Consider the following 72,089-nt stretch of genomic DNA (forward strand, 5'->3'; position numbering starts at 1 on the left):
CCAACGTGGACTTGGACAAACCGCGTCGGATCGTCGAGATCTTATCTAGATAGAATTCTATGCAGGACAGCGGATAGGGATAGTGTAGGATGTCCACAATTTAAAATAGTCAGCTACACAGATCACAAATTTGTGACGTGTACGCTCGACTTAGATAAGACACATAGACAGGGTCCCGGTTACTGGAAACTGAACACGTCGCTCTTAGCGCGACAGGTTTACAGGAACCGGATTAGCGAGTTAATTAAGAGGGCGCTGACGGGAGCCGTCGTTAACAACCGCTGGTGGTTCACCCTGAAAATGGCAATAAAATCGGAATCAATTAGGTTTAGCAAGGAATTAGCGATAGATCGAAACAGAGTAGAGGGAGACCTAGTTAAGAAACTAGAAGAGGCACTTACCACTGGCAGCGCAACCAACGTGATGGCTGCGAGGATGGCCCTCGACCAACACCTCAACGCCAAGCACGAAGGTTGCGTCGTCAGAGCTAAAATGCGTGCCTTAAGGAATGAAGGGATCGAAGCTGCGCGAGAGGCCCGGGTAGCGGAGGCGCAGCGTGGAAACAGAGCCACCATTCGGTCTCTAATAGATCAACAGGGATGCAGTTTACTCGAACCCGAAAGGATGTGTGAGGCCTTTCAACAGCACTTTGCTCGATTGTTTGGTGCGAGTGGTGGGTCGGAACGCGGGATGGATTTCAGTGCCTACCTGACCGACCTGCCGCGGCTCTCGGCAAGAGAAGCAGAGTGTTGTGAAAGTCCCATCACAGCCGCTGACGTGCGGGATGCGATGGCGGGCTGCGCGAGGGATAAGTCGCCTGGATTGGATGGTTTACCCTACGAGCAGACTTTTTTGACGACCTCTTGGCATCTGTCTACTGCAACTGGTAACAAAACGGGAGAATTCCCGGTTTCGTGAGCCGAGGTGCAGTGACGTTGCTGAAGAAAGACCCAAACAAGGGGAATTTTATAGATAATTTCAGGCCCATCACTCTGCTCAACGCAGATTTGAAAATTTTGGCCAAAGTAATAGCCGAGAGGTTGGCGCTTGTCATTGGTAAACTGGTCGACAGGGCTCAAACATGCGCCGTGCCGGGCAGAACCATACATGACAACCTCCATCTGATGCGCTAAATTGTGGACAGGGTAGTTAAGGATCCTGGCATGGGTGGGGCGCTGATAAATTTGGATCAGTCTAAAGCATTCGATAGGGTCGACCATCGGTACTTGGCGGCCGTCCTCAGGGCGGCTGGCTTCGGTCCCGTCTTCCGCGGTTGGATCGCTGCCTTGTATAGCAGCATCCGATCGGTGATTCGGGTAAACGGTCACCTGTCGAAACCGTTTGACATCACGCGTTCGGTCCGTCAGGGGTGTCCCCTGTCGGCGCTTCTGTATGTATTGACTCTCGAGCCGCTACTGCGGAAGCTGGCGACACTGAGGGGCATCCCACGGGAACTGGGTTGCGGGACGAGCGTGTCGGCATATGCGGATGATGTCACCGTCATAGTGTCGAGCGACAAACACATCCAGATGATAGGCGAGACACAAAGAAAATATGAAACGGTGACGGGAGCGAAGATTAACCCGGAAAAGTCAGTGGGTTTGCTACTCGGCACCTGGAGAAGCAAGCCCATGCCGTCCGACTGCGGCTCAGTAGTGGGACGCTGGACGGACGGATCGGTTAAATTGCTCGGGGTCTGGTTCAGTCCGGACCTCCAAATGGATAAGAACTGGGACGAGATCACGAGTAGAGTGGTCGCTCTCAGCCAAACATGAGCCGAGAGAAAGCTGTCTCTAAAAGGCCGGGCGGAGGTGGCGAACGCGTACATCGCATCCGTCATCGATTACCGCCTGACCGTCGTGCCTTGTCCCGACGCCACCATCACCAAACTGGAACGCATACTCTTCCGCTTGCTGTGGAAGGGTGGCGTTCCGATGGTGAGGAAGTCCATTTGCTGTCAACATTCGTTGAATGGAGGACTGGGAATGCCGTGGTTGATGATGCGCAGGCATACGCTGAGACTGCGGCATCTCTGGAACTTCATCGACGACGGTGAACAGGTGTGGGCGCCGTTTGTGAGGCGCGCCTTTCCGCAGCTCGTCTCACTGACCGAACTGCAAACGTGGATCAAAAAGAGACCGAAACTGGGCGATTGGCACCGAGAGTGTCGCCAAGCTCTACAGCAGCTCTGCCGACCGGGGTCAAACTTGTGCAACTTACAAACGACTAAAGCGTTCTATAGAGGACTAGTGGAGGGGAGGTCCGACGACACACTCGGGGCAAACCTGGGCGTCGACGAGAAATTCCTAACCCGCCTGTTCAGGACGACGCACTACCTGTTCGTCAACTTTTTCAAGTACCACTTGAAAAGGAGGATGAGAATAGAGAGGAAGGCTTTGTCGAACGAATGTTTTAATAAAAAGTGGGTAAAAGTGGCAAAAATTAAGCATAAATCTGTAACAAAAGAGACAACGAGAAGTGAGGCGACTTACTCATGTGTTCTTTTTCGAATTGTCTGAGGTGACCTAGGTCTTTTTTGTAGGTTTTTCTTTCCAAGGCTACACTTAAACTGTGAACCTTATATATATATATATATATATATATATATATATATATATATATATTGCTTTTTTATACACCACACAACCCACAGATCCCTATTGATCAAACGTGTTTTTTTTTTGTGCCCCACCCATCCCACCTCGAAAAGAAAAAATTCTACATTGTATTTCGTCCATTTTTATTCTGTGTTTAGCCCTGTGTGGCTACAATAAAAAGTTATCTATCTATCTATCTATCTATCTATCTATCTATCTATCTATCTATCTACCTATTTATCTATCTATCTATCTATCTATTGAGCCACTACTGCGGAAGCTGGCGACGCTGAGGGGCATCCCACGAGAGCTGGGAGGTGCGTGTCTGCACAGGCGGACGACGTCACCGTCATAGTGTCGAGTCACAAGCACATCGACCTGGTCGGCGAGACACTAAAAGAATACGAAGTGGTAACGGGAGCAAAAATTAACCGGGAAAAATCATTGGGCTTGCGCCTCAGCACCTGGAAAAGCAATTCCATGCCGTCCAAAGGCGTCTCCATCGTGGGACGCTGGACCGACGGACCAGTTAAATTACTCGGAGTCTCGTTCGGTCCGGACCTCCAAATGGAGAAGAACTGGGGCGAAATAACGACTAGGTTGGCCACTCTCACCCAGCAATGGGCCGAGAGGAAGCTATCCCTAAAAGGTCGGGCGGAGATGGCGAACGCGTACATCGCATCTGTCATCGAGTACCGTCTGATCGTTGTGCCTTGTCCCGACCCTACCATCGCCAAACTGGAGCGCATACTCTTCCGCTTCTTGTGGAAGGGAAGCTATCCGATGGTTAGGCGATACATTTACTGTCAAAACCCGCTAAATGGAGGACTAGCATGCCGTAGTTGATGATGCGAAGACATGCGCATCTCCGGCGCTTCACAGACGACGGTGAACAGGTGTGGTCGCCGTTTGTGAGGCGCGCTTTCCCGCAGCTCGTCTCCTTGGCCGAACTGCAGTCGTGGATCGAGGCTAGGCGAATGGCACCGCGAGTGTCGCGTTGCTGTCAATCAACTGTGCCGTCCGGGATCAAACTTGTGCGACTTCATTACAACAAAAGCGTTCTATAAAGGATTAGTGGAGGGGAGGTGCGACGACGTTCTCGGGCAGAATCTGGGCGTCGACGAGGAACACCTGACCCGCCTGTTCAGGACAACTTTCGGACTGGGACCTAGGGACAATCACCAACGATCCCTGGCCTGGCAGTACTATTGAGAAGCATTACCTGTTCAGGATAAGTTCTAATGGCACGGTTCGAGACACACCGGACCGACTTGCCCGAGATGCAGTCAGAGCGACGAAACCGTTCTGCACGCACTCGCTCATTGTCCAACCATTTCGGATCTGTGGGCTTATGCTGAACGGCTGCTGTCACGTGTGGAACGAGTCCGCCTGTCGGCCGAGTCTATCGTCACAGTTACTCCGCCACCTTCCTTCAATCAGGAAGGCAAGGCAGTCTTTATCGTACTGGTGGCCATGATGAAAGAATGTGTGTGGTGGACTCGAGCGAAAGGACTAGAGACAAACACTTACCTCTCTGGACAATCGCTCATTAACTTTTTCAAGTACCACTTGTAAAGGAAGGTGAGAATAAAGAGGCAGGTTTTGTCTCGTGAATGTTTCAAAAAAAGGTTGGTTGATGTAGCAAAGATGGTGCGTGCGAGTGACGAAACCACTTTGAGCATGATGCTGTAAATCGAAGAGAGAGAGAGAGAGCATTTTGCTCTCATGAGGTTACCGTGGTCTTTTCCGTAGGCTTTTCTTTCCACGGATAAACCTAATCTTGCTTCTTACATTTTAAAACTTCTTCTGTGATACACAAACCCTTTTGATCACCTTTTATTTTCCGATCCCTTTTCATCGGAATTTTACTTTTTTTTCTCTTTTTTTTTCTTTCTTTTTCATTTTCTAAAAGAAAAGCTCTACATTTGTGTTTGTCCCCTCTGTGTTCAGCCGTGTGTGGCCAATAAAAAAAGTTATCTATCTATCTATCTATCTATCTATCTATCTATCTATCTATCTATCTATCTATCTATCTATCTATCTATATATGTTTGTCTTTGTGTCTGTGTTTGTCACCCCATCACCGCCTGACCACCGAGGCTGGTGTGTTTATGTCCCTGTAAAGTAGCGGTTCGGCAAAAGAAAACAACAAATAAGTACTAGACTTAGAAAATAAGTCCTGGAGTCAATTTGCTCGACTAAAATCTTTAAAGGTGATGCTCCAAAATATAAGAATATAATATAACACCAAGCGATGGTGTTCTTGTGTTTTTAACATCTTTTGATACACTCTAACAATATAACTTCCTATCTAGACTACCCATTCATGAGCTCCATTTTTGAGTAGGAACGTTCCTACGATACCATTTCATTGCAATTAATGTTGTCGATGTACTCTCATACCTACATCCATGTTTCATTATATAACTTAAATTATGCTTCGTACCTTAGAATGACACATGCGAATCCTCAAATGATACCACATTTTTCCACTCCTTTTGAGTTTGTCGTATCCTACGCAATTTTCATGCAACTAAAAGACTTCATATTAGACACGACCAACATAGCAGTAATCCTGAAAATATCTTGCCATAAGGAAATGATAGTCAATTCTCCTTAAAGTTCACAATAACGCATTTCATATGGTCTTAGATCATTATTTTATAAATGAACCGATATTTGCTATAGACGCTAAGTATCACAATTTCTGATAATCGCATTACCATTTCTCAAGAGTAGACATTTTATAGACGTAGGAGTGGCTGTGTGGTAAGTAGCGTGCTTACGAATCACATGGCTTCGGGTTCAGTCCCACTGCGTGGCACCTTGGGCAAGTGTCTTCTGCTATAGCCTCGGGTCGACCAAAGCCTCGTCAGTGGATTTTGTAGACGGAAACTGAAAGAAGCCCGTTGTATATATGTATGTATGTATATGTGTATGTGTTTGCATGTCTGTGTTTGACACCCCCACCCACCCAACAACGCTTGACAATCGATGATCGTGTGTTTACGTCACCGTAACTTAGCGGTTCGGCAAAAGAGACCGATAGAATAAGTACTAGGATTACAAAGAATAAGTCCTGGGGTCGATTTGCTCGACTAATGCTCCAGTATGGCCACAGTCACATGACTGAAACAAGTAAAAGAGTAAATGAGTATATTCTTTAGAACTAGAAAGTACTAGAGCCATGAGGCAAAGTAAGACCTTTTTTTAAAAACAATAACCCCTTTCAGTTCACAGCTTACCTCCCCAGAAAATCATAAAGTGGGAAATTAATATGCTCCAGGGATGAGATGGAGTGCAGACTAGCAGCAATGCATGGTGACCCCAGAAGAGATATTCCGTTAGCAGATGATTTCCCATTTCCACTTCCAATGCTCAAACCTTATACTCCTTTCAGCACGGCAAACTTCACTTTCGACAAAGTGAGGCAGTGGTGGTAAAAGCACACATAAGTTCTGCTTCGTAGCGATCTGGTCCCGCTTATAGAATATACAAAACAAACAAAAAATGCCTATTGCTGTTGAGTAGGATAGCAAAACTTTCACATTTGATCTGGAAGAAGTAGAAGGAGACCTTGTTCTGGACACTCGTAGGGTGCTGTTTCGTTTCGAAAGAAGAAAACTCAAAAACTTCCACAGTTCCGATCTCTCTTTTAGATGTTGAGGGGAAAATGTTTAGGAAAATCATTGCTATATGGTTAACATCACATCTCCTGGCCAACGAGTGCATCGATACGAGTGTCCAGAAAGGAGGGTTCTCAGGCTACTCTGGATGCCTCGAACACACATCGGCAATGTCATTAAGAAGGCAAGAGGAACAATAACTCCTTTGTTGTATAGTTGGCTCTTGCCAAAGCGTGCCGACTAGATAGACATAAGCGCATTCGAGTACTACCAAATACCAGCATAAGTAATCAGTCTCATAATGGCACACATAGATTTGCTGAGGATTATGTTCACCGTGGAAAATGTAACCACTAAGTGGCAGAGACTGGAAGAAGGTATATTGGCAAGATGCCTAATTTACATGATGCTGTTTGTGGCGACCATTAACCTACTGCAACAGGTAGGAAGGAGGCCCAAAACTAACGAAAACACAGAAAGTTTAGTTTTGCAGTGCTTCCGTGAACGGCGAGGAATGGAGGACTTTGAGATAGCTGGAAAAGATGGTGATATGGTCCCTCTAAAAGTTCAATTCAGTGAAATCTCTGAGTTTGAGTATCCTCAAAGGAATATTGATAAATGATATCTTCAGCATTCAGGGTTCTGGGAGTTCAAGAATTTCAGAAAATAAGGAGTCCGATGCCTTGAGAAAAATTACGAATATACCCCTAAGGATATTGACAATGGCGAAGACAATAAAATTCAACTAGACTGGCTGAAGGTAGTTGATAAAAACCAGCTACCTTAAAATTTCAAGGTATGGTGCTTCCAGTATGGCGTCATACGCAGCCTGCAGTGGCCATTTTTACTTTGCATCTTCGGCATGACTCGGACAGAGGCAGTGGAGAATTCGTGCGAAGGTGGCTGGGCTTTCCCGCAACTTCTTGCTCAGTCAATCTGTACGGCAAGGCTTCTAAGTCCCGCCTACCAATTTCGTTAGTAGTAGACGAATTCAAAGCCACGTAGGGAAGAGCAATTAGCAATTTGCTTGTCTGAGGATGAGAGAGTCAGACACACACACACACACACACACACACACACACACACACACACACACACACACACACACACACACACCACACACACATACCACACACTCTCTCTCTCATATATATATATATATATATATATATATATATATATATATATATATATATAATGTACAGATACGTATACTTATATATACACATACATACAAGCTTACAAAAAGGACAAAAAGGTATGTCAATGCCTTTAACCCTTTCGTTACCAACCCGGCTGAAACTGGCTCTGGTTCTGAGTACAAATGTCTTGTTTTCATAAGTTTTGAATTAAAATCTTAGTCACAATTTATGTTCCTAACACTAGCTGAATGATAACTAGGTTATTTTACTAAATTCTTTGTTATATTTAAAGTAATTGAAAGAAACACAGAGCATCTCAAAATAAATACAGTAACGAAAGTGGTAAACCCACTCACCAGTTGTGGTTTGTCTATATTTGACTTATTTACCTTTTTACCAAAGGATTCGTTGTTCAATAGACTAAGATCTCTGGGTGAAGGGAGTAGAGTTTACACACTAGGGACATTGGCTATAGTGGGACTAGGCACTGGACCATCCGCCTTCTTGGAAAGAACTCTGGGAAGACTTCCTTCATCCTACGTGCTCTCACTGACCTCTTGCCAACTCCAAATAACCTTAAAATATGGGGCACAGAAAAAGAAGACTCATCCTGCAACCGGTGTGTAACTACATTTTGATCGAGTGCACTAGGGCACCGTCTGAAGGCTGCTACAAGTGGAGACACGACAACGTCCTTGCAGAAACCGCCTAGTTGATTGATGTGCAAAGGGTTAAAGGTGAACAAATACCAGCCAACACCACAGTTAAACGGTATCAGATTACTAAAATATGGCAACATGGCTCCAAAGAAGAAAACAAATGCTGGGGACCCGTTTTATATTTTGCATCCAGCTTCTGACTGAAATATGTTAATAAACCTGAAGGACAGATTCGTCTTCCCAGAAGAGACAGCGGTAACATCACGCCGATCCAATATGCTCCTGCTCTCAAGAATACGAAAGCAATCTTCGCAGTCGAACTCACAGTACCCTTGGAGGACAAATTCTATATTTCCCACCAGCTAAGGAAAACTAAATATTCGGGCTTAGTCGACAAGGTTCTTGCCAAAATGATGGTACCCTTGGAGAACAAATTCTATATTTCCCACCAGCTAAGGAAAACTAAATATTCGGGCTTAGTCGACAAGGTTCTTGCCAAAATGATGGTACCCAGTTTAATTTCCTATTGAAGTCGGTTACCGAGTCTTTTGAGCGTGGTCGATGCGCTATTTCCTACAGATGATGGGGCTGGAACCCAGTCAGCTGAAGAAAGCCACCTAGGATATAGGCACACAGGTTGGCCGGCAAAGATTCGTTCAGTCATTCGTACTCCACTCGTGCAAAGCATACAGACTAAGAAGCGAAACGCTTGTGACCCTGGGATAACTGCTGATGATATGGAAGTGTAACCAGCTTTGCAATGGATTACAATGGGTTTAGAAGAGCTTGCAAAATCTCTGAGTAACTGCTTCAGTCTGTGTTTGAGGCGGAGCACCCCTGATGTTTATTTCACCTATACATCTTAGAGTGATGCACGCATAAGATAGTGGAGGAGCAACTACAATTACGCATAAAGATATTCCTGAAGCAAGATTTGAGCTAAAATACTCAGCTGCACGGACGGACAGACGGACGGACGGACACACACACACAGAGTCGTAGTTGCAGGCATGAGAAGCCCTTTTGGGAATCACCTGGCTTTGGGTTTAGTCCCACCGTGCGTCACCTTGAGCAAGAGTTTTCTACTATAGTGCCGGACCAACTAATGCCTTGTAAGAGAATTTGCATCTGTGGGCATATAAGTATATATGTGTGTGCGTGTGTGTGCGTGCGTGTGTGTGCGTGTGCGTGTGTGCGTGTGTGTGTGTGTGTGCATGTGTGCGTGTGTGCATGTGTATGTGTGTGCGTGTATGTGTGCGTGTATGCGTGTGTGTGTATGTGTGTGTGTGTGTGTGTGTATAGCAATAATACCCGGCGTTGCACGGGTCAAAGTAGTAAATATTTAGAGGGTCTAGTTATGTTTCAATCTACATTACAGCAGTCCGGACCTCAATCGGTAGTGTAAAAATGAATTTGGCATTCCAACTTTTTTAGAGTTTTATTTAGGTGAAGGTTAGAGTTGACAATGCAATCCGACATCACTAAGTCTATGACAAATAAGTATTTATCCGTCCGTGTAGTCACTCGTGTTGTATATCTCTCTGTATCAGTGCTATCCGATTATGCAAAGTTGTAGTGAGCATTGCAAAGGTGTGTAGGGTTATATTTGGGTTTATCAGATGTAGACACAGAGAGCGAGTCATCAAATGTGTATTTCACAAGTGAGCATTTCTGGGGATTGGGCTGTTTAAACAATCGTTAAGTACGACCGTCATTAAAATGGGGAGAGTGATTGAATGTTGATTAGTTGTCATGATGTATGTATGGGTAGTATGTAAGCAAAAACCGAATAGTGGCTATGACCAACTTACTGTGAGGGAAGTAATCGAATGGTTGGATGTGTTTCTGAAATGTGGGATTCACAACACTGTCTTAACCAGGAGGACTTCTAAGAAACTTTCCCAGAAGGTTGTTTGCTTGTAGAAGCGAATGGACGGGCCGTTGCGACAGGGAAATCGACCCCGTAAGCCAAATAACCCGGAGGGACACACGAGAACACGTGCATAAGGGGATAGCCAATTGGCCGAGGTCACGAGAAGGCGGGGATTATGCAATGGAGATCGTATCACGGTCGAACTGCAATAAGTGGCTGACCCGCCAACGGTAACCCGTTAACGCCGGTCCGCCTTTTCCTGCGGTGTGAAATGCGTAATTCTGTAGTATAATATAGTCCAGGATCTCCTCAAAGAAAAGATAGCAATGAAAGGTAAGACATCTATCGAAAGCCGGAAAGCGGCCTGTCCCTGCTATAGGACATTTGAGGGTAACATGGGCACCATAGCAGTCGTAAGTAATGTTTTAGTAGCGGTCTTACCACCGAGTCTAACCTAAAATTGATTATTGGGAGAATCTACCGGAAATCCCATGAAACGTCAACATATAAATACTGCAATTGTTTGCTGATTCCATACACAGTGTATCGAGCTAAGTGCAATGTAAATTGGTACATGGGCTGACTGCATTAACTGAGTTCAAATATCGCCCTGACTTCGGCCCACTTTGAATGCAGTAAGCAAAAACGCAGTATTTTCATTGTCAAAGTTTCAAGGGATTTACAGTACTGCAGTCAGTATGTGGGTTTCAAAACCTTGAAGTGTTTTTCAACGCAGAAACGCAGTGATTCCCGTCTAGGAATGAACAGTGTCTAAGAATGGATTTGGGTGCACAATTATAAACATTGGACTTGGCAAGAACTAAAAAGTTAGTGCTCCAAATGGCGTAGTTTAGCATTAGTATGTTTGAATAAAAGTTTGGCAACAGAAGTTTGTAACGTAGTAGTGCACTGAGCCCCGGCAAAGGATGACTTTTGTTTAATTAAGTGCGCCATGTTACGACCTGGTGGCCAATATCCGAATTCACAGAATTAACGTGGAATGGGTGAATTTAAAACAACACAACACCATGATTTCTTTATAAAACTATTATTAATCATCAACATAAAAACAGCTTACAACAAATATATATACAAACAGCCAAGGCTACACCAAACGTGCAGTCAAAAGTTACAAGGGTAACATATATACACAGTTCAGAAGTTCTGACTCCATATCTTGGTTTTTCAAAAGTAGCTTTCCAAAAATTTTGGGTTTCATAAAATCCAGATTTCCAGTTTTGTAAACATTCGGTTTTCAAACTTTGGATTTCGACAGTAGATTTCGAACCGTGACTTCATAAAATCTGTCTATCAATTCGGTGTTAAACCTTGAGTTTCGAACCTTGGAATGTTATAAACTTTGTATTTCAATTCGTTGTTCAACCTTGGGTTCCGAACCTTGGAATGTAGAATGTTGGATTTCGATATGACACAGAAAATTTTTTAACTGACAAGCAAAAAGTTCTGGCGAATTCCTGGAGCATAAAATAATTTCACAAATGTCTAACACAAAGCACAAAATGCAGAAACTAAATAGGCAATCACAGCTTCCAGAATCCAATTGAACCTTGTCTCACAGAAAAACTGTCACCAAAACTGGGTGTACAATTATCTCACACGCCCTACCACAATGCAGGGTTCAAAGTTCACATGAATATTATAACATAGCTTAAAAGATTTTTGTACTTACTCATATTATTTTAAAACGGACAGGCAAAAAGTTTATTAGACGCATGCGTGGCAGTGTGGTAAGAAGTTTGCTTCCTAACCACATGGTTCCGGGTTCAGTCTTACTATGTGACACCTTGAGCAAGTGTCTTCTTCTATAACCTCGGGACGACCAAAAACCTTGTGAGTGGATTTGGTGGTCGGAAACGGAAAGAAGCTGTCATATAATATATATCCACGGATGTGTCTTTGTGTCTGTGTTTGTTCTCCCACCCTCAGTTTGACAACCAGTGTTGGCGTGCTTACGTCCTCATAACTTAGCAGTTCGCCAAAAGAATCAGAATAAATACCAGGCTAAAAACAAATAAGAACTGAGCTCTATTCATTCGACTAAAATTGTTCAATGTGGTGCCCGGCATGGCCACAATCTAATGACTGAAACAAGTAAAAGATAAAAGATTATTATATTTTTAAAGTCATTATCATATTTTAAAATCATTATTATTATTTATTAAAAAGAGCGCGACTGTTATTGGTAATAAATAGAGATTGACTCTATTTATTACCAACAACAGTCGCATTCTTCTTATTGTTTCTAACAGTATCTTTACCTTCGTGGAGAGTAACTTCAGTCTTGTATTATTATTATTATTATTATTATTATTATTATTATTATTCTATGTTTGACTTTTGCTTTATGTCTGTACAAGTTGGCTCCAAGTCTCACCCAGAGACCTCAAGAGACAACAGGTTGGAAGTTCTGTGCCATATATTTGGTTTTTTTTTTTTTGGTGTTGTACTAGTGAATGTCTAATACATAAAAATAAAAAAAAATAAAAAAAATAAATAAAAATAAGAATTTTAAAAAAGTTATTGTTATTATTATTATTATTATTATTATTATTAGTTGTTGTTGTTAGGCTCTTATAGAAGTATTTTGATGAATTCATGTTAAGTTTTGAATTTTATTCTTAAATACTCTCATAGCTACTTCTTGACGATGATTTGACTTTAGAAAACGTGTAAGAGAATCCGTCCTGAAAATTAGAGAAGAAAATGGAAGATAAAACGCAACAGATAGAATATAATGCCAAGTTCCAATTCGAATCTACATTGAATAGTATGATATGAATATCACTTCACAATGAACTGCTTAATCTTTTACTATTTCTACTAAATTTAAGATGTACAAGGGGGTACTGAAAAGTTCCTGGCCTTGAGTAGAAGAAAACACTGGAGGATTAGTTAATTATGATTTTATTCAACATATTCCCCCTCTCAGATTCACACACTTATTGCAGCGGTTCTTTTTACCTTTGTAAGAGAATATATATATATATATATAGGCTCACGATTGTAAGGTCGTGAGTTCGATTCCCGGCGACGCGTCTTGTCCTTGAGCAAGACACTTTATTTCACGTTGCTCCAGTTCACTCAGCTGGCAAAAATGAGTCGTACCTGTATTTCAAAGGGCCGGCCTTGTCACACTTTGTGTCACACTGAATCTCCCTGAGAACTACGTTAGGGGTGCGCGTGTCTGTGGATTGCTCAGTCACTTGCACGTTAATTACATGAGCAGGCTGTTCCGTTGATCGTATCAGCTGGGGCCCTCGTCGTCGTAACCGAGGGAGTGCTCCTTATATATATATATATATATATATATATATATATATATATATCTGTTGCAAAAAGTTAAGTAAATCTTTTATTGTGTTGTCAACAAGTAAAATTAGAGGATAAACCGATTAATCGACCATAACATTTCCAGCATTAGTAATTCCTTCTATTATTGGCATAAGGCCTGAAGTTTGCGGGAGGGGGCTTGTTGATTACATCGCACCCCAATGTTCAAATGATACTTATTTTATCGACCCCGAAAGAACGAAAGGCAACGTCGACTCCAGCGCCACTTGAACTTAGAACGTGAAATGAGAAGAAATGCCTTTATGCATTCTTTTCTATGCAGTAGAAAGGTCACCGTTCAATAGGTACTTAGATATTTATTTCTTTACTACCCACAAGGGGCTAAACACAGAGGGGACAAACGAGGACAGACAAAGGGATTAAGTCGATTATATCGATCCCAGTGCGTAACTAGTACTTAATTTATCGACCCCGAGAGGATGAAAGGCAAAGTCGACCTCGGCGGAATTTGAACTCGAAACGTAACGACAGACGAAATACGGTTACGCATTTCGCCCGGCGTGCTAACGTTTCTGCCAGCTCGCCGCCTATAGGTACTTAGATATTAAGATTGGAACAAGTCTGTGGGAACGATTTAATTGACCAATGTACTTAAGTGGTACTCTTTAGAGAGATGAAAGGAAAAGTAAACTACAACAGATTTTCAAATTAGGAGCATAAAGAAACAAAAGCCTTTTGTTCGACGTTTTAACGATTATGTTGCTAATCTACTGCCATTTTGCTCATAGCAAATTAACGCTACTGCTGATCAACTACTACTTGACTAAGAGCGAATTAACGATATTGCCAACCCACTTCCTTTTCATTAAAAGCGATTATAATTCAAACATTAATTCCAGATGTTGAATTAATGACTAATGCCATATTTCATCGGTAAGAGATCAGAGTTGTCTTAGCAGCATTATAAGCACCCGGGCAAATCGATGCATTGGGTTTTATTGTATTTATTTATTGACAGCAAACCACATCGCATATAAATCAGAATTGGGCCCCTAGATTCAGTGTGTCCATGCTGTAAGACGGCACTGCAGGAGACAACTAAGCAAAAAGAAAAGAATGGTGAAATATAATTAGTAAATCTAACCAGTAGTTATGCAGAGAGGGGAATATTTATTGCATATTTGATGTAAATAAAGCGCTATCCAAGGACATTTCCAAAGCAGCGGGTGAAAAAAAAAACGAGAAATTACTGTACTCTATCGAATACAAACAATAAACAAGGAATTAATTGCCGAGTATTGTTGTTAAACATTGTAAAATATTTATTTCCTTTGTAAGAAACGATGTATTTAAGGAATTAGACTAGAAAAGTTAATGACAGCATAGGAATTAGAAGCACAAATAATCGTTTAATACTAATAAATCTCTCCGAAGTTGACGTTGTATATTAACTTGTGTATTATCCTCTCAAGTTTAATGCAATAAATACCAGTTAAATACTGAGGTCTACAAAATCTATTTTTCTTCACCTAAGTGACATTGTGGTTGAGAAATCAATACTGACAAACATCAAAATAAACGTAGATTGACTAAAGCAATTTCAAACTCGAACCGCTTCATATTCTATTCAACAGGAGTGGCGCAGGAGTGGCTGTGTGGTAAGTAGCTTGCTAACCAACCACATGGTTCCGGGTTCAGTCCCACTGCGTGGCATCTTCTGCTATATCCCTGTGCCGACCAATGCCTTGTGAGTGGATTTGGTAGACGGAAACTGAAAGACGCCTGTCGTATATATGTATATATATATATGTATATGTGTTTACGTCCCCGTCACCTAGCAGTTCGGCAAAAGAGACCGATAGAATAAGTACTGGGCTTACAAAGAATAAGTCCCGGGGTCGATTTGCTCGACTAAAGGCGGTGCTCCAGTATGGCCGAAGTCAAATGACTGAAACAACTAAAAAAGTAAAAAAGTAAAGTAATACACACACACACACACACACACTACATGCACATACACGCACGCACGCACGAACGCATGCACGAACACACACGTACACACATTTACAGACAGACAGCGCAAATTTAATCTGCAGAATATTTTCTAAATAAAATGTTGAAGTTACCTTTATAAGAGAACCCAATTTGCTCCAAAGTGTAACATTCGGGCATCGTTCCATTCCAGTCGAGTTTAGGTAAAACGAAGTGACCAGGCAACCTCCCACAAGGTATACAATTATAATTGAAAATGTACTGAAAAATAATCGTTTCAAACATTGATATTTTCAAAGAAGTTGTTTTCTAAAGCTGTATGCAAATTATACACATTTACTTTGTACGCATGTAGAGATGACAGAATCCATTATACGTATCTACAGAAGAGTTAAAGCAGTTCATCTTCGATAAGTCGGCCACTGTGAAACATTTCCTAATGAAGAATATAGACACAATACTACGATTGTGACTTTGTTTTCAAACAATAGCTCAAAAATGACATTTTCCAATGTTTAATAAAGAATTTGGTTGCTATATCCGGCAAGTTGAATAAGCACACAAAAAACTTCCTCACTCATAGTCATTGTCTGTAGAGCACCCCACTAGTGACAAAATATGAAACAGACTAAGAACAGCGGGCAATTCGGCTGGTAGCATTGACACATTATTTTCGATGCCAAAGTTATTGGAATTATTTAAGGGTGACTTTGCGGTGCTGAATCTGAAAATGACATTAGTTTCCCTACATTGGCACTAATTTTTGACATGTTTAAAGGCCCTATATTTGAGAATTCACAACACTTAGCCTTCCAAGCCCCTCTTATTTTTATGATACAGTTGTGCCTGAATTGATATTTAGGTATTGGGTCATTTAATTAATTGCATATTACATAATGGAATTTAAAATATTTGTAGTTTTATTAAAGCATGTTGACACAAAATGATCATTCTGACATAAAATGCCAAAACATGTATACATTGTAACATTAAAAAACTAACAAAAATTAATCACAAAATATTTGATGACATCTTAAACTAATAATTTTCACGACAATACAATAGCATCGACTAATTAAGAATATTAAAATATATACGTCCTTCATGTTCATATGATTTTCTTTTGTGTAGCGTAGCAGGACAATAATCGGAATGTTCCAACAGTAGTCCTGCCATTATATGTATTCCATTTCTACCTTGATAGCTTTCCATCATCGTTATATCGTGGTGGAACTTTACCTTTTGTTCGTCACATAAATCTCAAAAAGTTAATTGGAAATTAGTCCAACTGCCTATGGATGGAGTGTACTTTTATGTCCATATTACTCGCAGCACTCATACTGTTATTGAGCACCTTTTCCATAATTCTTCACAATTGTCTGCTTACTTGTCACCCAAGAAGTTTTCAATAACTGAGGTGTAACTACACCAAGTAGAAACTTCCATATCATTCATATATTTCTGAAAACTAGTATCTTTGGTAAGTTTACAAATATGATCAGCAGTAGATATTCTACTTTTGATACAAACGCACTTGAAGCAATCACCATCTCTTTTCAAAGCTTTAACAAATTGTTTCATCAGTCCCAAATAAATATGGAGGACAGGAAGAATGATATTTTCTCTTTGAGCCAATAGCCCATTAAAGGATGTTCAGTCTCCCTATGGTTATTCTATCTATTGAAGGCCATGTTACGTTTTTCAATTGATCTTGCTTTGCTCTCTTGCCCCACAAGCATTTGAAGCAAAGATATTTTGTGTTCCTACTTTGCTATCCCAGCAAGAAATTCTCTATCTTTGAGTCAACGTGAATAGACCACCGACGCTCATGATAACAGAGTCCTTGAAAGACAATTATGTTCTTTATATTGTCTGACCAATTGGTAACGATACATAACAGTTTCCATAGTGAAATAAAATACATTTCAAACTTCAGGTGGCTCTTTCTCTTTCTCATTCACTCCCTTTACCTCTCTCTGTATATACTTATAGTCGACAATCTAGTTGTTACATTTCGAGAAAAGTTCAGCTATGTTATTTCCGTAGACAACATCTTCGTGTTTGATAGAATAAGGAAGAAATGTCTCTTCTCTTTCTTCAAGGCTGTTATTTTAACTTGCATGTAGACAGTTCTTTTCTTTTAGCCTGAATGCCAAAGTTTCAGTAGACTACTTTGAGAGACTGAGATCTTATTTCAGACTAGCAGTATAACCCGGCCTTGCCCGGGATTAAGTTACGATTATTAAGTTAATCAAGTTCTTTATTTCAAACCAAACTAAGTAACATAGACGTCAAATTTGGGCGAAATCCGTTGAAATTAGTTATTATTATATATAATATAATATAATATAAATAGACACGAACACACATACACACACGTACGTACGTACACCTATTGCATGTTTTGTGCACGCATACATGTTCATAAACAGAAATGAATGGAAAAAATGTTGTTAAACTTGTAGATTAACACTCGCACAATTTTCACTAAGAAAAAAAAAATCGTTTTTTTTTTTTGCATGGAACCAAATACTCTGGCCTCAAAACCCTTTTTGTGGACCGTGAAACGGAGTGGGGTGTGGTGGAAGCCTCGCAAATTGTACCCATTTATATTGTGTAATTCACTGACAAGTTGTTACTCACCTCTTTGCTTCTTTATTGTTAAATAAATGGATTGTCAACAGAACATTTTTTTACTCGGCGTAAAATAAAAACAAACTCTTTCGCACCCAAAGTAATGTGTGTGAGAGATGAACGATTTAAAATAAATAAATGATTTAGAATAAATATATTGTAATTCAATAATAAATCTCTGAGCGAGATATAAACAGTAACTGCTCTATAACATAAGGGGGATCAGCCATCTGAATGTGGCTAGGGACAGGGCGGGGTGGTGGGGGTGTTACTGATGCATTTAACCCCAGGCGATCATCGACGTCACCAGAAGGGCTGACACCATCTCGGTGTCCTTGCCAGCCTGCAAAGGGAGATCAGCCTCCCCGAAGATACGGATACTACATACGGACCGGTAACGGTGCTTACCATGCGTTGATAAGAGGCAAATACCTCGAAACCGGTCCGTATGTAGGCTGGCAAGGACACCGAGATGGTGTCAGCCCTTCTGGTGACGTCGATGATCGCCTGGGGCTAAATGCATCAGTAACACCCCCACCACCCCGCCCTGTCCCTAGCCACATTCAGATGGCTGATCCCCCTTATGTTATATTGTAATTGTTGTGTGAGAAAGTATATATACTATGATTATAAAATATAGTGTGCCTTTCAAAAACACAAAACAAAACATTTTACATTTTATTTTTATGAACGTAGTCACTTACTCTCTCTCTCTCTTTCTCTCTCTCACTTTGTCTTTCCCGTGAAACTCTCTGCCTCCTTCTTCCACATTTCTTTATCTTATTTTTTTTTTGTTAGACGCCGTCAAAAAAGCAATGGCTCTCTCTCTCCCTCTCTCACTTTGTCTTTCCCGTGAAACTCTCTGCCTCCTTTTCCCACTTTTCTTTATCGTATTTTCTTTCGTTAGACGCCATCAAAAAAGCTATGGCTGATATTTTTTATGGCTAAAAGCTATGGTTGAAAATAGATTTTTACCTTATCCGCGGGTGCCTCCGGAAAAAAATAAGTTGACAAAACCTAGATAGGATGTTGACGAATGTCCTCCTAAAATTTGAGCGAAATGCTTGCTAATTTGTGGATGAGCATAAATTGCAATCACGTACACACACACACACACACACACACACGCACACACATCATGCCTATTTTTTTCCTTTTTTGAGAACAGTTTTGGTATCAAAAAACTTATTATTCATAATTATTTTCCAAGCTACCATGTGTGGTAGACATTAAGCTTTGCATTTCTTCAACATCTGACAAGCGATGGTCAGGTAGAGACGCAAGTACCAGCATGAGAGCTTCCCTAGTATGTAGATTTGCAGATTCCAAATCAGGATATTCCTATGTAATTTTATAGTAATTGAAGCTTTTCATATTAACAGTACAAAATAACAATCATTCGTAGGGATTTTACGGATCTCACCACACGATAGGCACTCCGACGTTAATTTTTTTCTTTTGTCTTTGGGCCATTGCCGAAAGGAATTTACTTAGATTTTGAATACATTATGGAGAACTCATGACTTAACTTGATATCCAAACTTTTCTCCAAAATAAGAAAGATATGCTTGCTTACAAAATCAATGATATTTTTTTCTATGCTTTTCTCTAGTATATTCACTACAGATACAACAGAAAACATTTTATTTATTCAAGCAGGTTCTTTATGATGAACTCATCTTTACTAGTTTATTACCTGCCATAATTAAGAATTATTAAATGAAAGAGATAATTTTAAATTTAGTTTTGCAATAAAAAATAAATAATATTGTAGAAGAGTAAAATATGTAGATAAAAACACTACAGCATCTAGCAAATATATTGAGAAAATATAGCGTAGCCACTTGGAATATGGGAGCTCCATATTTGATAATAAACACTAAATCATTAATCTTTCGTTTGTCAAAGTACTATGATCTCTGACCAAACATTACTCCTAATCTACATTTTAGCCTTGTTTTGAAATATCTCTGTATATCGTATTAAGGTGACATAAGAGCTTAAGGTGAATCCATCATTTCAAAAACTGGAGTCAATCTGGTGAAACAATGCAATTTTTAAATTTAGGGCTCCCAAATTACCACAAATTCATTTAAATATTGTTGGCAACTGAAAAAGATAGTATTTTGCTGGCCAGTATAACTTTTTTTTTGAGATAACAAAGTAATTGTAATTCATTACAATATTGATAATAATGTCGCTTATTGATTTATATTAGAAACACTAATCTTCCTTGGAAGTTAATGAAAGAGCGTCTCCGATTACTATAATTCTAAAGACAATGTTTCTTGATTTAGTTTAAACTCAAAAAATCTATTTATACATGGTATTTGGGAACAAGGAAAATATCAGAAGGTAAAGCATGTCACCAAATAGAAAAAAATAAAACAATATATACTTAGAGAAAGACTGTGCACGTGCAGGTAGTTTCAACAAAAAAAAAAACCATTCAAAAAATTGTTCTGAACCTCATTGGCAGCCTCAACACACCGATATACGAGAACTAGATAACAATTGTCCCATGCCACTTACAGTATCCACGCATCTTTGACACCATGGAATTGCTAGACAGGTATCCCAGTGATGATGTTGCAGACACAACTGTCCAGGAAGTTCAACTCAAGAGAGGAAAGAAGTCATATGATGTTCAAGGTACATAACAACACTTCTGCATCTTGGCGGGTATAAACTGCCATATGTTCTACACATAGGACTTGTACCTGATGTGCTTGTGCATTACATGCGGATTTCCATACCTTGAGCTGTACGATAATGAATCTCACAGATCTGCAGTTACTATCGATATACTCTTTTACTCTTTTATTTGTTTCAGTCATTTGACTGCGGCCATGCTGGAGCACCGCCTTTAATCGAGCAACTCGACCCCGAAACTTATTCTTTTTGTAAGCCTAGTACTTATTGTATCGGTCTCTGTTGCCGAACCGCTAAGTAACGGGGACATAAACACACCAGCATCGGTTGTCAAGCAATGCTAGGGGGACAAACGCAGACACACAAACACACACACGCATATATATATATACATATATACGACGGGTTTCTTTCAGTTTCCGTTTACCAAATCCACTCACAAGGCTTTGGTCGGCCCGAGGCTATAGTAGAAGACACTTGCCCAAGGTGCCACGCAGTGGGACTGAACCCGGAACCATGTGTTTGGTAAACAAACTACTTACCACACAGCCACTCTATGGACAAATAAAAAATTGACGTATACATTACGTTAAATCTAAACAATATGAGAGATCACTATGTGGATTCCTTGTATGCTAAAAATAGACGTCAAGCCGTCTTACTGATTTAGTGGTAAGACGGTTTTCGTCTATTTTTAGCATACAAGACATCCACATAGTGATCTTTCATATTGTTTATATTTAAATAGAATTCACGGTCCTCGGACATTTATAAATATGCTGACCACTAGTTGAAATTGATATTTTTATAATATTAATTTCTACTCTAATTATTATGTTTAATTGTTTTCCATTTATTACTATTTTGCTCACAAATACACACGACATCGTATATTGCAGGTTTCAAATATCTTTATATTCTTTCTTTTATTTATTTACTCACCATAAATCTATAGACGGACAAAAGTCAACAGTGAGTGTTCCGCCAAACGGAAATTAGCTTGAATATGTGATAAACTTGACACTTACACGATTGAGATTATACTTCCAGTAGAAAGCTTTTTTGGTTCAACAGGCACATGTGGTGTTTTTATATGACATGGTCCTGAATATTCAAAGCACTGTGGTGGAAATATAAGAAAATTATAAAATTACACACAATTTATAAATTCTCGGTTCTTATATTTTTTGTATTTGTATAAAATGTATTACATATACAGAAATTATTATCAGTATAAAAGATTTTAACATGTCATTTTTTCTTGCTGATTGCACCTGTAATCAACTATTCATTAAACAGTTTCATTCTCTATGCCGCTTTGTGCATAATCTTGTTTAATTACTTAAATCGTTTCTCATCACTGTGTAAAAATTATGGTTTGCTAATCAGATCCTCCTCGACATAGGCACAGAGCCACACATTTTGGGAGACGATTAATTGATTAAATCAGTGCTAGTAACTTAACTCGTATTATATTTTGTTGATCTCAGAGGAATTTAAACGACATAATTTGAACACAGAAGGCAAAGAGCTAGTATAGATACTGGAAGTATTTATTTGTTTAATGCTCTTACAATTCTTCATATCAACCTTCCTGTCGAGGTCTTAATGAGACCGAAGCAATTTCAGACGAAATAATTAAAACGCACTCAACGATATAATTAAAATAATATTAGGCATTGCTTCTTGTATTTATTTCTCAGCGCATATTGATTTCTAGCTTCCGATTTCATACTCAATAAATTAAATAAGCTAAAACTAACTTTACTAACTTGCGGCTATTAATTTTATCAAGCAGAAGTTGATAAAGGAACAGAGTAAGACTCTGTTCTTGTTCTGATGTGAATTCTGAAACTAACAGGAAGAAACTAGAGCAGTGCTTTTCAAACTTTTTGCTGGAGCGGAACCCCAAGGAAACATTCCACTGGCTCGGGGAACCCCTGTGCAATAATTTAATAGTCTTATGCACACATATCTGCACAGGAAAATTAAAAATTACTGCCGATTTTAGCAGTTTTGTAACTTCTTGCGGAACCCCTGGACTGTACTGGCGGAACTCTAAGGTTCCGCGGAACTTTGGTAGAAAACCACTGAACTAGAGTATTGAATTTAGTCTAACGCTTCATATTATTCAGTATGGCATTTCTATAATCAGAATCTACTCTTGGGACCCATTTTTCAACTGTAATGTAACATCAGCTCGAATATGTTTGAAGCACGTTCGAAACGGTGAACAAGCTACTCACTGCGCTTTGTCACGGAAAATATATCCCGTTTGTTAACAAATGGTTTATATACACCTATATCCGTGATAATAATATAATAAATACGCCCTTTTAAAGCCTAGCCAGACTCATGGGCCCAGTTTCCCGGTTTCAATGGCGTATGTGTTCCTCAGCTGGACGCGGATGCCAGTCCGTCGCAGCTTTACTCATTTTTGCCAGCTGAGTGGACTGGAGCAACGTCAAATGAAATATTTTGCTCAAGAACCAAAGCATCGCCCGGTCCAGGAATCGAAACCACAATCTTACGATCACGATACTGACACCCTAACCACTAAGCCATTCACCTCCACTAGATCCGTGATAACTACTCCGAAATGCTTGCATCTCACGGTTTGGGTAGATGGCGCTGGGAGCTGATGTAGGTGTATACATACCATTTGGCAACAAACGTGATATATTTTCCGTGACAAAACGCAATGAGTAGCTTGTTCACAGGTTCGAACGTGCCTCAAGCATATTCAGATGAAAATAACATTGCAGCCTTACTTATCACGGCTTAGCGCTCCTCCTCCATTATTTCAAATAGTTAAAAATAAATTTGGATGTCAAATATGCTAAGTGCTGCGGGCTATAAAGTTTGCTGAGATTTTGTGAGTTTCTACTTAAAAGGATGTTTAGGCTGAATTTGTTCATTTGTATAAAAGGAAAAGAAAACACAGTATCCTATCCAAAAATCGAAGTATTTTGTAAAAATTATAAAATATCATCTAGATTATGGCTGAGAGATAACGCTTTATTCAAAGTAGCCACCCGCAGCTTCTACCATGGCCTCAAGACGACTCCAGAAACTGCTGCATGCGTTCCTAACCATATCTCTGAGAAGATCTTCGAACACCGCTTTGAACTTGACCATCCGCTCGGGCTTAATGCTGCAGGCAGAGAGACTGGTGTCTTTTTTTAACTGCGCCCTACACATAATAATCTATGAGATTACAATCGGGTAAATCAGGAAACTAGAAAAATTCAGGCAGGGGAAGCCATAGAAATTCTCCAGAAACCACTTCTAACTCTTTCTGGAGGCATGACATGGAGCCTAATTCTGCTACTACACATATGATCTCCCAGCAGCAAACATCTCCAGTCAGGGTTTGACAACAGTACACAGACGTTTCACATAATCGTCTGAATTAAGATTAAGGCCCTGTTCAAAGATGTGGGGATGAATTCCGGTATGCGATCGCAGTCAGAAAGCCTGCTGTGTCCCTTCCCGCTGGCCACGGTTTCGTAGTTTTCGTTGTAACTGTCCATGTCACGTTCTACAGCCCGTGCAGTGTTCACAGAGTATTGAGCGGCAGTCAAAATGTCGGCATTTCGATACCCAGCACAAATCATCGTGACACAAGGCAATCTTTTTCCAACATTCAGATGGCTTCCAGTCCTCCATATTAGCTAACTTTCTTTCAATTACAACTTTTATTTTTATGCTCTCCATCACCATTGACTGTTCACTAATACATCAGGCTATTTCTGAACAAGGAGACATAAAATATGGTCAAATGTTGCTCGAACATCCTGAAGATGGCACAGTATAAAGTTTAAATTAGAATTAGCAAGTTCAAAACTCATGATATAGCTAAAACAGATTAAATTTCCAATAGCTAGACATATTTTATCTAGGTCTGAAGAAACAAGTTGAAATGCGATTTTCATCTGAACGAGCTTCAACGTGATTCTTATTCCGAAATATATGCAAAATCTCACTCAAATAACATTAAAAAAGAAACATTAGATAGTGTAATCTATTCAGAAACGATCTGAGGATGGCCATAGACTGACTGCATTTGACAATAGGACTACTCGATCGAGCCGACTAGGGCTCGAAACTGTTCCACGTCCAAAACAACTAAAACTAAAAGTTACTCACCAGAATCATACCTTGAGGGCAATTGTCTTTCAACTTGAAATTTATACGCATATTATCACTACAATTTAGTATGACTACAGCATAACTGCCAAGAAAGAAAAAAATGGAATATTAATCAATCTACTCCTCAACGCATGCGTGATTTTAGAAATGCATAAACACATAAGACATAGTTGAGTGGTTAATACTTTTAATGTGTAAATTTCGAAGCATCGTGTTAAATTCTAGTCTAGTACTTTTGCATATAAACACATATACATACATAAATACATACATACTACTTGCATACAAACAAGTACACATACATGTGTACATAATTCATAACAGCAACACGTAAAAAAGCATATTCATACTTCTGTTCTAAAGCATCAATTTCTAATCGGGATAGTTAAGTCGTGCAATGTTTTGTTTTTGAAGTTCAACATTCCTGCGCCTGATTACATTATCGCGAAAGAAAAAGGGCAAAAAGAGCAGTGGCTGCAGTACATGAGCTCATTTTAGTCGCGCTCGAAAATCAAAACAGGGAATATTCACACAAGACTGTTTTGATCGAGAGGTATCGTTTATCACGCTTTTTTTTCTTTTTCATGTCGTCAGGCGACCAGGAATGAGTTTTATATGGATGGACACAAGTATTTGAATTAGGTACAGCGAAGAAAGAGACATGAATAAAGCAAAATCTGCTTTATTTACCACCATGCACCTTATTACGCGTCACTTGTTACGATTTTATGGCAAAGACCGTGATCACTCGCGATTTCCAGCCTCCCTACACTCTGGAGTTTTTCCCTGCAGACTTCCTTTGTTCTCAGTCATTGAATTTTCCTTGAATGGTCAACGATTTCAGGTGGTAGAAGGGATCGAAGAAAATTCTTCACGGAAACTTCGTATTAACGTTAAAGCGTTTTCCAGAGAGTGTTTTAAAATTAAAAAAAAGTAAAAACAAACAAACAAAAAGACTTGGAAGCGTGGTATCGAAAGTGAAAGGAACTATTTTGAGAGAATGAAAGGTAAAGTTGACTCCCGAGGAATCTGAACTTACAACGTAAAACCAGAAAAATGCCGCTAAACAATTTTTCCGGCGTAGTAACGATTCTGCCAGCTAGCTGCCTTACAATGCTGTTTAGTATAAAAAATTATAGAGCCTGACATATGGTGGGTGCCCCCTCGTTATCGTGTATGGCCATTGCACGAAGCTTAATCAATGTTGTTATCGTGCAATGCCTGTGCAAGAAGATTTTTTTAAAGTGAGGAAAGGCTGTGCACTGAGTCAATCCCACTCACTAAGCAACAGCAGCCATAATCTGAAAAGAAGAACAAGTCAACATCATCGGTAACCACTGAGCCGCAGGTTTTATGTCGGAGTTATCCCAGTTACCTGAGTTAACTTCTCCTAGAAGGATGCCCTAACAAAGGCTAGGAGTCTTTCACTCCCAATGGTTTAACCGCGCGATCGGGTATTCAGTCCGATTATTTCTATGTCCCCGCGCATGATACAGCCTTAAGACTTTTATTGGATGGCCGTTGACTCTCAAGAGTTCCTCTGCCCTTTGACGGGTTTTGTTTTTCATCCCGCAGGGTGTCCAATAAACACCCTCCTCACCAAATAAGCGCGCGTGTGTGTGCCGGTCTTCCTTGGACTTGTCTCTCGCGTCAGTTCAGAACGTCTGCCTTCCTGGTGTTTGTTGCTGAAGAGGAGATAACCATTCTAAAATGCACGCATACATCCCAAAGATTAGGGAATGTTGCAAACTGACTCAGTGTGATAATACTTTACTGTCAGCGCAGAAGCAATACCGAGAGTTTCGTGCGTTGGCACATCAAATTAATAAAAATATCCAAATACTCGAATTTTGAGCTCTATTTTTCCTCTTTGCACTAACATAGCTCGGCAAAAGAGACCGATAGAATAAGTACTGAGCTTACAAAGAATAAGTCCCGGGGTCGATTTGCTCGACTAAAGGCGGTGCTCCAGCATGGCCGCAGTCAAATGACTGAAACAAGTAAAAGAGTATATATATGTATGTGTTTGTATATATATATATATATATATATGTATGTATAGCTAACCCTAAAATTAAAATATATATATATATGTGTGTGTGTGTGTGTGTGACCTCGTGCGTACCGTTGGCGATATTTTTCCTCTGTCTTCCCTTCTCTGGATCTTTCCTTCTCCAATGTTTCCGACGAAGGGCTCCGCTCGAAACGTTAAACCCTCCTTCTTTCCTCAGCGTCCAATACTACTATATTTGTTCCACGTCCTCGCTTTGTTGTGCTTTTTTGTGCTTTCTTGTTTGGATTAACTATATATATATATATATATATATAAATATATATATATATATATATATATATATATATATATATATATATATATATATTTATATATATATATATATAAATATATATATACATATATATATATATATATACATATATATATGTATATATATATTTGTGTTTTCGTGTACGCAAAACAAGACACGTGAATCTGTTCTCTATATGCACATACATAAACATATTCCTTTAAGTATAAGCACGCAAACAGAAATACAGGCATATGTGTATATGAAGCCATGGACATACATATTCATAAAAAGAAAACATACCTACTATAGAATATACCAAAGTCATTAGTTTCGAATGTACGAAACGAAGCGTTTGCTTGGAGACCAAGAACGATATCCGACATAGCCATCTACAAAATAAAGTTATGTTTCATTGTAATAGTGGTATAAATTTCTATAATAGATAGAAATCCGGACAAAATAAATTTCGCTGTTTGGTTACGTATCTTTTCATTCAGATTTCAAAATACACTAGGATCAGTCAGTGGCTTTGCATTCGTTGTCTAGGGTTCGATGTAGTAAACACGAATTAAATAATAATATAGATAATTTAACGAGTAAGTTTACTCATGTAATTTGGTTTCACTATTCAAATTTGCCAAAACATTCATGCGTCCCCGTAAATTAGCGGTTCGACGAAGAGACGGAGAGAATAAGTTCAAGGCTTAGAAAAGAAATACTGGTGTCGATTCATTCATTCGACTCAAGGCGGTGCCCCAGCATGGCCGCAGTCTAATGACTGAAGCAAGTATAGGATGAAAGAGATAGGGTATGTAATGTATGCAGATTATATGTATATATATATATATATATATATATATATATAAGGGTAGTTGGCGGGCAATTTAAATCTGACCTTGTACACACGTGCATATATATGTATGTTTGGACGTTCGTATATGTAAGTACAACGTGTGTTCTGTATATATATATATATATATATATATATATATATATATATATATATATTTGTATTTATGTGCTAATGTGGTATATTCAACTGACGAAAGCAGAGCTTATTTGAAGCAGGATCTTGAATTATCCAGTAATATCTTTTTGCTAGTTTATTTTGTCTCTCTGTCTTATCTCGTGGTGCCATATGAACATTTTAGGGGGTTTTAGAGTCAGGGTTTGACTGCTATTTCGGCATGGTGGTGTCTCTCAGATACCCTTATTTATAGTTGTGAAAAATTATTACCTCTGTATGGTATTTATTCCCATGCTGACCACTTGATAATATCGATATTTAAATATTGATATTATCCTTATTTATAAATATATATATATATATATATATATATATATATATATATATATATATATATATATATATATATATATACATATATATATATATAACATTAAATTTAGGGTAAAAATTGATATTTATCAATTAGAACCAGTGGTCTAGCATATTAAAGAAAGAATCCGAAGATTAAAATATTTATATATACCAATTAAGGACTGAACACGAAAAAGTGGACAGTCAACATGCTAGATATAGACGTCAAATCGCCATTCTCCACAAAAAGTCTATGTTCTCAGATCAGACTCAACACAAAACCAAAACAATAAACAAGTGAAAAATATTTACCCATGTACTAAATTCAGTTTCGGCTGTTATTTTCCGCAAGGAAAAGTGCAGCCATCATCAGCATGGTCCCATATAAAATGTAATTTGCTGTACTAAATGCCAACACGATACCGAAATATCGCGTGCATGGAGTACGGCCTATTACATTTGAAATATATATTTCAAATGTCTCTAATTTTGGCGCGATGAGACCCGAGAAAACTAGCCTGCAGCTAATAGTTAGCAGCAGTTAATTTATCGGTTAGAGAACAAATATTTATATAACATTAAATTTAGGGTAAAAATTGATATTTATCAATTAGAACCAGTGGTCTAGCATATTAAAGATATTTCGGTATCGTGTTGGCATTTAGTACAGCAAATTACATTTTATATGGGACCATGCTGATGATGGCTGCACTTTTCCTTGCGGAAAATAACAGCCGAAACTGAATTTAGTACATGGGTAAATATTTATTTCGTATATTTTTCACTTGTTTATTGTTTTGGTTTTGTGTTGAGTTTGATCTGAGAACATAGACTTTTTGTGGAGAATGGCGATTTGACGTCTATATCTAGCATGTTGACTGTCCACTTTTTCGTGTTCAGTCCTTAATTGGTATATATAAATATTTTAATCTTCGGATTCTTTCTTTAATATGCTAGACCACTGGTTCTAATTGATAAATATCAATTTTTACCCTAAATTTAATGTTATATAAATATTTGTTCTCTAACCGATAAATTAACTGCTGCTAACTATTAGCTGCAGGCTAGTTTTCTCGGGTCTCATCGCGCCAAAATTAGAGACATTTGAAATATATATTTCAAATGTAATAGGCCGTACTCCATGCACGCGATATTTCGGTATCGTGTTGGCATTTAGTACAGCAAATTACATTTTATATGGGACCATGCTGATGATGGCTGCACTTTTCCTTGCGGAAAATAACAGCCGAAACTGAATTTAGTACATGGGTAAATATTTTTCACTTGTTTATTGTTTTGGTTTTGTGTTGAGTCTGATCTGAGAACATAGACTTTTTGTGGAGAATGGCGATTTGACGTCTATATCTAGCATGTTGACTGTCCACTTTTTCGTGTTCAGTCCTTAATTGGTATATATATATATATATATATATATATATATATATATATAATTCCAAGAGAACTAGAGGTTATGAATCCAACCAACTAAGGGATAATATCTATCCAATATACTGCTGGTAGAATAAACAATTATTAATACACTAGTGTTTTTTCTTTACATGGAAATTACACTCCTGAATGTAATAAATGTGTGAAGGTAAACCGTTTTTTACCTTTAATTTATACAGCAATAAGAAAATGCAGGGGATCAAGAGTTGGTATTCATCAACTTTTAGACATTATATTATGTCTATTTATTTATTTTTATAAAAACAATTATAATCCATACATATACAACGTATTATGCTTTACATATATAATATGTAATATATAAAGTACCAGTAATTATTAAAATATATAACGTAGAGCATAGAAAGTAGGATAGTCTGTTACAGCTGTTTCAGCCAAGAGGCCAAAAGTACCCCTCTCTACTTCCATCCCGTCAGTGAACTGAAGTATTTGGTAGATAAGATTAAGGTACTTGGGTGTGTCTCTGGGCTTCGTCAGTTTTGTCAGTGAGCACACACAAACATTCACACTCACACACACATTCATTGCCTTTTATTTGTGTTTATATGTATCTTTGTGTGTGCGTGAGTATGTATTGGTGTGTGTGTCACTGTTGAAGTCGCTCCTTCAACTTCACACACACACACACACATTCATTGCCTTTTATTTGCGTGTATGTGTATCCATGTGTGTGCATGAGTATGTATTGGTGTGTGTGTGTGTGTGTGTGTGTGTGTGTGTGTGTGTGTGTGTGTGACTGTTGAAGGCGTTCCTTCAACTCGTTTGTGTATATATTGGCTTAGTGGTATAAGAATGTTTTGAAACTGTGACTATGATGCAAGTTTCGAGTACTTGTTAACTTTTTTCTCCTCGTCTTCTAATAGTAATTACCCAACTTTCTAGGTTCTTCTCACAGATATCCCGCGTTCAAAAATTATACGGGTATTTAAAAAAAAATTTAATTCAATAAATATGGTTTTTATATAACGCATACATTAATAGAATAAAATATCGGTTTTCCAAAAAGCGAATTAAAACCTAAAAGAGAAAGCGAAAGACTTTGCAAATGAAACTGGAATACTCCGCAGTGAATGCAATTAATATTTAAATCTGTGAAGAATTGGACGCAGTGAATGCAATGAGTATTTAAATTTGCGAGAAATTGGAGTTACGAAAATTCAAAAAACTTGAGAAATCGAAGTTATAGGAAATTTCTGAGAACATGAATTTATAAAAATATTTTCAGACGGTCAATCCTTTAATAATTGCTTTCTTTTAGTACTTTTAATAATTGTTACATACGTAATTAATAAGCAACATCGCCATAGTTAATAGCTTCAAAATGTGCAAATTTTTGGTATTTTTAGCCACAGACATATAGGTACCTGTTTTCATAGTAACAGGACATGCATTGGGAACTTTCCTGTATAAAACATGTATATTTACCAAATATTTCATTTGCTTACAATTTGTTTTTCTGCTCTTAAAACTACATAGTGTATTGTTTACTCTTTTTTCGCATTAAATGCATATTGAATACTCAAAACTACGAAATATGTTTGTTCTTTACTGAAATTTTTGGTTATTTTCGCTTATTAAATATTTAAAACACGTGCTATCGTCGCAATGCTGGCATTATTGTTTTGTCGTCTTACGATAGCAGTCATGCACGAAATGACAAGTCCCAAATCTTGTTTTCTGACAGTGTGAAAATGATCAAACTTTAAATCTCTGCAACTTAAAAAAAAAAATCAGAGACAAGTGAATTAGGCCCTCAGATTTAGCATGAAAAATTACATCAAAACATCAAATTTGAAAATATTCACTTAATTTTAACATTTCAAAAAGTGCAGCCAAACAAAAAAGATCCGAATGGGGATCCGCAAAAATATTTTTAGGGTCCCTGAAAAAAATTTGCTTTAGATTTATGTATTAGTATGTATTGCAAGAAACAGCTATGGAAAGTTCTGAAAAAGCTTGGTACACCTGACAAGATGTGGAATGTTATCATCTTTCATGAGGGAATGAAGGCTGCTCTCGTGTCCGGTGGGGAATCTTCGGCTTCATTTGACGTTAGAAACGGCACAAAGCAAGGTTGTGTTATAGCTCCTGTTTTGTTTGCATTCTTCTTTTCAGAGATGCTGAGTTATGCTTTTGGCGACATACAAAGTGGTGTCAAATCCCAGTTTCGAACAAGTGGTGGACTATTCAATCATCAGCGTTTCAAAGCCAGAACACTGCTACGCACCAGCATCATTCGTGACCTACTTTCTGCAGATGCTGCTGCACTAGTAGCGACTTCCTTAGAGGAAGCTCAGGAACTTCTAGACCAGTTTCTGCTGTGTGTAAAGCCTTTGGTTTGACCATCAACATAAAGAAAATAGAAGCACTCCATCAACCTTGCCCTACTTTTAAACAGATTCGAAGTGTCAAGCTGAAGCCACTGGTTCATGATTTTCCTGACAATTATGAGAAATCATTTACATATCTTGATAATAAAGTGAAAGTAGAGCGCTTCCCTTCGTGATGAAATCGTCAACAGTCTTGCAAAGGCAACCAAAGCATTTGGCAAAGTCCGCCATCGCCTATGGAATGAAAAGGGTATCAAACTTGATAACAAACTACAGGTCTATAAAGCAGCCATTCTTACTACTCTCTTTTATGTCTCAGAATCGTGGATACCCTATAGACGACACATTAACTAACTAGACATCTTCCACAAAGACTGCCTGAGGACAATCTGCAGTTATTCACTAAAAAACAGAGTTTCTGATGCCGACTTGTTTAGCAAGTGTAACATTGGTGGAACTGAGAGCTTCCTTATACAATCACAATTGCGCTGGGCAGGCCATGTCATCAGAATGAGTGACGAAAGAATACCCAAAGTCAGTTTGAGAATGGGCACAGGAACGTTGTTCGACCATGGTCCAGCTATAAGGACAAGCTGAAGAGTAACCTCTTAGAAATGAAGAGAGCTCGCAACACCTTTGAGCGAACAGCCCTGGAACGAACAAATTGGAAGTCGTTATTTCAAAATAGTATTAAAAATCTTGCTGCAACCAGCATTAACAGGCTTCGGGGTGCAAAGCAAAGGAGAAAGGTGGCTGCAAATATATCACCGACACTGGCCTGTAATCTTCATACTTGCAACATCTGCAGCCTTTGTAAATCGTTGGCAGGACTTAAATGTCACATTCGACATAAGCATTATGACTGACAAAGAAAGAGTACGTTGTCGGAGCCTCATACAACGAAACGAAACCAACGGGAGAGTCCAGCATAAATAAACATACATACATGCATGCATATATATATATATATATATATATATGTGTGTGTGTGTGTGTGTGTGTGTGTGTGTGGATGAGTGTATATTTGTTTCTGCGCATGTTTGTCCACCCACTACCGTTGCTGGATTGTTTACGCAGCGGCAACTTAGCGGTTTGGCAAAAGATATCGATATCATAAGTGCTAGATTTACAGAAAAAAAAAGTAGTGATTGATTTGGTTGACCAACCTCATCAAGGTGGTGTCCCAGTATGGCCGTGTGGTCTCAATGCAATGATAAAGCAATTAAATAATGTAAGATAAATCATATGTAAGTAAAACAAGGGCCATTTAAAAGAACAACATCAGGAAATTTGTATTAAATATACACATTAAAGCAAGCATCACTTACTGCAACATCTTTTGTATCACCGACTGTATAACCTGTACAGGGATTCCAAGAATACTTTTGAAATTCTGAATCAATCGTGAATCTTTGAAGAGAAAAGGAAAAATATGTATATTAGATACAGAAGTAGTGTTTGCAAAAATTTGAATATAAACATTTACTTGATTACTAAAGGTTCCAGTGAAAATATTGGTAGTATAATTTTGTCAAAACTGTTCTCTGTGTTGCATCTTTACTGACACGCTGAGAGAACTATTTCGCACAACTGATGTAATCCATCAATTTGTGCTTGTTTATATAAACTGTATTTAACGTGTTATTTTTGTGAAGAGATTGGCGCAGGTGTGGTCGTGTGATAAGAAGCTTGCTTCCCAAACACATGGTTCTGAATTCTGTCCCATTGCGTGGTACCTTGGGCAATTGTCTTCTACTATAGCTTCAGGCCTACCAAAGGCTTGTGAGTGGATTTGGTAGACAGAAAATAAAAGAAGCCCGTTGTATATATTTGTGTGCGTGTGTATGTATATATATATATACATATACATATGTGTGTGAGAGTGTTTCCCCCCCCCCACTGCTTGACAACCGTTGTTGGGGTGTTTACATCTCTGTAATTTAGCGGTGGGGCAAAAGGGAATGATAGATAAATACTAGACTTTAAAAATAAGTTCTGTGGCCAATTTGTTCGACTAAACCCCTTTAAAGCAGTGCTCCAGCATGGCTTCCGTCAAATATACCTGAAACTAGTAAAAGAATAAAAGAATAAAATGTTCTGAGTCAAATTCTACCATTTTCTGATACACAAAACGTGATTGATTTTTAGTTGAATTTGTGAAATGTCAGCACTCTCAGGAAAACGCTGCAATTACAAAAGGGGGAATCATCAAAAGTGTCATAATCCTGATTAAAAACATCTGCAACAGTTAAAGACTGAAAATCATTCTGTAACTTTATGGTTCTGTATGGAAGTGTAATAGACGGATACATTTACTTTGGACAACCAACATATAGACCAGTGGTTTTAAACCAGGGTTCCGCCAGTACAGTCCAAGGGTTCCGCAAGAAGTTACAAAACTGCTAAAATCGGCAGTAATTTTTAATTCTCCTGTGCAGATATGTGTGCATAAGACTATTAAATTATTGCACACGGGTTCCTCGAACCAGTGGAATGCTTCCTTGGGGTTCCGCTCCAGCAAAAATGTTGAAAAGCACTGATATAGACAGTGGAGTGAACCTCAATTAAAATCCTTGCTGCTTGCAGTATAGCAATTGACCTAATCCATGGCTGAGAAAAGAAACATGTATATATAAACTCAAGTATATAAAACCCCTTTGAGCATTGAGCAATGCGGCTGAATGACACCGGTATAAGTCGTGATGGGTTATGTGATAGTCGGAGAAGGGAAACAGAGAGAGAGAGAGAGAGAGAGAAAAGAAATTAAAAGAAGCAGAGTAAAGGAAAGACAGAGTGGCACAAAAATATTTCAAGAATATTTCTACAGATGGGTTAAAAATTAATGAGTGCGATTATCAGGATTAAATAAAAAGAAGACAACAAACGGAAACTATGACATACCTACATACAAATACATACACAAACACACACACACACAAACTCTCACACACACATAGGCGCAGGAGTGGCTGTGTGGTAAGTAGCTTGCTAACCAACCACATGGTTCCGTGTTCAGTCCCACTGCGTGGCATCTTGGGCAAGTGTCTTCTGCTATAGCCCCGGGCCGACCAATGCCTTGTGAGTGGATTTGGTAGACGGAAACTGAAAGAAGCCTGTCGTATATATGTATATATATATGTGTGTTTGTGTGTCTGTGTTTGTCCCCCTAGCATCGCTTGACAACCGATGCTGGTGTGTTTACGTCCTCGTCACTTAGCGGTTCGGCAAAAAAGAGACCGATAGAATAAGTACTGGGCTTACAAAGAATAAGTCCCGGGGTCGAGTTGCTCGATTAAAGGCGGTGCTCCAGCATGGCCGCAGTCAAATGACTGAAACAAGTAAAGAGAGAAAATATATATATATATATATATATATATCACTGGTCCTACAAAGTTATAATTGAAGACACTTGCCCACGATGCCACACAGTGGCTCTGTACCTGAAATCACGTGGTTGTGAAACGAACTTCTTAACATCACAGCTATGTCTGGTCCTATAAGTAAGGTAACATTTAGTAAATTTGGCCATCTATCTATCTATCTATCTATCTATCTATCTATCTATCTATCTATCTATCTAGATAGATAGATAGATAGATAGATAGATAGATAGATAGATAGATAGATAGATAGATAGATAGATAGATAGATAGATAGATAGACAGATAGATAGATAGATATAGATTCACATATGTATGTGTGTAGGTTTTATGCATGTATGCATGTACGTTTATCAGTCAGGAAGTCCATTTGACATTCAGTCAGTTTTCATAAAATTTACTTGACTGAGTTTTTTTTCCCCTGAGGGTGGGGCGAACGAACTTTTATTAACCATAAATTTTTATAGGAAGAAAAGAAAAGGAAGAAAAAAGATTAAATTGTGGAGAAAGATCCCAGAGTTACTTCAACAAGGAAATAAAGAAAAAGAAAAAAGGTGGGGTGGGGTGGGGCGAATTCAGTCACAAATGATTGAGGATGTGGTTGAAGTAACATATTGTACAGCCCAGTTCAAATGGTATGTTCAGTCGCACCTTGCAGACACAATTGCAAAGGCCTTGTTGGGAAGAACGGCCTGCGACACTTGCTGCAACAACCACCCCTCCACGCAGGTCTTATTTCTCAGAAGAGCTGCTATTATCCCTATTTTACGGAGGAAATCAGTAGTGTAGGGTTCAAGAACACCTACGTACTCAATGGCGACTAGTACAAACACAGTCAGGCCCCTTTGTTTATATATCTTCCTCTCCTCTGTGTTAAGGGTGTCGGTAGCTGGGTTGACACCGATACAGCAAGGTTGGAGACGGAAAATGTGTTGCAGTGTATGGCGTATAAGAATAAGGATCTGCCTCCCTCGTATGGAAAGAGGGTCAGTATGTCGAGGCACTCACCATCCCAGTGATCAAGACCTACTGGCTCTCGTTGTGACGGGAAGCCGGTTGCATCGAAGTCCCTTATGATGATTATTGTTCAGAGTGGTGTTTCAGGGATCAGGCCTGTGTTATGATTGCTGTGTTCATCTTTAAAAATTTGTATCGTTAAAACACATATCTAGTTATGGTTTAAGTTATTGTGCCTCGTGCAATTATATTAGACAGAGATCAATTCGATTACAAAAATAGTATTATACCTCACGTAGCAAACTAGCTTCACACAGAACTATTCGTTTTAACAACTTAAGTGAAGTAATAATATACGTAGTTGTCATAAAATATAAAAAAGTGCGTTACCTTGGTCTTGGTTTAGTATCAAGAAAATGTAGATTAATTTCTGTACCATTTTCGAAAGTACATGAACAGCTATCATTTTTTAGACATTTTCCACCTGCTGATATTGATTTTGTTCTTAAATTATGTCCATTGCTATAGCACGATACTTGTAGGATACCATGTAAAATATACAGTATAATTAAGCAGATCGAATAGTGAGACATCGTTTTGTTCTCCAGCAACAATTTCGTAGATAAAATAGTAAGAAAGAGATTTCAAATCTTATGTACTTCAGGGCAACTTAATGCTTGTTGTTTGTTATTATGGAAAATATGAGTAAGGTAGTGACATGAAATAGATAAAAGAAAATGTTGTCATTACTAACAGTATTTAGTGAAAAGTAAAATGTACCTAACCTACTTCCTTACTTAGCTAACATTTTAAGTCACGCTCGAGTGAATTGTAACTTGTATGTAATTTGAAAGCAGTCGTATCTATAATATAGAAAATCGGAAAACCCAGACCTCTCTTATACACATATTAGCTTATCAACATTAAGTGTATTTCGTAAGCGGCCATACACATATTTTTAGCTGGTGTATGAATAGTTTGCATAAAAATGATCTTTGCCACGTATCTACATATCCAACAATGTAACTCTCTTTGTCATTCTTTCTTTCTTTCTTTCTTTCTTTATTTTTTCTTTCTTTCTTTCTTTCTTTCTTTCTTTCTTTCTTTCATTCTCTCTCTCTCTCTCTGCTGTATCTTTCACTCTCTCAATATGTATGTCTATATACTTACACACATATATGTGCGTGTGTGTGTGTGTATATATAGAGAGATAGAGAGAGAGAGAGAGAGGGAGGGAGGGGGAGAGAAGGATTGTAAATACATTATGGCTGTTGCAAGTGGCTCCATTTAATTGATGAATGAAAACGCTATATCAATTTGAAAGAAAATATTCTCTTCAGATGCAGATGACCATATAGATTTCAAACATAAAGGATAAACCATTTTCAACAAATTTACATCAATAACAGAAACTAAAATAATTACGTTGTTTCCTTGTGTTATATCTGTAGCAGAATGAGTTGAGAAAATAATTCATATCTTATTAAGCCTGCCTCTAATTTAGAGAGTAGCAGAGGAAAAATAGTGGGGGTCAAGATAAAAGAATGGTAATGTAGTTATTTATATTTAGATGTAGTCTTCAACTATTTTTGAATTAAATCCATTGGGAGTTGTTAACTTTATTCTAGTTGATGGTGATAAATCAATTAATGTCAGACAATCTTCTAGACCCTCATTGTACTGGAACCATATATCTAGCTTTATCTACATAAAGGGACATGTTGCAGAGTTGCTAGTAAGGGAATGACTGATGGGGAAGAGATGGTAACTAAAAGAAGGAAGGATAGGGGTGGTCGTTAATTACTTAGTTTATCAAATAAAGGGGAATATAATGAAAAACAAAAGAGATAAGTAATAAGAGATAAGAGATAAGTTTTAAGGGTGGAAATTAGAATTGAGGGATACAGGAGGTAGTGATTCATAACTTAGCAAATTTATCATATTAAATTGAGAAAATTTAAATCACTATAGAGAAGAGTGATAGAAATTAAACTTAAAACCTAATAATGGAATTCTTTAATACACAAGAAAAACTATTAAGACATTTTCTAAGCATACTATTAAGATGGTCAGGATAAAACCATTCTACTATGAATGTATAACTAAAATAAATTTTCATGTGAGTAGGATTACATAGTATATATCAAAGCAATAACAAGGACTATTTTCTTTATTACAAGTGGATAAGTATAAGATATTGAAAATATGGAATCGAATATAAGAGGTAATTGAATTAGAGGTATACTAAATGTATAAGGGAGTACAAGTGGAAGCAATAGCTAAACCGATCTGGGCATGTAAACATTTAATGAGTATTGCATACTTAAAAAATATACTAAAATAAAGATGTCCATACGCAGTGACTTTATTTTTAAAAAAACCTTGTAAAAAATTATTTATAAATTATAAACACAAGGAAAAAATTATAAAAGGATATATGAATTATCATCATCATCATCATCATCATCGTCGTCGTTTAATGTCCGCTTTCCATGCTGGCATGGGTTGGACAGTTTGACTGAGGGCTGGCAAGTCAGAAGACTGCACTTGGCTCCAATCTGATTTGGGAGAGTTTCTATAGCTGGATGCTCCTCCTAACGCCAACGACTCCGAGAGTGTAGTGGGTGCTTTTTACGTGCCACCGGCACGAGGCAACGACCACGCTCGAATGGTGCTTTTTACGTTCCACCGGTACGGAAGCGAATCAGGCGGCACTAGCAACGATCACGCTCGAATGGTGCTTTTTACGTGTCACCGGCAAGGGTGCCAATCAGGCGGTACTGTCATCGTTCATAAGAATGACTTTACTTGACTCAACAGGTCTTCGCAAGCGCAGTTTTTTTGCCCAATGATGGAAGGGTACTCTTAGATGGGCCGGTTATGCTGCACTGGAATAGGCCACGGTTACGGTCTCACTTGCCGGATCTTCTCGAGCACAGCATATCCCCAAAGGTCTCGGTCACTTGTCAACGCCCTCGTGAGGCCCAACGTTCGAAGGTCGTGCTTCACCACCTCCTCCCAGGTTTTCCTGGGTCTGTCACTTTCACAGGTTCCCTCTACTGCTAGGGTGTGACACTTTTTACACAGCTGTTCTCATCCATAAGCAACACACGACCATACCAACACAATCGTCTCTCTTGCACACCACATCTGATGCGTCTTATGTCCAACTTTTCTCTCAGAGTGCTTACACTATGTCATGTAATGTACACTGGCATTACACATCCAGCAGAGCATACTAGCTTTATTTCTTGCAAGCTTACGCATGTCTTCAGCAGTCACGGCCCATGTTTCACTGCCATGTAGCATGGCTGTTCGCACACATGCATCATACAGTCTACCGTTTACTCTGAGCGAGAGGCCCTTTGTCACAAGCAGAGGTGGAAGCTCTCTAAACTTTGCCCAGGCTATTCTTATTTTAGCAGCTACACTCTCAGAGCATCCATCCCCGCTACTGACTTGGTCACCTAGGTAACGGAAGCTATCAACTGGTGTCTCTGCTTCTAATTTTGATGTCTGCTTAAGGAGCTGCCTCAGCTGTCGTTGAGGGTGCAGTATCTTTTCCAGAAGGTGGAGGAGCCGAATCTTTCTCGGATGGTGGGGAAGCCTGCACTCTGCTCTTATGTGGCCCTTTTGACCACATTTGTAGCATGTGGGCTTCCACCCCTCGACTATCACCCGAAGCCTGGTCTCATCTCCCACTTGTATAGTCTACACAATTTGCTCTAAGTCAGCAGGGGCAGCTTGTATCAATATCTCTAGCCCTTGTCCTAGCCAGTTTTGTTGCTCTATTTTGGTTGCCTGGAGGATGGAAATTTTATCCTCCAGGCCCATCACAAGTGCCGCCACCAACCAGGCAACATCCACCTTTGGAGGGATTTCTCTTACTCTTATCCTGGAAGTGCGTCGTCCAAGGTATGTGAGTAGGAGGACCACCTCTGCAGATTTCAGGGAGGCCGTGGAATGTTGCCCGGCCTTTTCTTCAGTTTTGAACCTCACCTTGATAGTTGCACATCTCTTGCACCTGGGCAAGTAGGTGACATATTGCCATGCCGGCTTCAGGCGTATCTCCACAGCGTCTTTCGACGCCATATCCAATTTCTTGCTATTAACAATAAACGATTTATATGCAATAGTATAACGGACGCGTTGTGCATCACTTCACTGGGAGGAGCCACTTTCACTTCGTGCCATTCTCTTTGAATCAGTCCTTTATACTTGATGAGTTTGTTTACATCAGCTGCCCCTGCAAAATTTGTAACTTTGTTATTTCTTGGTTCGATTTCTTCTTCAATAGGCATGATCAAAATTGGTTCAGAAGAAGTACTCATTTTTCAACTAATAATTTTGGGTATAAACACGCCATAAAAACAATGATAATTTCCCCCTTCACACAAGGAGGAGAAAGGTTCACAATTCTGTCAAACACAGTAAAATCAAGTGTTTTTTTTAAATACATGACAAATGGAAAAACAGCAAATTCAACAGTTAAAATACCAATTAATATAACCAGCAACTTGTAATACGTCAAACTCAGCATTCAAATTACGAATTAATTTTATTCAAGCTACGAGGGCCAAACATAGAGGGAACGATACAACATGAACACGGGGTCGGGAAGCGTATGCAAATACATAGAAATGAAGAATTAAAAATTTATGATAATAAGACGAATGAAAAACAAACAATACAAGAGTACAATGAAGTGGTGCGGACAGTTACGACCCCGCAAGACACGTTCCTCCACTGGACATTTTGATTTACCCGTTATACACACACGCAGGATCTTTCATTCCCAACATGTATACCACTTGCTTCCATCTTTTACCATACATATCCGATGACACCTCCACTCTAACCGTATTTTCCTTCGTAGAAGGAAAACAAAGAGATGAAGATACCTGTCACCAATCCTTTCGTTCGTGTCTTCCATATAGCCTTTTTCGCTATAGAGACCACTACGAGAAAACACACCTTATCTTCTCTGTTCAGTGAGTGGGAAGAACAATCTTTATAACTGACTCGGACGACAGCTGTACTCTTCCCAGACGTGACAGCAGTCGTTCGACGTAAACCCACAGCTCTGTAATCCTCGAACACTGCCAAATGCGTGTGGAACAGTTTCACTTCCCGCCCACATCTTGGGCAGGCGGGTTAGCATAAGGCTCCGTGCCTTGCGAGTTATCGTGGACTGGTAAGGCTCCTTAGCAACATTGCCAGGTTAGGGACCTCTGGAAGTTGTCCAAGGGTCCCGGCCCGAATGTCCTTCGGAACAGGCTGGCCATCGTCAAAGCCTAGGGTTTCTCCCAGGGCGTCATCACACTTGGCATCTACCAACCCTCTATAGAATGACGAGGTGAAACCCATGCTACCAGCAACGCCCATGTCCGTGCGGCAGAGGAGCAGGAGTGCCTTACGACACTCGGTCTGCCAAGCACCCAACTTTGGTCTACTTTTGATCCATGGTTCTAGTTCACTAAAACTAGTGAACATAGGAAGCAACAGTTTGACGAACGGAGCCCACACCCGTTCACCATCCAGGTAAAGCCAAAGATGCCTTAGTCTCAGCTCGTGCTTGCGCATCATCAGCCAATGTATCCCTAGCCCACCCTTTAGCGGTTGTTGGCAACAGATAGAGCGCCTTACAAAAGGTCCTTTGCCCTTCCACAAGAAGCGGAAGAACAATCGTTCCAACTTGCTTAGCCACGAATCGAGACGAGACAGGACGGTTAAGCGGTAGGTGATCACAGATGCGATAAACACATTTGCGACCTCTGCCCTCCCTTTCAGGGATAGCCATCGTCCAGACCAGATCTGGGTTAGATGGGCTATCCTGCTCGTGATCTCGCTCCAAGTTTTCTTTAACTGGAGGTCTGGCCCAAACCAGACCCCTAGCTTGTTCACCGGACTGTCTGTCCAACGTCCCACGACGCTCTTGGACGGCAATGACTTGCCTCTCCAAGTGCTGAGCTGCAAGCCGGCCGACTTTTCCCGGTTAATTATTGCTACTGCCACCACCTCGTATTTTTTAACGGCTTCAGCTACCCACTGTAGGTGTCTCGCCTTAGATACAATGATGGTGATGTCATCCATGTACGCCGTCACTGATCTTCTGCAACCTAGATTTCGCAGGAAGCCACTCATACACTCCAACTTCCGCAGAAAGGGCTTGAGAGCCAGTACATACAGAAGTGGGGAGAGCAGACATCTTTGACGAACCGAGCGCTTGATAGAGAACGGTTCTGAAAAGAAACCGTTTCACCCGATCGATCGAGTGATTGTTGCTGTAAAACTCTATGATCCAACTGCGAAAGATCGGGCCCAACCCGACTGCCGCGAGAACCGTCACCAGATACCGATCCTATCGAAAGCTTTAGCTTGGTCTAAATGGACCAGTGCCCCATCCTTGCCAGGTACCTTATTAACCCGCTCTAAGGTATAGCGTATAAGATGGAGAATATCGTGTATGGACCGGCTGGGGATAGCACAAGTTTGCGCCTCCCTGACGATTCCACCCACGACCCGCACCAATGTGTTTGCTAATACCTTGGCCAAAATCTTCAACTCTGCGTTCAGCGGAGTGATGGGCCGAAAGTTATTCACTAGATCCCCTTTGTCTGGGTCCTTCCTTAGCAGTGTCACCATTCCCCGGATCAAAGGTTTGGGCATGAACCTATTCTACTGCCAATTGGTGAAAATGTAAATGCCCAAATAATTCTGGCATGCTGTAATAAAATTCGTAGGGAAGACCATCCAATCCTGATAACCTCTCTCCACGACAATCCGACAAAGCATACTCTACGTCCGCAGCTGTGATCAGCTTTTTACAGCATTCCGCTTCCTGCACCGAAAGATGCGGCAAACCGGTGAGGAAATCCGTAGGGTCCATCTTGCGCTCCGGTCCATCGCCCATCCCAAAAAGCTGGCCGAAATGCTCGTAAAAAACCTTGCACATCTCTGGTTCGTTTACCAATTGCCCGTGTTTGTTCGTCATAGACCTTATTTTGGTATCATTACCGTGTTGGGCTTCTACGACACGAGCCCCTCTCGCAGCGTTGATCCCTCTCGTCCAATTGTACGAAGCCTAGCTCTGATAATGCACCCTTCGTGTTTAGTATCGTGGTGTTGGTTGAGCGTCAATCTCGCGGCCAGTACTTTGGATGCACTGCCAGTCCGCAATGCTCCTTTTAGGGCCTTAACTAAGTCCCTTTCTACTCTGTTCTTCTAATTTGCTAATTCCTTACTAAATAGGACTCAGACTTAATGGCTCTTTTGAGGGCACGCCACCATTTATTGTTAATAATGGCATCTGTCAGAGCCCTCTTCACTAGCTGACTAATCCGGTTCCTATACTCCTCACAGATCAAAAGAGACCTGTTGAGTTTCTTGTAGCCGAGTCCTTGTCTACATATCCTGTCTAAGACAAGCGTACAGGACACAAGCTTGTGATCGCTGTATCTGACATAGTGGAACTGTGGACAACTAGCTATATTCTTATCCTTATGTCTAACTATAATCTTATTTAGATAAGATCTAGAAGATCCGTTGCTGTTCGTCCATATCCACACTGGAGCGCCCGGAAATTCTAGTCTTTACTGGTCTGTCAGCTGAAAGCGACTGAGCAGAGCGGTGAAGCATGGGTTACCCTTTCTATTTGGATTCGAGTCAACACAATCTGCGCATGCATCGCAGATTGTGATAGAGTCACCTAAAAATACTAAAGTATGAGACGAGCTTATTAGATTTTCTTGGCTTCTAAATTAGTCAGACTGTCTAGTCCTGAAGCAGGTGTAGATACCTACCAGCCTGAATGTTTTACCACTAGTGATCGTCACACCAAGGACAACCAACTTGCCTTCCCGGTCAATAAAAATTGTTCTAATCTCGAAAGCCAGATTTTTCCTGAGTGGAATTGTGACATCACTCCCTCCCACTGGTTGGCATGGAGAAATAAATTTCTCGTAACCGTTCAGGAGTGGGGATAAAGGCTCACATCCCACTCAGTCTGGTTTCCGTGGCCGCTATCACATCCAATGTATGTAACCTGATGTCATTAAGGAAGTGACCTTGCTTCCAGTCTGACCCCAGGCCACGTACATTTAAATATCCTACAGTGAGTATATCCATAAAATGTCTTACCTTTGTTAGAGAAAGGATTATAATCCCTTCTCAGTATAGTCTTGCGGGGATTCTTTGGTTAGGCCCTCGTACATGGACGTACAAAAGTCCTTTCTGAGAGGGCCTATATCGTTGGGGAATCGGGAGCACAACATATTGTAATTTATCCAGTCTATGGAATAAATTTGAATCCCCTCTGGTAGGATGGTGTAATGTTCTTTATAGGGTTCTGTAGATGGTATATCTTGCACTTCTACTGCCAAAAAATAATTCTTCGCATTTATTGCCATTAAGTTGAACTCGGCTGCTGTTGGGAAGAAGGGGAGGGGAAGTTCCTTTTCAGGACTGAGAGCGATAGATTTGGCTACTTTTTGTTAGTGTTGGAGTTGGGGTGGACTATTTGAAAATCGTTTGTGTCCGCTGGGGGAGATTTTCTTTTGTTGGTGCTGGGGCTAGAGTGGGTGGGTTGGGTGTTTCTCCTTTTTAATTTTTTGTGCGTTACAGTAGCCCTATGTATTTTAGTTTCCTTATTTTCGGTTTTTGGGGTAGTGTTTTCCTGTATGGATGGATCCTTTGTATCAGCTGTGGTCGTTGGTTCGGAGGTTTGGGGAGGGGAGGGACATTTAAAGCAGCGAGGCCTCCTCCCCTCGACCATCACACGTAACTTGGCCTCCTCTCCAATCTAGTGATGAGATGCTGCTTGAATGACTATTTCGAGCCTCTGGCTCGATTTTTGTGGCTTCGAGGATCGATATTTTATCCTCTAAGCCTATGATGAGTGTTGCACAAGGCCGGGTAACATTTTTCTCGGGAGAAATTTCTTCCACCGTTATTTTGGAAGTGCGCCTTACTAGGTAGGTTGGTAGCAGCACTACATCGGGTGTTTTTAAGGGTTTGATGGGGTGTTACCTGGCTTTTTCCTCACTTTTGAAATGCACAATGATTGTTGCAAATCTCTTGCCTATTGTCACAAAAGTAATGTCAAACCAAATAGGCTGTAGATATTTCTCCACTTCTTTCGATGCTATTTCTAGTTTTTTTCTCCTTAATTACTAGACTTTTGAACATAATTGTTTTTTGGTAGTGCTTTCTATACATTCACTTTGGAGGGTGGCTTTCAATTCATGCCCCTCTCTCTGAAACACCTATTTATGCTTGTTTAAAATTTCGGGTCCCACATTAAGAGTTTTCTCAGTATACCATCTGCAGCGGCGAAATTTACTTTGTTCAGCTATTCTTATGGGCGACCTTCAAGAAAATCCGTTTCAGTCGCACCTTGAGTCCCTTCCACCACCTCCACGTTTTCGAGCTTGGTCAGGATCTTGACATTCTTTGGTTCTTGTTCCTTTTGGGGGCACATCAAAAAGATGTGCCCCTTCTGGCCACAGCCATAAGAAGTTGGAGGTCTCCCCTCCAAATTTTTTCCAGTAACTCAATCACTTCCGGAATTCCGCTCAAGTGTGTCTGGGTGGGCTGGACAACTAATTCCAGGTCATAACCCCAGCAATTCAATTGCTGAGACCGCGTTGCCTGCGCAATTATTGGGTTTTCTTTTGTTCCCGAAAGTATGGCTTCTGCAGTCCATACCGCTTCTATCTCTGGCAGAATCCTGCCAACCCTTACCCTAGCGACTCGCTTCCCTAGGTAGGTTGGAAGGAGCAGCCATTCTTCTGATCTTATTGGTACAGTGGTGCGCTTCTCTGCCACCTCTATAGTGGCAAATTTTACCTCCACGGTACCGTACGTCCTACCACGGGTGTAGCAGGAGATGACATCTTTCCTTGGTTCGATACATTTTTCAATGACCTCCTCCGGATCCACTTCAATCTTCTTTCGGAGGAAACGCAAACTTCCATACGTTACTCTTTTTCTTTTCACATTTTTGGTTAATTTCTCCGAGGGAGTCAACTTCACTTTCGACCCCTCTCTTTCTGTATAATGGAAACATTCACTTACATTAATATGGAGGATTTTAATTTCGCTCATTTTCAACTGTGATACTGTCTTGTTCTGTTTACCAGCCACCGACGCGTAGCTTTCTGCTCGTTCCTTCTCGTTGTTGATCTCCGGCATCCTACTTTCCATCCCGAATGGGGGAAAATACAAAAAAAAAAAAAAAAAAAAAAACTCAAGCTTGCTGAACAAGCTATGTGTTTTTGAAAAAATGCAACAAATTAACAATAATAGTAACAATTTTAGTAGTTCGACGTACCTGGCCAGAAGCCTTCAACAAATTAAACCACCCAACGATTGTTCTTTTACGCAGAAATTACGAATGCCTGGAACGCAGTTCATTTTGATTTTTATACCGATAACCTCCATGAGATGCGCGTGCATATCGGTTTCCATGACAATTGATTGCGTCTGCCACCTACGGCATTCAACGCAGCTGCGTTTCGGTGTCTTGTTTCAGGGAAAGATGAGAGGTTACCTGAATTTGGATCTCAGCCATAAATCAGCATGTCTTGGAAAATTTACACTTACACCCCTGGAATAAATTTTAAGAATTTAACATAAAAATGACATTTGATAAAATCTCGATTTTTTTGTTGCGCTTCAGTGTAAATTACTAGTAAGTAATATATCTGTTGTAAATCCTAGACTTGAATATTGTTCCCTCATTTCCTCATGGTGTATACAACCATGAGAAATGTTATAAAGAGGCACAGGCTTTGTCCTCCCTTTATTAGAGAAAGAGAAATGTAGTTAATTGGTGTTGACAGTGAAATGGACTTAGTAAATATAGGAAGAAAGAAGCGTTGTAACAACAAAGGCAAAATATATTAAAACATTCGGTCTTCAAAACAAAAAAGGAAGTGATTTAATTTCTCTCACGCTTCTAAAATTACTTTTAGTAAATGTATTTGCAGGGAAGCGAAACATTATACATTATAGTTGTAATATCAACTACAAAAACTATGACAACGATGACGATAACAACAAATTGCAGTTGAATCTCCTTTTAGACACAAAGTACATATCTAAAAGTAATTGTATGATTATCTTTGGTCACATGTTTGCTCGAAAAAATTTGATCTGCAGATAAGAAACGAGAACAACAAGCGCGACTATAGATTACTAAACTAATACTCACTAACACACACACACGCGCGCGCGAGCACACACTTATATACACACACACACACACACACACACAAACAAACAAACAAACAAACACACCTTGCTACTAATGCTTCTGAAAAATGACGTTGATAATTACCCATTCTCTATAACATTGAACTCCTATCTTGCTCGGCATGTCAATCTCCTGGAAACTGTTCAGAAGCGTACAATCAGACTTATTCACTGTTCACTTCTTTATTCTTTATACTGTTCATTAAGTTTTGGTTACTTTTTCTTTTCTGATGAATTGCATCTGAGCACTGTATACAATAAGTTCATTATTTATTAGAAATATTAAATTTCTAAATGTCTCAAAGAGACATGAGCGGTGGTGGAGCGATAGAGTGGTTGTATACTGTCAACATAACGTGACAGTCCCGTATGGGAATTACACCACCGCTGTTTAGCCCTAGGAAGCATCGACGCTTCCTATCGGCTTTGACTTAGTAACAAATGCTGTGAACATATATGACACCAACCAATCATTTAACAATTGAAATTTCGTTCCGTGCTCAAGAAAGAACTCATTGATTTAGTAGCTGATTTATCCTTCCTTTCTACTTCCTTCCTTCCTCAAATCTATACAACAGTTTCCCGAGCAAATTGTAGGGTGTTTTCTATTTGGTGACAAATATATATTTACTCTTTACTCTTTTACTTGTTTCAGTCATTTGACTGCGGCCATGCTGGAGCACCGCCTTTAGTCGAGCAAATCGACCCCAGGACGTATTCGTTGTAAGGCCTAGTACTTATTCTATCGGTCTCTTATTGCCGAACCGCTAAGTTACGGGGACATGAACACACCAGCATCGGTTGTCGAGCGATGTTGGGAAGACAAACACAGACACACAAACACACACATAATATATATATATATATATATATATATATATATATATATATATATATATATATACATATATATATACATACATATATATATATATATATATATATATATATATATATATATATATATATATATATATATATATACATATACACGACAGGCTTCTTTCAGTTTCCGTCTACCAAATCCACTCCCAAGGCTTTGGTCGGCCCGAGGCTATAGTAGAAGACACTTGCCCAAGGTGCCACGCAGTGGGACTGAACCCGGAACCGTTTGGTTGGTAAGCAAGCTACTTACCACACAGCCACACCTGAGCCTATGCATATTTATGCATATTTACTTGGAAATTGGTTCGCTTACGGTTCGACAAATCATAGTGTGAACATTTTTTTTCTTTGCACAGCACAACTTACACTTGTCTGGAATGGTCTTGCCTACTTATTGAAACAATAAAGAAAATATTATCGTCGACTATTATTTTTTTCTCTCATTACCTATTTGACCCTCCTTTAGCATTTCAATGTCTCAAATGTTAAATATACATAGAAAAATGGAATTGCTTAGATAATGAATAATAAGTGAGAGGCGATGTTATTCGACTTGTAAACACTAAGTAAGTGGCCGCGAACTTATTTAATTCATAAGGCAACAATGGTCAAAATAAATTCAATGAGAGAGAAAAAAAAAAAAACCAGAGGAAAAAGAAATTTGGTCAATGTTTGATATCATTTTAAGTTTTCCTGAAATTTTACTTATAGCATTAATAAAGTCATATCTTAGTTTCTATAGTTCAGTGTAACAAGTACCACTGACTATCAAATTCTGTTCAATCAATAATTGCTTAAGAATGTAACAAACATTTAGAATGCAAAAAAAAAAAAAAACAGAAAAAAGCAAAAGACAACTTCAAGTATAGAAACTAAGGGGAGAAAAATCAATGCATAGTGTAGTAGTTACCTCCCTTAAGCAAATTATCGCCCTTCGTGGATTTAATGCGCTAACCTAGAAACTGCCTTCACAAACTATTAAAAAAAAGTGCTTACAAACTACTAAAGTAGTATTATAAAATTGTTCATTCAGTCATTTACATAAATAGCTTTGCATAGTTATGCAATCTAAGCAGACTAGGTGTATAGAAGTAATAGATTTAATTGAAAAATAATCATTTTGATTAGACAACTTGTAATATGAAGAGAATTAAAATCGATTCATTTATGTTGCTGGAATATAGTTTATCAACACCGGTTATCTGAAGAGTAAAGCCTTTCCCTTTACAATTACTTTGTACGGAAACATCCTTAGTTTTATTGTGGAATATTCTCCTTATAGATTTTATATAACTCGACTTTAGAATGGTCGGTGTGTTAGAAACTACATGACATTGGAAATATTTTGGAGATTAGTCGTGTGGCTCAAGAAATTTTTTTTAAAGGTTGTAGTCAGACGGATGCAACTAGTACAGCCCTCCCTGATCTTGAAAGGAGTCCCATAGGGAAATGTCTTAGGGATATTCTATCGAACACAACTCAGACATACTTTCTCACAATCTATGCCAATGATATAAAAGTTTTACAGGTAATGAAGTATTCTGATCATGCCAGACAACCGCGGCATTAACTTAATCCAGTCTACAAGAAGGCCGAAGTAAATAATATGCAATTTAAAGCCTGAAAATTACGAGCTATTCGCTATAAATCTACAAACACATTACTGAGATGGCAACGATGTGCTAAAGGTTGCTGGGGTGGATTTTGATATCAGGCCGTGAGAGTCGGAAGCTGTGCTTGTTTTGTGAAGAACAATCCTTGTCAGACGTTTGATCTATTCCACACCACTAGAAATTATGCTACCAGAAGATCGTTACAGTGCTATAACTAAGGTACTGGAAGAGGCTGAAAGCGATAAAATTCACCTTCTCGGGCAGAGAACTAGAAAGATATGTAGTGATCCATACGTTAAAGAACTTTGAAGAACTACCACTAGAATAGGAACAACACGATATACAAGTATAGTGCCAAATATAGCAGGACTACATACTGTAATAACTTAAGGATCAACAGCCCACAGATTATCAATATCTCATCAAAGAAACTGAAAACGCTACGGGGAGTGGATGTAAATGTATTCAAAGGTATCTGGATGCTCCGCTATCTGCGATTCCTGACAAACTGCGCTAAGAAATGCAACAGAGAGCATTGGTATTAAACTTCTTCATTCAACCAAAATTCTCTTGAGAAACAATATTAGTTTCCTCTTTGTCTCGATCTTTTAAATCTGTCCATTTACTTTATAACATAGTAGCAGGCGTACTCGACGTTGTCCGGGTGCATTAGTTCGAAAAGGCTAAGAAACTAATAAAGCGATTAACACCCACTCCGTTAAGCACCTTTCACGCTTTATGGCAAGACTAACATCTAAGTAACTCTTTAAGGGAACCGCACGTGTAATATTACGACAACAATCAAATGAAATGATAAAGCAACAAAAGTTATAACAGCAATAATGTAGGACTGAAATATAGCACCAGTACGGCAAGTCTACAAATCTTCCTTATAAACAACATTTTTTAGTTTTCCCCTGGGAGATGAAGGCATGTAAACTGTTCCTAAAACCCTCTCTTGAGCAGCAAACGTACAGTTGACCGCATGAAGAGCACGGTTCGGCTAAAGTAAAGTCCAACAACAGACAGAAATTGTCCCTGAGACTTATTAATAGACATGGCGTAACTGAGTCTAATTGGAAACTGCACTCTGCGGAATGTGAATGGTAAGTAAGCAGCCGAAGGCACAAGGGCAATCCGCAGTATGAAGACGTCTTGACCTTTACCACAGACAGTCATAATCGTTGCTTCAATGATATTGGGAAGTAATTTTGTTATAACAAGAGGTGTACCGTTGCCCAACGTCGGTGGATTTAAATTCCTTATCAGCATAACAGGGCTACCTACTTTAAGACTAAGAATATGTGGAGGTAACACCTGAAGGCTCCAAGGAATTCAAAAATTCAGTGGGATAATCAACTACTTCATCCTGATTGGGAATGGTGTCTACTGACGTATAGACTGTCATGTCACCAGGCAAACGCAGTAAGAGGCTGTTGTTGATTGCACTGACCGCAACGTTTTTAGGGGCCAAAATAGCTCTTTGGCAATGCCAATCTAGATCTCAGTTGTGGACTTTTAGGACTGGAAAGACCTGGTCCTGAAAACTCTGGATAATACTGGCTATTGTGAAAATGTTACTTATGTTAACATCATTTCTGTCTTCTGGAACTTCACCATTGCCAAGAAAGAGAATGTCCCTCGAAAATCTTCTGACAATGGGTCCTCATGGAGGCGCGCTCTCATGTTGGATTTTAACTTTAAAGTAACAACATGACTCCATAGAGGTGAAGACTTAAGACATGCCATTACTTCATCCACCCTTGAGCCTTTCGGAACCACTGGCAATGTTTGCCTAAAGTTCCCAGATAGCAAGACAGTGACACACACCATCGGTTCGTGGCTTTCATTTATGTCTCGCAAAGTTCCATCCAATGCCTTGTGAGCCATTGTGCATTCATCCCAGACAATCAGGCGGCATTGTGAGAGCAATTACCCGTTGTCCGACGTCTTTGAAATGTTGCAAACAGGCGTTGGTGAACTTGCGAGGTTAAGGGGAAGCTTAAACGTAGAGTGTGCAGTCCTACCACCAGGGAGCAGAGTAGCAGGTATGCCCGAAGTTGCTACAATTATTGCAATGCACTTTTGTAGCCTTACTTTTGCAAGAATGAGTCTAGTTACGAACCTTTAGCCTGTCCCGCCAGGAGCGTTGAGGAAGAATATGCTACCTTTACGTTGTAATGGATGAATTAAGAAAATAACTAATATAGTTCAGATAATAAGAAATAAGCATACTCAGTTTCATTTTTTACCAAATAAATTACGAAGGAGGGAATGGGTTATTTCCCTTGGAAGCTTAAAAATAATTACGCCTGCCGATCAACCGCACGCAAATGTTATGCCTCCGCCGTTTCCTCGAACATTTTTTCGAAATCAATTTATACTTAAAACCTCCCCAGACACATAAGCAATGTTCGTGTGAAGTTTAAGAAAAATCGGTCGAGCCGTTTTGGCGCAAAACGAGGACATACCAATACACACACACACAGAGACATTTTCAGTTTTAATATGTAAGATATTATATTATTTTTAATATCAACGGTAAGTTTTCTGAATACATTCTGAACTATTTACGATGCTTTCTACTAACTATATTAAATTAATGTTTCCTTAATATCTAACAAACAATCGTTCTAAATTTAAATGAAACAAGACCTGTGGATATGTTTTATTTCTCTACTATCTCTACAATATCTCTGCACTGATCTTTTATGTTCCCCCGCCAGGAGTACACTTTAGCGACTCATATCTAATGTATGAATCTTCATTTCGCTTCACCCATCCGTATGAGAAACACCTCGAATAAAGATGTATAGGATTGTCTCTCTTTAGATTTGAATGTGGAATTAATGTGATTTAATGTAAATCAACTAGGTGCACAAAATGTTCATATCAAAGGAGACCAAGACACTTACACAACAGAAACACGTGTCGAAATGTAATATGAAGAAAATTCTTTAATAAATAAATTTTGAAGACGTAAAATTCTCACTTCTTTATTAATATTTCTTGATTGTATACATATGTATGTACGTAAGAATGGCTGAATGTATGTATGTATGTATGTATGTATGTATGTATGTATGTATGTATCTATGTATGTATGTCATTGTTCAGTTTTATTTTAAGATTTCTTGCCAATAGAGAACGAACCGGATTCTAACCTAGATCCAAGTCTCCTTCCTTGGAATCTCAACACCAACAACAGGTTATTTTTGTATGTATGTATGTATGTATGTATGTATGTATGTATGTATGTATGTATGTATGTATGTATGTGAGCGTGCACTAACGACGTATCCGATGCCATTCGTGGAAGCTTTCGCTCGCGTCTTAGGTTCGACTGACCCTTGCTCGACCGCCTTTGGCACGGAACTTTTCTCGACTTAACTGCGGCTCTTGGTGGACCAAATCAGATATTCAACCTATGTAAGTGTCTTTTCAAAACATTGTCTGGTTTAAAAAGTTACATCATATACCATGATGGTTCTAAGTTGTAGGTACAAGAGGTGGTCAAACTCTGCATAAGGAGTAGACAACCACTATGTATGTATGTATGTATGTATGTATGTATGTATGTATGTATGCGTGTAGATTTGTATGTTTTGTTTTATGCATGTCTTCTCATGCATATACTTTCACATCTAGACATGCTCATATTACATGGTAAAATGCGAGCGAGGGAAATAATATTCTTAAGATTATAATCCTGGAAAATTAGAGGACAAGTTATTACATTTTGAAAAGTTTGGGACAACTTATTACATCTCGTTAAGTACAGAACAAGAAAAACTTTACTTAAATATATTATTTCATTTGCCCGCATTTTCCCATGTAATCCATGTTTCTTCCATTATTTATGCTAATTAATAATATGTCAAATGTATCAATTAGCGTTGCCGTTGATAATTTTATCCTTACCTCAATGACGTCGGTGACATATATTAAAAGTTCCCTTATAGAACTATATTCATAAAAAAGTATATTATCACCCTCAAATTTCTGAAACAAACTCTCATAACTTATTTCTTTGAAAGCTTCATTGCATGAGATTGATAACATGAAGTTCCTCGAATTGAGCTCTATCATTTAAGCTTAATTAAAATATAGTTTGTTTTTAAAATAAAAAAAAGTTAATTATACTTAAATCCAATTTTTTGACTTTCTTATATTTTTTTCATACAACTTTTTTGATACAAATTTTTATTGAATGGGAACAAAACTATGAAATTCTTCATGCTTTCTTCTATCATTGAAGCTAAGATAAATATATTTTGCTTTTAAAATAAAAAAAAGTTATTTAGATCTAAACTTGATTGGTGGCGTTACTTACTCTCCTATAACGTTGCTCCAAATTTTGATGTAAACCTTTTTCTACTGGTTCATATCAATTTTTTAATGTCAAAATATAGCTAGGGACCAGCCCTCTTCAAAACTGCTAATAGTTTTCAATTTGGTTAAGAACTGAATTAGCGACAAGCTCTGAAAGATGCTGCGTGTGAGTAAATTGCGGCCTTAAGAATATATATTATTCAGCTACTACCGTAGGTGAATGATATATTTAAATGACAGACTTCTGGAAAGTTTTACTAATTTTTTTTAGTTCTAGAACATTTTTACCTGATTCGGAAGATTTTTTTTTTTTGGCATGCTGAAGCCAAAACTGGAATTCATTTATACTATCACCTGTGATATTTTATTTAAAACTTCGCGTACTTGGTTACCAGGAAGTATCAACCAAGCCAGAGGTATCCACAAAGAAGCCGGATAACTTCAGCATTAGCTCATCAGACTCATAGCTGTTTGATCAAAAGGAATTCAGTCACGTGGTAAGGGACTTACACTTATCAAAGGAATCTGCAGAAGTTCTTACATCTCGATTAAAATCGGAAAAAAATAAACATACATAAAGATGGAACTTAAGTCACCTTCTGTCACACTGGCAATGCTGAATTTCTTCCGTTCTTCACGGAAAATGATTAGTTATTGCATTGCACAAATATTGAGAGGCTGCTTCGGATGATGGGATTAGCGGAATATGATGCAACTGATTGGCACCTATTTATTGACAGTTCGAAAAGAAGTTTGAAATGTGTTTGGCTCCACAGTGGAAAAATATTGACCGAAGTTGTGAAAGAAGTGGTAGAGAAAATTAAGCACCACAATTATCAATGACTGGTGCGTGGAATTTCAGGTAGTTAATTTTCTCCCGGAGCAGACCAAAATCTTGGCCGATGAAAAAAAAAAATACCAAAAACAAACGGTGTGGTTTTCGGATTCTGTGCGTCAAAAAACCCAAATTTTTCACCACATAAAACAACTTTTTTAGGTCAGTGTAATCAGCATGGAGATCTAAACATAATGACAGTGACATTAGTACATACGTACTCACAATTCCTACTTCATTTATATATATATATATATATATATATATATATATATACATACACATACATATATATATATACATATATATATATATATATATATATATATATACATATATATATATATATATATATATATATATATATATATATATATATATATATATATATATATATAAATATATATATATATATATATATATATATATATATATATATATATATATATATATATATATATATATATATATATATATCGTTGTTAAAAAAAGTCCGTTTCCATGTTTTTTTTACGTTTTCGTTTCTCGTTGAGTTCTACGTCTATTTGTGGTGTCCTGTACTCACACATATATATTTATATATGCATGTATATATACATGTAGATGTAGGTAGTACATATATGTATGTATGTATGCATATATTTTATTTATTAATTTATTGCATGACTGAGCGCCCTCGCGTCGTTTCGTTTCTTTTCTGTTCTCCAAGTAAGTTTACATATATATATATATATATATATATATATATATATATATATATATATACAAATAAATGAACGAATGGAGTTGAACGATGAATTAACAAAATTCCTTTATTTTATTTTCGACATATGTTTCGAAGGCTGTTTAATCGAAAATATGTTTAATCGAAAATAAAATAAAGGAATTTTGTTAATTCGTCGTTCAACTCCATTCTTTCATTTATTTGTATTAAAAAAAAACACACAAATTTCCACACGATAGCACGTCATCTCTGCCCTAGGCATGTAGCTTCAACCGTGTTTTTCTGACGTGAATTTGCTACCCAGGTATCGGTTAACCGAATTATCCATAATAAGATAATTCATTCAACTACTCAATTATTTATATATATATATATATATATATATATATTTAAGTAGGTGAATGAATTATCCTAGTATTGATAATTTCGGTTAACCGATACCTGGGTAGCAAATTCACGCCAGAAAACACGGTTGAAGCTACATGCCAAGGGTAGAAACTCCGTGTTCTTGTGTGGTAATTTGTGTAATATTTAAAATGAATAAAAGAATGGAATCGAACGAGGATTTTAACACAATTCCTTTAATTTCAACACATGTTTCGAAGACTGCATATTCTTAATTCTGAAGGAATAAGGTGCATTATGCCGTCTTCTCATCAGGAAAGTCAAGGAAAATCAATCAGCCTCAAGACGGACAAAAACTTTTCTATGGCTTGCTACATATTGACCACAGTGATAATGAGTGATTTTGAAAAACCGTTAAAAGCCATGACGTCAAAATTATTTGGAAGAGGAATTTATGAAAATAAGAAGGGGACAGTATGCATGCTGTATGAATATGGATGCGGGGATGTTTGCTCTGGTTAATAAGTTTTATTGCTTATGTGTGTGTATGAGTGTGTGTATATAGCTGCATTTATGTCTATGTATGTATATGTGTGTAAACATGTATAGGTAGGGGCCGGTTGTCAGATAAATATAGCAGTAAAGCGAGAAATTTGTGTCTGTGTGTTTGATTGAGCGTATGACAGAGACAGATAAGTAGAAAGAGAGAGGTAAAGGTAGAGAGGAAGGGATGAACATACGCCAGTGACATATAGTATCATTGTTTTATGTAACGGATTAGACATAAAAGGGACGTGAAATTAAATACTAAAACAGAGAAATTATCAATATTAATTATCATTTATATGAATCAAAAGTGTGTTTTTGCCAGTGCATACACCTATAGGATGTTTCTGTTAACGTGTTAACTAAATGAAACTTGGAGAAAATTATATGGTAGAGCTCGGAAATACAAATTCCGCAAAATTTCCTGCCCTTATCAAAAGGAAAGGATACAGACAATATGGACCAATCCAGCTTAAAAGTTATATTATTGTCCTTAAGGACAATAATATAACTTATAAATAAGTTTCATTTATATATAAATATATAAATTATGCACGCATATATATCTAGACGCACGTTTGTATACAGTTCTGAGTGCGTGTCTGTGTGTGTGCGTGTGTGTGTGTGTGTGTGTGTGTCTGTGTGTGTCTGTGTGTGTGTGTATGTGCACGCTTCTTTTTTTCTTTGGTCCTCACTACCGCTTGACAACCGATGCTGGTATGTTCACGTTTACCAACTTAGCACTTCGGAGAAACAGTTTATTAGAATACATTACCAAGCTTAAAAAAAACAGATTGGGGTTGATTCACTCAATTAAAAATTCTTGAATGCGGTTTCACAGCATGACTGCATTCTCATGACTGAAACATGAACATACATACCTACATACTTACAAATATACATACCTAAATACATATATATATATATATATATAACATTTTATAAAGGGCTTAGTAAAATAAATTACTTTGCCACATACTGAACTCATTAGAAATAGCAGCCCAAAAAAATTTTTTTAGCCATTTCTAATACTTAAAGAAAATTTCTCTCAGATAGTGTTTACTCAAAATAACCCACGAAGGTATGGGGGTAAAAACATTAAAACATCACAAGTGCAAAGATTATTTGAGAACGTACGTTTCTAGATCAGCCAAATACAATTCGACATTTCTTTCGTCAGCTCAAAATTTCTTAATTCGGATTTGTAAACACTGAAAGTAGGAACATACCCTTTTGGCGACTTTTCACCTCCGAAGATCCGTTCAAAACTAGCAGTGCCAACAAATTCAAAATATGCAAGCGAAGAATTTCTGCCCTCCCTTTCCACCCACGTGGGCTAAACTAGCAAACACCATGTTTTATCGGTGAAAACCGAAGCATTAAACAGAGAGAAATGAATTATTTTTTTTTTTGGGCTGCTATTTCTAATGAGTTCAGTATGTGGCAAAGTAATTTATTTTAGTAAGCCCTTTATAAAATGTAATATTTTGAATTCGCCTTAAATGGTCCCTTTACATACTGAATACTTGGTGAAATTGATTAATAATTAATTAATTTTACCCTCAATTGTTGAAAATATAATTCATTTCTCTCTGTTTAATGCTTCGGTTTTCACCGATAAAACATGGTGTTTGCTAGTTTAGCCCACGTGGGTGGAAAGGGAGGGCAGAAATTCTTCGCTTGCATATTTTGAATTTGTTGGCACTGCTAGTTTTGAACGGATCTTCGGAGGTGAAAAGTCGCCAAAAGGGTATGTTCCTACTTTCAGTGTTTACAAATCCGAATTAAGAAATTTTGAGCTGACGAAAGAAATGTCGAATTGTATTTGGCTGATCTAGAAACGTACGTTCTCAAATAATCTTTGCAGTTGTGATGTTTTAATGTTTTTACCCCCATACCTTCGTGGGTTATTTTGAGTAAACACTATCTGAGAGAAATTTTCTTTAAGTATTAGAAATGGCTAAAAAAATTTTTTTGGCTGCTATTTCTAATGAGTTCAGTATGTGGCAAAGTAATTTATTTTACTAAGCCCTTTATAAAATGTAATATTTTGAATTCGCCTTAAATGGTCCCTTTACATACTGAATACTTGGTGAAATTGATTAATAATTAATTAATTTTACCCTCAATTGTTGAAATTATATATATATATATATATATATATATAAAGGAGAGAAAGAAATGTGTAGTGGCGATGATAGATACACACACACACACATATATACATATATACACACACACACACATATATATATATATATATATATATATATATATATGTATATATATACTTATATACATATATGTATATATGTATATATATATATATATATATATGCGTGCGTGTGTGTGTGTGTGTGTGTGTGTATCTATCATTCGTCATGATAGATCGGTAGCCACTACACATTTCTTCCTCTCCATTTTTTGTCTGTTTGTTTCTGTCCTTGTTTCTTTCTATGTTCCTTTCTGTGGGGGAGCGTTGGCTCGAAACGTTGAAGACTTTTTCAATTCCCGAGCGTTATACTGATACATCCGGTTTTCGTCTTTTGGTTTTTTTTTTCGTGAATTCTTCCCTATATGTATATATATATATATATATATATATATATACAATATGTTACATTACTCGGTAGTCAAGATAAAACTCTGAGTTTCAGATGCCGAAGTGGAAATCCACAACACCATCTCTTCGGTTATCTGGCTATTTGAAAACGTTATGAAAAAATACCGTTAAAAATGAAGGGAAATTACTCTGTTATAACTCTGCTTTGCCTGCGTACTTATACATCGCTCGCATTTTTCGTCATAAAAATTATATAAAAATACATAAAAATATATAAAAATATAAAATCTTCTTGGGACATAACACAGAAAGCATGTTCTATCCGTTTTCTTTAGGGGACCAAAAACGTAACAGAAATTTAACAGAAATTTAGTCACATGTGGGCATGATCCGAAAAGCTCTGTCCTTGTATTTAGACATGTGGTAGGGTCTAAGCTGCTTTTCCAGATAAGCCATCTCTCCATGTCGCATAAACCGCACCTTCCGCTGCCGTTAGTATAGGGCTTACATCTGGCCAAAATCTTCCATTGTATGTTATAATCGACACCTATCTTGACTACCGAGTGATGTAACATATTGTATAGATAAATTTCCTCTATTTACATAATATTGAGGTCTCTTTCTTTCTTTTGTTATCTTACCGTTTTATCAATATATATATATATATATATATATTCTTTTATACCAGGACAGATTCTAACCGTAACTTTTGTCTTACCAGGATGTTGCAGGGATGTTAACACGCCAAAACTGCTTCTTGATCGGTCATGCGGGTGACAAACACACACACAAAAACACACAGACGCACACACATACACAAACATACACGCATTTGCACACACACATATTCAACGGGCTTCTTTTAGTTTCCGTCTATGAAATCCACTCACAATGCTTTGGACCGCCCGAGGCTATAGTAAAACACACTTGCCTGAGGTGACACGTATTCAGACTGTATCCGGACCCTGTGATTAGGAAGGCAGCTCCTTACTACAAAGCCACGGCACACACAAAATTGGTTATATATATCTTGTACCGATCAGTTATAGGTGGTTTAATAAGAATTACTCCCTCCAGCGAGAGCGAAACATTGTGCAATATAAACAAGAATTAAATGTGAGCAACAGTAAGTGCCATACTTCTGACATTATTACAGCCGGAGTTTGTATTGCATCTTGTATATCATCATGTAAGCGTTGAAGCGGAAACGTAATGCAGCTGTTATCTGAGAAATAGCAAGAAATAAGGGGAGAAACATAGTAAGGAGGTAGGGAGAGTAAAAAAATAAAAGCAAAAAATGAGAAAAGGAAACATGTGAAAATGAATAGAAGGATGATAGATAAGAGTTGTGTCCCTTTGAATAGGAATTGTTTTGCGAGATGAATTCGACGGTGAAATTTTTTCGAGACTCTATGAAAAATTATATCATTTTAAATATGTACAGCTAATTGGAGTAGCTACTCTACTTCGATCAGTGGAAATGTGGGTTTGTGTTTATCGGTATGCAATTAATTTGACATGAAAATAAGTATGTTTTAAAATTTATTGTGATATATTTATGCGCTATCAATATAGCCTCCATAACGTCCACCGCGTCCATTCTTTACATGCGTAAGTTGGCAAACTCTAGCACAGAAGTTTTGGGATTCTTCGGCTACACTCACAAAGGAAGCCTTGCCAGAGGTTAGACCACTGTTGCATGCAAACAGTTTCGTGTATCGATAAGAGGAAGCTGGGTGTTATGTGAGACCCAAAGCGGTCGAACAACATAGAAGTGCATTTCACGTACCACTGTCAGAGTTACTTCTTCCTTCACATAACCCATGTGTCGCATTCGAAATTCGAAATGCGCAACTCCACGCCTTCAGTTTCAGCAAACAACCAGTGCCCTACATGCGGTAGTACCTATTGGGCACGCATCGGTCTAATTGGGCAAGGAGTAACCGTGCTCCCTCTTCTCCGGCCATGTGACTTCCTTGCTTATGTATTTCATTATACCACGCATTTCATTTATGCCTTCAATATAGAAATTGGCTTACGCAGTATCTGTGTATTTTGTTTGCAGAAACAAGTTGAGTACTTGACTTGAACTTTTATTATGTTCTAGGTATGTTTCATAAGATTCTTTGGTGCTTATTTATCTTCCCAAATTTGCATGTTGTTAAATAACATCTGAAATTCTGAATTCATTACTTCGTAGTTAGCATGTAAATTATGGCATTATTCCTTAAGGTACTTGGAGAAAATATTCTGTAAAATATGGATTTTTGAGAGTTTTCATTGGTTTTTGGCCCTCTTGAAGTATAGTTTCGTAACACGTTAAGCAAATTGAAAACAATTTTTCGTGTATTTCTTCAATTCTTGTCTCGGTTCGTTCGTATCAGACGAGAATATATAGTGTGTCGTTCTAGTCAGGTAATACCATGAAATTTATACCTGGATTAAATGGATTAAATACTCTGAAATTTATACTTGGATTAAATGCTCCTCATGTCCCTGTTTCATAGCCACTTCAGGCGAAATTAGATTGTATAAACAGTAAATAGTGTTAAATCAAAATTCCTCTTCCTTCCATTGTGGAGCAGGAAAACTGCTTCACTAAATTTGACTGCATATTTTTTTATGTATTAGTGTATTTACACAAGTTCAGCTGGCCATGCAGTCAATGAGTGGAAGTTTACACGCTTTATTCAACACAGAAAATGAAAATATAGCCACTGTCATTGACTGAAACATAAAAGAATAAAAGAATAGCAAAGGACACGTTCTGTATTAAAATATATTTTTATTGATATTAGAATCCAATTCTTTACAATACAATAAATATATGATATAAATTAACATATATAAGTCTTATGTCTTGCACTATAGAAAAGCAGCAGAAAAATATATTTAAACACTTTTATAATCATTCTATGGATGATAGATATAATTCAGAAAAAAATTAAATAAAATATTTTTTAAAATATTATTGTTTCTGTTACAGTGACATATATATGTGTGAGAGCATTTGTGTGCCTGCAAATGCACATACAAACAAACAGGTATTCACGCGTACCTCCGCTCACACACATATATATAAAATTATATTAAAATATATACAAAAATGCCTATATATATATATGTGTGTGTGTGTGTGTGTGTGTGTGTTTCACAGTTATATAACGGTTAAAATTAAATATTTATGTAAATATTACGTAAACGTTGTTGTTAGTGAGAATGTACTGGTGAATCCCATACCAGTTTTTAAGTAACCATATGATATGGATATGGACTCAGATAATCTTAGGTCTATTACAGTAATCTCCCCTTATAGAGTCATCTATCAGTTCACGTAATCATCAATTACAAGTTTGTGACATATCAAATATCCATGGAGTCCAGCTCTCTATATTTGAATCAATTTGTGAATATAAAATTGTTTTGTACAAGGATGAGTGGTGATATGAACGAAAATATGTAAGTATAATTCGTTGCATAGTACAATTAATACACGAAGAAGGCTGTGAAAGGCCAGTAATTCTACGAAAGTCAGAAGTAAAATATAACATATGTTCATCTAATATATATTCATCCATCAAGCTTCCTAACTTTAAATGACATTCACTCCCCCTCCCTCTCTCTCCCTCGCTCGCTCTCCTTCTTTATGTATGTATATATGTATGTATGTGTGTATGTATTTATGTGTATACATATACATATGTATATGTATATATATAGGTATACACACGCATACATACATACACACACACACACACGCACACACACACACACACACACACACACACACACACACACACACATATATGTATATATATATATATATATATATACATATATACATACACACACACACACACGCACATATATATTTCGTTTTAGGATTTGGTTTGCAAGATTCTTTATATGAGTTCGTGTGTTGAAGAGTCAAAACTATTGAAAAGGTTGCAAGACGCAACGGAAATTTTAGGACAGTAAAAAAGAAGAAAAACGTGGAAATTTTACCTGTGAGTGTGTTACATAATAAGACGCAAAAAGAAAATGAGTCTCCCCGGAATCAATAGTATATATATATATATATATATATATATATATATATATATATATATATATATATATATATACATACATACTATTTACTATCTATATGTACACAAATATATGATACCAAAAACCATCAGTCATGCACTTCTACACAATTAGCCACTTAACTGTTTTGAAATTTCTGGCTACGTTTTTGAAATGTTATTCAGATGGAATGAAATGTTTTTAATTATTACAATTATGTTACCTAGTTATGTTTTATATATATATATACAATAAAATTGGCACTAAAGTAGGAAACCACGTGCATTTGATGTGTGTACAGGTGTCTGTATTTTCATGCATGGTTGGTTCTTATAATGAGGATAAACAATGAAGACCGGTGTATTTAATGCTAGGAATATGTAACGTATATGTAAAGATATTCCAATACCATTTATCGGTTTCAAATATTTATATATAAAGAAGCTTGATATAGTTTAGGTAAAAATATTGCAAATATTCAGAATGAGTTAAATAAGATAGTAAATAAGATAAGAGTTCCCCTCAGTGTTTACAAAATAAAGAAAGACAAAATAATTTCAAAGAGATATTTCTCGAAACTGGTTTTTGCCAATGTATGTATTTATTTTCAAATATATACTTATAAACACGTAAGTATGTAAATATTTATATGCACATATATATTTATATTTGTATATATGTGTATGTGTGTATGCGTGTGCATGTGTGTGTGCGTGCTTGTGTGCATGTGTGTGAGTTTGTGGTATGTGTTTGTGAGTATATATACACACAAAGTGAGAGAGAATGAGTTAGCGAGAAAGAAATGAATAGCGTGGGAGAACACATTTAAATTTGTACACTTGTATGATTTTTGTGTGTGTGTGTGTGTGTGTGTGTGTATGTTTCTTATGTGTTTTTTTATAACAACCACACAGTGGTTTACTGAACCTTCCATAACATTGTGAAAAACATTTGTGCTACACACATTTGAATGTTCAATGATGTTGGCCGATATTACGACTCTCGTTGTCATTTCATCCGGATAATACATCGCTTCTCCGTGCGCAGACACAGGCTGTGGCTACATCGACGACACTTGGTTTATAAACGTACAGTCCATCAACACATTCAGCTGTACGTTTCAGGACAGTCATTGGAGTATAAACCACCACACATTGGTGGTTACTGTCAGAGTCCACACACTCCGTACAGCGACACACGACATCAGTGCGTGATGAAGGATAATATGTGGAATTGTGGGTAATTGTCAGGTACCATGGGCAGCTTGAACGCTCGCGAAGTATATCAGTAAACACAGAAGATGTAGAGCAAGTTTTATCCCCTACGGTCAGTGCTTGTTGGTCACTTCCGGCTGGGGCTTTTTCAGCTGGTAGGAAAAAGTTATTGCCGATCGCTGCGTTGTATAGTTTCTGGTACTGAATTTTCAAGTCGCTTGGTATATTACATTGAGTCGGAATTGAGGCCGAGGATATGAACAATACGACGTTGGTGAGAAGGAAGATCACAGCTCGTAGGAGAACCTGTGCGATATAAAATGTTTATGAGAAAATGAGTAGTTACATTTCAATATGAGTCACAGCTAAATCAATGAACGAAATCAAGAATAATATATTACATCTATAGTACATATCAACTCACCCTCTCTGTCTGTCTGTCTGTCTCTCTCTCTCACAAACACACACACACAAAACATATAGACACTGCACACACATACACACAAGCGCGCGTGCACACTCATATATACATATACATGTATGTATTCACACCAGTTTATTAAAGATTAGAGGGCATTCGTTGTAATATGTGGGTCGAAAGAAAAATTTGCATGTATATAAGAAAATATTAAGGAATGAAATACTTCCGACAAGACTTGTATCAGCTGTTGATATTCATATTTGAAGCAGGAAAGTTACAAATGAAAAGTATAATAAGAACAGTAGGAAATGGGCTAGTCTGATACTCATATGAATTCTTAAGTAAGCAAGGAAATGTCACAAACCGTGCATGTTTATGTGCAAGAGGTATATTCAATTTGATATACAGTAAATAGCAACTGAAAAATTGTGGAAAATATTTGCAACAAGCTATTAGGACAACGTGTTATTTTCTCAAACGATGTAAATGTACTGCATATCAACTACGGCGGCATTTGAATTTGTGAAATATCAGATGTTTAAAGGAACAGCAAGGATGACGAAAAATTCTCAAGAAATTTATCGTTTTTACCCGAATAATTAGGTGTCAACGTCATCCTCGCCAAATTCGCCATAATGTCGTCAGTGTCTTTGATTGTTTCGTTGACGATGTAAAGCAGAAATGTCTTTCATTTTATAATCACTGCATTTTTAGTGAAGATGATGTTACTTGGAAATTATATTTTTCAGTCAATGAGTAAATCAAACAATGCACGAAACTAAATCATCACGTGAGGATGTAGACTCAGAAAATTAAAGAAAAGAAAGAGTAATAATCGGTCAAGTTTTAGCCACTTATGAAATATGTGTACTTTCCTTTTAAGGTAATTTTTACAATGGATTATAATTACTCTTCTACTCTTTTACTTGATTCAGTCATTTGATTGAGACCATGCTGGAGCACAGCCTTTAGTCGAGCAAATCGACCCCAGGACTTATTCTTTGTAATTCTAGTACTTATTCTATCGGTCTCTTTTGCCGAAACGCTAAATACGGGGACGTAAACACACCAGCATCTGTTGTCAAGCGATGTTGGGAGGACAAACACAGAAACACAAACATATACACACACATACATATATGTATACGTATATACGACTGGCTTCTTTCAGTTTCCATCTACCAAATCCACTCACATGACTTTGGTCGGCCCGAGGCTATAGAAGACACTTGCCCAATGTGCCACGCAGTGGGACTGAACCCGGAACCATGTGGTTCGTAAGCAAGCTACTTACCAAACAACCACTCCAACGCCAACTTACCATACAGCCACTCCTGCGCCTGCTTACCACACAGCCATTCCTGCGCCTACTTACCACACAGCCATTCCTACGATTGCTTATAACACAGCCACTCCTACGCCTTTAAATGCGGTGAGCTGGCAGAACCGCTTGCACGCCTGAGAAAAATGCTTGGCGGCACTTAATCCGTCTTCAGTTTGGGGTTCAAATTTTGTTATATTGTTATTCTCTTACAAAACAATAATCTCAAGTAAATTAGATCAATGAGATCATAAACTCTACAGTAGCAATCTAGTTCTGATAGCGTAAGAAATTGGAAGTTCATCCAAATATATTAAAACTTGAAACGTGTTATAATCTTATAAAACAATTGTCTCAAGTAAACTAGGAGATCAAAGATATAGTCTTTAGAGTAGCAAAATTAGTTCTGATTGCGTTAGACTACACTAACTATGGAATGGATTCGAAAGCATTATCGATAGCGTTAATATGATCAAAAAATATAATATAGTTTTATAAATCTCTGCATTGACATAGAACTATGAATTTATATAACATCAATATCCGCAGTTCTCGATAATTTGTATTTGACAATCCATAAATGGGTAATAAAATATAGGAGAGAATACAACCTTAAATCTCAAAATATTCCATTTTCCATAAGTTATGTATAAAGTAACCATTAACGATTTTTCGCTTTCTTAACTCATTATCTAATATCTAGTCTGGTGTAATTTATTCTTTTAAACACAGGTAATACTCATCTTTTATTATTTTATTAAATCTATGTAGTAGCTTAACTTCAAATATCGATACTCAAAAAAATATTAAACCGAAGTAAGGTCAGTCTAGCAACCTACTATTTAGAAATACTAACTCACTCTTATTCTTTCTCATACACACCTCTTCAAATTTTCCGGGTTACTAATCTCCGTCAGGCACTGAACCAATTTCAACCTTTAAATCTATTGCCTTCATGCAAACTAACAAAGCTTACCATTCACAAGCAACCTAAACGACGCTTCTCTCTTCCACCAATCTTCCACCTGTATGACGATAACCCTCTAATAGTCTAATTGTATAACCCTAAAGTTGAAATTTATTTCTCCTCCGACTATTCTCTATCTAAATACCCCACAGCTCCTACTAATACACTTAGTTCTCCACAATATCATTTTATGTTGAATTTCCATTCTCTCAATACATTAGATTTTACAATACACCCCTCAAGACGGAGGCTGTTATTATCCGACGTGCCATCAGTTTACATTCATTATTTTGGACCACGCAACACCTAGAAACAGATGTTGGACTCGTAAAACTCTTATTCACCTGGTTTAATTGATATCATTTTTATTCTGTGTAAGTCGGACTTTTTATATGTAAACGTTATACATTATATTCATGGTTTATATTAAATGAATTTACTATCTTTTTTATATCGACATGCCTATTTATTTATATATATATATATATATATATATATATATATATATATATATATATGTATATATATATATATACATATATATACATACATACACATATCTGGAAGGAAATATTTAGTTTAGTTGATTGTGCATAGTAACTTAACTTTCTTTGAGACGGTCTGTGAGTTCAAATCCGGCCATAAGCACCTTTTGCTATGAAAATGTTTTGAAGAATGATTGCATAGCTTGTTAAAGCTTTATGAACAGACTTTATGTTGCTTACTAACAAATAGTTTTTAAGGCACATGTCTCTGTGGTTAGAACATCAGGCCCACAATTATGAGGTCGTAAGGTCGATTTCCGCGTCGGGCTGTGTGTTGTATTCTTTGAGCAAAACACTTTATTTCACGTTGCTCTCGTCCCTTCAGCTGTAGAAATGAGGTGCGATGTCACTGATGATAAGCGGTGTCTGCATTTGCCTTCCACTTGTAAACCATCGATGGCGTGGAGAAGGGAGGCTGGTATGAATTGGACGAATTGGTCTTGTTGAGGAAAGCTATTGGATCACTCCCATGGACATTCAGGACGAAGGGTTTCTTTACTTTAACCAATAGATAACTAAATTGATCGATAAATGATTACACAGATTATGTGCTTTATATCCTTCTGGTTTAAGGTTTTTTAAAGAATCTGCACAAATTCTACTTTAACACCTGCCAAATTTGCGCTCACACTCACTCAACTGCAATTTTAGATAGATTCAAATTTGTAACAAAAAATTACATGTATATAATAAATGCAAAAAAAATATACGACGCCTCTTATAAATATATATATGTGTGTGTTTGTGTGTGTATGAAAGCAAAGAATTACATCAATACTCCAAGGCCATAAAAATACGTATCATATGTCTAATACCAATCTGAGTAAGGAACATAAGCATAATCAGTCACTCGTTGGAAAAAAAGGTAGAATGATACGAGAGTAAGCATAGAAATAAGTCTAAAGATATGAATATAACAGTTGATAGTAACAATGTATGTTTACTTACGTTGGTAGTATTCATTATAATGGTTGCTTTCTTGGTATGGAAAGGATGACAATAGTATAATATATGTATATATTTTCAAGCAAATCTTAAGCGTGTTAAGTTTTCAAAATAATATTCGCTTGTGATGATAGCAGCTACTCTGAGATTACTTATATATGTCATAAAGCTTAATCAAAACAAAAGAAATTATAAATATAATCAGGCGGAACTAACAAAATTACGTAAAACATTTCTTCCCGTACTTAGAAAACATCTGAAGGAACCAGGACATAGTTTATTATTTGTTTCCTCTTTTACCTGTAAATCGGGTGTGATACGGTGTGAATTGTCTTATTAGATGGGAACTTATTCAAATATTGCGTTGTGTAGTTTGCCGCTCTATTTTTAATATGATGTATCATCTCACTTGCTTATTTTATCTGTTTATATATATATATCTATATATATATATATATATATATATATATATATATATATGTGTGTGTGTGTGTGTGTGTGTGTGCGTGTGTGTGTGTGTGTGTATACATATATATATGTATGTATATATATATATCTATAACTATATATATATAATAATAAAGATAATAATAATAATAATAATAATAATAATAATAATAATAATAATAATAATAATAATAATAATAATAATAATAATAATAAAAAAAAAATATTAGGGAGTAAATCCATACTTAGAGGGAAAAATTAGATTTAGGATTAAATCCAATTTTACAGTATAAATATATGTATGTAATATTTTTTCTAATGATAATTTATTCAATTATAGAACGATGTATTTGATCTATCGATAAATTAATTTACTTATTTAATTAGGTTAATTTATTATTGATTAGTATTTATTTTGAGTATTAATAATATGATATGTAATATAAAATATATATTTATCTTATACCAGAGTTAAGTTCATATTTTGTTATATTTTTGTTATAAATTTGTTAAATTAATCTATATGTATGTATTTTCTTTATATTTGAAGTAGATTTATTTAGATGTTTATTTAATCAATTTTATTTAATATAGACGTATAGATTAGTAAGAAAGAATAATTGGTTAAAACGAAATGTTTACTTGAATGATTGTATGGAAGTATGAATATAGGCATTTATATACGTATGTATTCATATGATATATGTGTATATGTATATATATATATATATATATATATATATATATATATGTATATATATATGTATATATGTGTGTTTGTATGTATATATATGCATATGTATATGTATGTATTGTGTATTGTATGTATATATATATGTGTGTATATACATGCACAATAATAGCTCATCTTATGAGAAGCGCTTTACGAGACACTGGAATATGTTCACGAGGTTGAGCTTAAATATAAAAGCGTACTCTGGGAAAGAATTTACTCGTACGTAGAGGCGTTACTATAATTTGTTTATATATGTTTATTAATCTTATAAGACTTTTAGAGTATACATAGTAATTAGTAGTTATAAATTATTTAATTTATTGAGTATTAAGTATTATTTATCATAGTTATTTTAATAATAAATCTTATAGTATAGAGTGGTTTTATTCTTTAATTGTAACTTCATTCTAGTTACATTTATTGATAAACCATAACTTTTTCTATTGACAATTTTAATTCACAATTTTCATTGATAAAGCGTATTTGTAATTCTTCACTGTTAAAGAATTCTTCAACAATTTATTCTATTTTTGTTAATAACGTAATTCCACGAGTATTCTTATAAACGCTGAAAAGACGTTTTCCGATTTACAGTTTTAGTTCATCACAAAACCTTGCACAGCTAAGTATATATTTCTATTTAAGATTTAAAAAGTCTTATTGTATAATTTTGTATTCTATATAAATACTGATTGTTATGTAATGATTTAGTTATCGAAGTAATGTATATAATTATGAGATTTTAACTCTACGTTTATTTGTAAGACTTTACTTAGCCAAAGAGATATATAGATCGTTAATAGTAATACGAGTTTTTTTTAAGTTAGGTTTCATGTCTATACTTTTATTGATAGCATTAATTTTAGTCTTTAATAACTATATTTGTTGATAGTTATTTAGTTATTATTTTTAATATTTTATAATTGTTAAATGTGTACTTAAATCTAATATATGAATACTGATTTTTTTAGTTAATTATTTTGGTAATTAAAATTTTGGACTATAATTGAGTTAAGGATATTTGTGGGTTTATGTATTTTTAAGCTATTTTGTATATTCATAAACATCTCTAATAGTTGACTTCGTCCTATTATAACTTATATATTGCTATTTTCAATTGATAATTTGTAGTAGTATTTTTCATTGATAAATATATTCGTAGTATTTATTGGATACTATATAACAACGGATTGATAATTTCATTGTATAAGTATTTAGTTGTTGAAGATATGTATTTCATTATTTCATTTTAGTTCTTAACTATACGATTTTTGTAAGTTATTAATTAGCCAACGAGATATATGGATCGTTAATTAGTTATAGCGTTCTTTAAGATAGTTTATTTGTTTGTTTACAATTTGCTTTTTCATCTTTAATCTTTTAATTCTTAATATTTTTCATAAGTAATAATGAATAATTAATTTATTAGGTTTTTATTATACGTGCATATATATTTATTGATAAAGATAATTTTAGATCTTAATTCTTATATTTATATACATTTATATATATATTCATTGATAATTTAGTTATTATTCAATTATTATATATTTATTTGATTTGAAATTAAATTTAATAGTATAAATAATGATTTTAAAAAAAATATTTAGGTAATTAGATATTCACTATAACTGAGATTTAGATTATTTGTGAGCTTATTATGTTTTTTTAAAGATAAATTATATCTGAATAGATAGATACATTTTCTATCTATTCTTACCTTAAAAATTAATATTTAACATTATAATCGATTGTATGACTTAATAATAATCGTTAAAGTTTCTAGTTTGATAATAGAGTTTTTTGTAAGAAAATTTATTATTTTATATATTTCTTTAAAAAATATTGTTTAAATATATTTGATTATATATTTAACTATTTTCATTAACCTGAAGATTGACTATAACCATAATTCAAATTATT

At 37.2% G+C, this 72,089-nt stretch overlaps 2 protein-coding genes across 4 annotated transcripts; both read right to left on the reverse strand.

Annotated features, from left to right (window-relative positions):
- Positions 1 to 10,933: 10,933 nt before the first annotated feature.
- Positions 10,934 to 37,391, reverse strand: LOC115214345. Of its 3 annotated transcripts, XR_005000117.1 has the most exons (8): positions 36,797 to 37,377; positions 33,398 to 33,479; positions 27,249 to 27,337; positions 24,637 to 24,721; positions 21,516 to 21,607; positions 15,336 to 15,462; positions 12,478 to 12,602; positions 12,135 to 12,231 (listed from the first exon to the last, which is right to left on the reverse strand). XR_005000117.1 is itself a non-coding variant. In XM_029783536.2 (7 exons), exons 1-7 carry the CDS (start codon positions 36,997 to 36,999, stop codon positions 11,209 to 11,211), a joined length of 765 nt encoding a protein of 254 aa, XP_029639396.1. In that variant the 5' UTR covers positions 37,000 to 37,391; the 3' UTR covers positions 10,934 to 11,208. The 3 variants fall into 3 exon arrangements, 2 of the variants coding, with proteins under 2 accessions (XP_029639396.1, XP_029639405.1); XM_029783536.2 differs by lacking the exons at positions 12,135 to 12,231; positions 12,478 to 12,602 and adding an exon at positions 10,934 to 11,295 and having other exon boundaries at positions 36,797 to 37,391; XM_029783545.2 differs by lacking the exon at positions 12,135 to 12,231 and having other exon boundaries at positions 12,472 to 12,602.
- A 26,869-nt stretch (positions 37,392 to 64,260) lies between these two features.
- On the reverse strand, positions 64,261 to 69,100 carry LOC115223432 (interleukin 17-like protein). The gene is made up of 2 exons (XM_029794018.2): positions 68,987 to 69,100; positions 64,261 to 65,090 (listed from the first exon to the last, which is right to left on the reverse strand). The coding sequence occupies exons 1-2, from the start codon at positions 68,999 to 69,001 to the stop codon at positions 64,584 to 64,586; spliced, it is 522 nt and encodes a 173-aa protein (XP_029649878.1). The 5' UTR covers positions 69,002 to 69,100; the 3' UTR covers positions 64,261 to 64,583.
- Between the last annotated feature and the right edge of the window lie 2,989 nt (positions 69,101 to 72,089).

The sequence above is a fragment of the Octopus sinensis genome, linkage group LG1 (genome assembly GCF_006345805.1).
Source record: "Octopus sinensis linkage group LG1, ASM634580v1, whole genome shotgun sequence".
Lineage (NCBI taxonomy): Eukaryota > Metazoa > Mollusca > Cephalopoda > Octopoda > Octopodidae > Octopus > Octopus sinensis.

Bases quoted from the DNA above. Each gene is read 5' to 3' on its own strand.
- LOC115214345 (XM_029783536.2), bottom strand. From the start codon at position 36,999: ATGTCTCACTATTCGATCTGCTTAATTATACTGTATATTTTACATGGT. The intron at 33,480-36,796 runs GTAACGCACTTT...TTCTCTTCAAAG, and splicing joins GATACTAAACCAAGACCAAG to ATTCACGATTGATTCAGAAT. The intron at 15,463-21,515 runs GTAAGTGTCAAG...ATTATTTTTCAG, and splicing joins GGAAGTATAATCTCAATCGT to TACATTTTCAATTATAATTG.